The sequence below is a fragment of the Mustela putorius genome, unplaced genomic scaffold (genome assembly GCF_011764305.1).
Source record: "Mustela putorius furo isolate JIRA1106 unplaced genomic scaffold, ASM1176430v1.1 tig00000151_pilon_pilon_pilon, whole genome shotgun sequence".
Lineage (NCBI taxonomy): Eukaryota > Metazoa > Chordata > Mammalia > Carnivora > Mustelidae > Mustela > Mustela putorius.
Genome location: NW_025421296.1, coordinates 4,403,342 through 4,475,430, shown reverse-complemented (window position 1 = coordinate 4,475,430; position 72,089 = coordinate 4,403,342). Strand labels below are relative to the sequence as shown.

The 72,089-nt window shown below is 38.5% G+C and overlaps 1 long non-coding RNA gene across 1 annotated transcript; it reads left to right on the top strand.

Moving 5' to 3' along the window:
• Window positions 1-26,512: 26,512 nt before the first annotated feature.
• LOC101686351 lies at window positions 26,513-57,995 on the top strand. Its single transcript, XR_200853.2, has 4 exons — window positions 26,513-26,613; window positions 55,826-55,962; window positions 56,545-56,674; window positions 57,255-57,995. It is a non-coding gene; the product is annotated as an uncharacterized LOC101686351 (long non-coding RNA).
• Window positions 57,996-72,089: the final 14,094 nt, after the last annotated feature.

Genomic DNA, 72,089 nt, shown 5'->3' with positions numbered 1-72,089 from the left:
GTGTTTTATTTTATCTAAAGTCTGATTAAGAAAGATAAATCATGAGAAAACGAAGACATAAATCATCGAGACAAAAGAGAGTGTATTTTTCTTGGTAAAAAATTCCATGGTCTCCCATTTCAATGTTTAACACCCTTCATGCTTCATAGCAGACTCTCGAATCCAAGTTTTTTGGGGGGAAAAAAAATCTTTCCTTTCATATAAGACCTAGGTTCCTTTTTGGCAATTGCAAACATCACCTCTCCCTTGCCTTTCCTATATTTTGCTACAATGTGGGAGGTGTAACAAACGAATGCCATGGAACTCAAGTCACACTTAAGAAATAGTCAAGTATTTCTGTCTCTCGGTCTGCCTGTTTGTCCATCTCTCAGTCTCTCCATATGGCTTTTGTGGGTTGTGTTCAAAATCTCAGCCTTTAGGCTTCCCTTTTGGGGGGTGCAGCGGGATATTAACTTTGGGAAATCTGGGATCACGTCTTTACAACTAGAAGACCCAAGGGAAAGAGGTGCTGGAGAGAGTTTATGAGTCTACACTGTGTTGGTATGTGGGAGGAAGTGCTGAGATTTGCAGCCAACCAGAACATGAAGTGGGGGAGGATCAGTTCCCCAATGGAAGGTAATGAGGTGCTATTTCCAGTGGGAGGAAGGGAGTGTTGGAGAGACAGAAGTAACAGATGTCCATCCTGGGCAGAAAACTAGAAATACCTAGTACATTATATGTTCTTGTCCATATCTTTATGTCTGTACCTATATCTGTATCTACTTATCTGTAAGTATGTCTCTATGTCTATATCTACGCCAATATCTGCATCTATGTATTTCTATGAATGTCAGTATTTCTGCCTGTGTCTACAGCTTTAGACTATATCTCTATCTGTATCTTCACTGATGTGTCTATGAGTTTTTTATTCCATAGCCCTTTAAAATATGTTTCTATTAAGGACAATCCATTATGTGAGGGTAGCCACTGGGGATAAATAGTTTTTGAGCACCAACAGTGTACACAGGTGTAGGAATATTAAAAAAAAAAAGTTAAAATGATCTTTGTCCTTTATGTCTTATTCTTCTCTCACCCATTAAAATATATGCTGCTTCAAAGTAGGTGAAATATTTTTACAACATTTTGCAAGTAGTATGCACCTATTATTTGATAACTTTTTCTTTATATGACATTGGCAGGAGGAATACTCCTGGAAGAAGATGCATTACATTTCATATGATTTGAAGTGTCTTTTGTATTGAAGAGATAAAATTTCTTACCTGAAATCTTTTATATTTTTTGAAAGTTGGCCATTGGTTTTCTTTTCATTTCGAGGAAGATGGTATTCCTCTAGAAAATATTGTTGATTTTACTTGCTAAGATACAGATTATACAATTAATCTATAAAGCCTGGGTCTGGTAAATAAAGTCAAGATTAAAGTAGAAAAATATGACTAGGTAATAAAGATGCTTATGTAATGAGCAGTTGTTTTATCGTATTTAGCAACGTGTTCTGAAATTTTTTTCTTTATTCCAGAGAATACAATATAGTTTAATTTAAAATGTTATATAGAATGGTTTGGATCTCTGATCTAAAAGATGATTTATAATGATGAGATGAAAAACATATCCATTAGTAACAGCAGTTTGATAGTAGGCCACATATTTACTTTTATTAATTTTCACTTTTTCATCTTAAAATGAATTAACCATCTTGATAGTTTGTTCTAGGGGTTACTGTGTGAAATTATAAGTCAAAGTGATTATGGTGCAAATGGAAAACAGAGTTTATGACCTTTCCAAACACTTAAAATAGTTTCTGAAATAGGACTATATGAATTCTACTTCTGAAATGTTTCTTCTTATCCTGGTACCCCACATATTATAAATTCTGTGCTGCAATTGCATATACAAACATGAGACTCAGGATTTATTCACTTCTAACCACTATTGGTAGCAAGTGAGTGAAATATTCTTTAAACTATCCTGAAAATGAAAAAAAAAAAAAAAAAAGAAAGAAAGAAAGGATCATTAATTTAAGTATATAACCAACCCATGCTCAAGCTGGACTGGATCTAGTCTCAGGGCAAATAAACCAGAACCAGAAGGAGCTTCTGACCTCAGCCTGTCTATATATGCTGGGCCGTTCTGCTTTTCCATCTTTCAGTCTCTTCCCTTGGCTTTTGTGTACGGTGCTCTAAGTATCAAATTTCAGGCTTATCTTTGTGGCAGCTGTGGGCAAGCAGGGGGTGGAGAGAGATATTAACTCTGGAAAATTAAGGATCAAGAGGTGTTTGTTGAGAGCCCCTGAGTCCACCCTGTGTCTAGGTATGGGAGAAGGAGCAAGATTTGCAGCCAACCAGGACACACGAGGGAAGAAGATCAGTTCTCCAATGGAAAGTACCAGGATGCTATTTCCAGTGGGAGAGAAGGGATGCTGAAGAGACAGAAATTAAAAATGTCTAGTTTCAGAGATATTTTTACCAGTTTAGAGTTTCATGCGAATTACTGAGGGCCCCAGAAATTGGTGCTGAAAGTTACTTGATGGATCTGTAAATACAGAGTAGTGTGATAAGGAACAGAACGTCTCCTGGCATCAGATAAATCTGAATTAGAATCCCAGCCTTACCTCTAATGCTCTGTGGACTTCGCTGTGGGCGGAATTGTGCCACTTCACATTGGTAAATTGGAGTCTAGCCTCCAGAACCACATAATATGACCTTATTTGAAGATTGGATCTTTACAGAGGTAATGTAGCTAAAATGAGGCCATTGGGGTGGGCCCTGATCCTGTAGGACTAGTGTCCTTATAAAAGGGAAAATTTGGATATGAAGGTACACAGGGACAGTTGGCCATCTTCAAGTCAAGGAGAGAAGCCAGAAACAGATCCTACCATTTCAGCCCTCAGGAGGAACCAATTCTGCTGGCACGTGGATTTCAGACTCATAGCTTCCAAAACTCCGAGATAGTGCATTTCGGCTGTGGAAGCCTCCCAGTCTGGTACTTCGTTATGGCAGCCCTCTGGAACTAATACAGCCTTGAACATCTTACTGAAATCTGTAGAGTCACTCAATAAAGATTAATATCTGTTTTTTCTCCTCTTCCTGTACCTTTTCCACCCATTGTCCTATAATCTGGAAAACTGCTGGCAAATTTTGTGTCCTTTCACCTTTTTGAAAGTGAAATAGTTTTTAGAACTATCGGGCTGCCTCACTACAGATCCAGGTGAGAGTTCAAATAACGTCATAAGAAGGGGGAGGGCTAAAATGGGTTATTAAAGGAAGGAACAATAGCTATTATCATAGATTAATATACTGTGTCTTAACTGAAACTTTATTAAGTAAGGAGACCTAGTATCTTCAGAGTATAATTGCTAAGGAGGTAGATTCCAGAGCAGAATACCACAATTTTACTTTTTTTAAAGATTTATTTATTTATTGGGGAGAAAGAGAGACAGACAGAGCATGGGGAGGCACAGAGGGAGAATCTTAAGCAGATTCCACACTGAGTGTGGAACCCGGTGCAAGGATCGATCCCACCACTGTGAGATGACGACCTGAGCCAAAACCAAGAGTTGGATGCTGAATCAACTGACCCAGGCACCCCTACCTGCATTTTAAATCTCAGTGCTACCATTCCCTAGGCAATCCTGAGCCATTCACATAGTTGGGATGCACCTCAATTTCATCTTCTGTAAAATGGGAAATAAGAGCTGAATGAGATCTCAGTGTGTTAATAAATACAAAGTATTCCAAACAGTGCATGAACCAAGGAAGCTTTGACTCCAGGCTGGCTTTTGTTAATTTGCCTCTCTTACTCTCCAGGCTGTGCAATGGGAGGACTATAGTGAATGTTCCAGTCTGGGAAAGTGTAGATCATCCTACCCCATAACACCCACCAGATAGTTACATTTCTAAGAAGCATCACTGCTGCATTGGCTTGGGAAATTAGCACCTTAAAGGGCTCTCCTATATACAGAAGGAGACAGAACTTTCATGGGGCTACTCATTGTCTCTCAAGGCATAGAAACACAATGATCTATTTCTCTCTTGGAGAAAACTTCTGTATGAGCATCTCAGGAATTAATGGTAGGATTACCCAAGAAGCACAGTAAAATCATCTTTTCCCTGCCTCATTTATCCACAAACACAGCTCCGACTGTAATTTGGGTCCTTTATCTGTAATGCCTGGGCAGCGCTGGAATGAATGCCCTTTGTACAGGCGACACACCTGGGAAATGCTGCCACACGCTCCCTAATGAAAGAGCGCATAGAACAAAAGGCAGGCTATGGGGTCTTCATAGAAACACCAGAAAACCACCGGCTGTGCTTGTGATGATAATGACGAGAAGGCCGCTTGTACCTGAACATACCTTTTAGCAACCTGGTCTCACACACACACATTTCTCCCTCTAAACCGTGGCTTGATCAGTGGGACAATACCTTCCACGGCAACCTTGGAGGACAGACTAACTCAGTGATATAATTCCCTGTGAAGTAATTTATAGCTTCGGGATGGGTGCAAGTCAGGCTAAAAGTGGTTTATCATCCTTGAAAATTTTTGTCTTAGTGTCCTGGCGTAATGGAGATTTGTGTGGCCTGTTTTCCAAAATATGAAGGTTATTCTTAGGTGTGATCTGCAAATAGGCGACAAACGCAGTATGTTCACTTGCAAAATTTTTAGGACTTATCCCAGTCCTGTATGTAATGAGACATGTTGTGTCAGTGACCACTAATATACCACAAAACTCAATTTATTTGGTGTAGGGCTGCATTTTGAATGTATTTAAATTTTCATTTTTAATTGATTTTCAACCCAGCCTTTCTACTCTGTCCAAAATTAGTCTGTGGGTCAAGCAAATCTGAAACAGTAGCTTAAAGCAATGATCTCCCTTCAGCAAGTATGTACTTTCTCCCCAAAAGTCACTGGTGTAGAAATATATATAATAGCATACACAGTTCTTACATATGCATTCTGATGCCTCATGGGGTCTGCTCTGAAATCTAACTCTGCAGGGAAACCAAATGATCAAGGCCAAGAAATCAGTCACAGGTATACCAGGAAAAGGGAAGAGATTTCTATCATTATGCAATTTATTCATTCAATTCTCTGTAATATTGTATATATTTACATATTATATAAGATTATGAATAGCAAATCACTCTTAAAAATTACTCCTGCTTCATATACGTCTACCTTAAATGTGGCATTTCTTTGGGCTTCTCACTCGTCACTTGTTTTCTTAAAATTTTCATTTTCACTTACACATGTATTTTTCATTTACACGTGAATGTTTTGCAATTTCTATCTTGAGCTTCAGCTCTGCATTTCCAACTGCTTCTTAAACAATCCACGCACAGCACATCCAGCAAAATCAATACCGTTTGAGCTCCTCCTCTGAGCCAAGCACTCTGCTAGGCCCTGCTAGGATACAATGAGGAATTAGGCACGGCTCCTGTCTTCGCGAATCTCTAATAACTACACCGAAATTGCTTCAATAAGGCATATTGGAATAAACAATGAATGAGTTTAACTAAGCATTCTCAGATCTGGGAGAGAGAGAACTTGACATTAACCAGGGGGATTTGGGAAATATTATGGGACGAATAGGATGGAATGGGGTCAGACTTTGACAGCTACAGGAAAGATGGGGAGGAGCTTTAGCAGAGGAATGAGGCTGAGAAACCAGCCCTGTCCGGGAACAGTGAGAAAGACAAGAGTTGCAGCTGCCATGGGACCTGGGGGTTCTCAGACAGGGCGGGAGGAGCTGGGAGGTGGAGTAGCATGAGATGAGGTGCAAAAGGCAGGTGGGGCTCCCTCTATCTTGGCAGGGACGGGGCAGGGGGAGCTTTGAGTGCCAGGTGGAAGAGGTTGGGCTTCTTTTGGAATGCAATGGAAAGATACAGAAGGGGTGTGTGTGTTGGGAAGACATGTCTGAGGACAGAAGGAAGTATGGATTTGAGACAGACTATAGGCAGAGAGATTGGTCACCAGGTCATGCAAGAGAAGGAGAGAGATTGGTCACCAGGTCATGCAAGAGAAGGAGAGAGCTGAGTGTCAAGTGCACCCTAGCACTTCCTCGCTGTGTTAACAGGGGCTGACCCTTAACCTCTCGGAGTGTGTCCTCCTTCAGTGTGTGATGTGGGGCTCAAAGAATGGCTGTGAGTATTCAGTGAGAATGCACAGACAGTAGTCATTATGGTGGGTGGCACATACTTGGTAAGCATTCCAAAATTTTAGCTAAAATTGTTGTTATTATTGGTATACCTACCAGTTTTGATAGGCTCAATTCAGTATTGGAAATACTTATTCATATAGCCATCTATTCAATCAGTAAATTATTCAGCACCTACTTTAGATATAATCATGAACAAAAACTTTCTGACTTCTCAGAGGGTATGTTCCACAGCAGAGAGTCAAACAACAAACAGGTGAATGCATAAATACTACGGACCGTATATTCTGGTTTGCCTGGACAACTCCTGGTTTGTGTGTCACCTGCAGTAGTCGTTAACAGTGCCTCCTTTCAAACAAAACAAAACAAAATGAAACTCATAGACACTGAATACAGATTGGTGGTTGCCAAAAGGATGGGTGAGGGGTATGTGTAAGTGGGTATAAATGATCAAGAGGTACAAACTCCCATTTATAAAATAAATAAGTCATGAGGATGTAAAGTACAACTTGGTAACTATAGTCAATAATACGGTATTGCCTACTGGAAAGTTGCTAAGAGAGTAGATCTTGAAAGTTCTCCTCCTAAGAAAAAAAATGTCTTATAACTCTGTAAGTGATGGGTGGTAACTGGATTTACTGTGGTAATCATTTTGCAGTATATAATACACTGAATCCTACACCCTGAATGTTATATGTTAATTATACTTCAATTTTAAAAAGATTTTAAATAGTACCTCCTTTCAGCAGCATAAATATCTCTTTGGCTGGTAAACGATACGGTCATTCCAGACAGAATAAATAACTAAGTAGAACAAGGGGAAGAGGAAATGCTGGTACAGGTCTGGGGGGTTGGTTACCATTTTTTAATGGTTGGTCAGAGAGGGTCTCACAATTATGGTGTTCTTTGATCAGGGATACAAAGGGAAGAAGTGCCGCATGTGCAAAGGGCTGCATATGAAATTTCCAGGAAGGCACAAAGACTCTGAGATGAAAGCATGCTTGGCAGGATCGAGGACTAGTAAGGAGGCTGACAAGGCTGAAGGTGAGTGAGGTCATTGAGGCCCAACCTACTATGTCCTTTGGAGTCACAGCAAATATAATAAAGACTTTGGCTTTCACCTGAATGAATTGAAAGCCGATGCAAAATTTGACCAGAAGAATGACATGACCTAACACATCATTCAAGGGTCACCTGTGCTGCATATGATGGCAAAAGTGGAAGCAGAAACCTGAATTGGGACAATGTGGCGATACCCGAGGGAAGAGATGATGGTTGTTGGAAGCATGATGGTAGCAGTGGAAAGGGTTAAATATGCACATTTTTTGAGAATATACCTGGCAGAATTTGCTGTGGGTTGGTTGTAGGTGGAGAAGGGAGAAGACATAAAAAAGACTCCATGATCTTGGGCCTGAGCATCTGGAAGAATGGGGAGTTGCCATTTAAAGAGATGGAAAAAGGCAACAAAAATACTGCTTCAAAGGGATACACACACCCAGATGTTTATAGCAGCATTATCAACCACAGCCAAACTATGGAGAGAGCCCAAACCTCCATCTGCTGATGAATGGATAAAGAAGATGTGGAATATTACCCAGCCATCAAAAAGAATGAAATCTTGCCATTTGCAACAATCTGGATGGAGCTAGAGTGTACGACGCTAACAAAATAAGTCAGTCAGGGAAAGACAAATAACACATGATTTCAGTCATATGAATTTAAGGAAAAAAAAAAACCATATGAACCTATAGGAAGGAAGAGGAAAAAAAAAAAGGAGAGGGAAGAAAACAAACTGAGATGGAGGCAGGTGGGTAGAGGGTGCCCTCGATGGGTGATGGAGATTAAAGAGGGCATTTGTTGTGATGAGCACTGGGTATTGTATGTAAGTGATGAATCACTGAATTTTACTCCTGAAACCAATATTGCACTCTATGTTCACAACTAGAATTTAAATAAAAACTTGAAAAAGAAAGAAACAAAGAAACAAAACCAACAACCATAAGGATGGCCAAGAACCGGGAGGGTAAGATTTAGTGATAGGTATGGAAACTAGGAGCTTGATTTTATTAGATCTCTATTATAGGTCCAAGGGGAAGTAGAGAGTAGAGTAGGCAGTTGGATTATAGGAGTTAGGAGTTCAGGAGAAGTTTAGCTGGAGATATAAATTTGGCAGTCTTCAAAATGGAAGTGGTATTTAAAGACACAGAGGTGGATGAGAGCAGCTATGGGGTGGGTACAGTCAGAGAGGAGAATGTGTCCAAGAACTGAGTCTGTGTCTATCCGCCTAAGAGGCTGGGCTGAAAAGGAGGAACCAGTAGGAAGAAGGACCAAGATGGCGGTATTCTGGGGCCAAGAAAGGGACAGACTTCAAGGAGGGAGTGAAAAGCTGTGTCCAATGCAGCAGATAAGGCAGGTGGGTGACAGAGTGGAGCTCACTCCCAGGATTGGTTTTGCTCTCGTGAAATGAGTACCACATATATGCTAAATGCCACAGGCCTTCCAATATAATTTCTCATAGTATTTAATTTCCACAGCCCATTCTCATCTCCTAACCATTCCTCTAGAATTAGTGATTGGGAGTCACTGGGCAGGTTCTTTCAGGCAGGTGTAATTTTAGACACTGGGAAGATAATGGCTTCTTTTTTTCTGAAGAGCTCCAGGAACCCACTCTCTTCACCCGCTGCCAGCCATTTCTGCATTTGATCAACGTGCAGTTGAACACGTTTTTTCTTTACGTTTAACTGGGCTCTATCTTTAGGTGTATTTCGCCCTGCCAGGTCCTCTGCCAATATGGAGACCAATCAATCACCATCGCTTTCATAAGAATGCCCTTTGTGTCCTTGGGATGAGTAATCAGGTCACCTCTTAACCTGCTCTTCTTTAAGATGAGCAGAGCTGCTGCCTTTCATCTTTACTTAAAGGCCCTACTTTTACCCTCTTCATGTCTATGAAGATAGCATATGAAGTCACTAGGGGTTTCTCTAGGCCTTCTTGCCTCCTTGTCTATATATATATATATATACATATATATATATGTATATGTATATATATATATATATATTTGATGTTTATCATCCACGGGCATACGTTGACCTCGAAGAAGCAAAAGAATGAATTTCTCTGGATCTTAGATTCTATCATAGACCTGACCATAGCAGTGTGTACACCCGAGAGAGAGAGAGAAAGAGAGAGAGAGTATGTGTGTCTGTGTGTGTCTGTGTGTGTGTGTAGGGGTGTGTGTGCTAGCAGTGAAGAGAGAGGGAGGAAGGGGGCGGAGAAAGAAAAGGAGAGAGAGAGAGAGAGAGGATGAGAAAGCAAGAGAACACCTGACTCACAGTTCAGCTCAAAGAGAATCACTTCACTTCTGGGGGCTGCTCGCCAGCCAGTGTGGTCCGCTGGTTGCTGTCACTTATTAGCAAGATTTCGTATTTCAGTAGACCTGAATGCCCTTGAGATGTCTGAGGGATTTGTCTTGCTTCTAAAACAGATAACAAACCGGAGCTTTATTGGAGGAGCTGAGCTTCCTGTAACTACTATTCCGTTTGTCCTACTTCCAAAACACCCTGTGTCCATCCCCCCTACCCCTCCCCTCCTCCTCCCCCCGGTCTGAACCTTTGGGCCATCAGAATAGGGACAAGTGGGCAGAAACACAGCCTTAGAAGGAAAGTGCTCCAGATCTTCGGTGTTTCAGAAATCCAGGGGTCCTCGGTGGGGATATTACAACATCACAGTGAAACAGGGGTCTCTATCTCCTCAAGCTTCTGTTAGTTGCAGAGGGCTGTCCACTCAGTTGATATTTCACTGATTTTACATCTTTCGACATCTATTATACCCCATACATTTAACTCCATTTTGGCCACTCATCTTGGCTAGCCCACCGATAGGTTCATCAACATCTAGGGTTTATAAACTATCTGACTTTAGTTTTTCCATATGTTACATGGAGCATCCTGTAACCGGGAACTGCAAATGCCCTTTGGTGAACGTTAAGAAAAATTAGGTCTGTACGACGAGATGCTTTATTTGTGAAGAGAATCCACACAGGATAGGAAACTAAGGCACCTTACAAAGAAGATTTATAATTGTTTGGCTGCACCCTAATTGTATGCCTTAATTGTATCTGTGTCTGCAATCACCAATGCACTGATCCAACTCGATATTCTGAAGCCTTGATTTTCTCAAAGGTTAAGGCTGAAAATAAAAGCAACACCGCTTTGTAATGTCTATTGATCCCGAGTTTATAATAATGTCTTTGGCATTGTGGGGGAATCGTTGCTTATCCTGACAACCACAGTTTGCTTTCAGTTTTAGCTACTGAGGCTATTAAGTGGGCAGGTGAATGTTCTCTGGAATGTTCTTCTTCCAAGTGATTCACATTTAACTACACAAAATATGTTAAAATGCTAGTGCTCCCTGTCAGAAATTCACAAAAGCAAGAGGGAGAGAAACCAGCTCCTCTGTTCTTATCTCACTCAGGCCGACTGAAGAGGCCTCTGAGCAGTGGGGAGGCAGAAATGAAATTTATCACTAGATAAGCCTTCCGAGATAAGGGTGATGGTATATCTCATAGATGGTATTTTCCAGAGGGCAGGGTGAGGCTCCCAGACCCTAGAATCACCACATTTCTCCCTTGCTGAGCTTGGAGCTGAAAAAATAGCAAAGCATGCAATGGTGCACAAATGTGCACTGAAATTTTTAAAAAATGTGCACTGACCTTTAGGGAGCTTTCATGCTTTTTAAGAATCTACTGACCTACAGGCAATTACTGCACATAAATGCCTAACTTCTGCTGGGAATTCAACTTTGGGCTTTCGCCTGCTGCTGCTTTCCTTTCCTGCTTTCTGCAAGCAACCCTGTTCTGCAGCAAGACCCCAAGGGTTTCAGCCGACAGGGAGAGAGCATGGGACTAGCCTCTCTGCCCAGGCTGGCTCCGCACCGCTGTTTGCTTGCAAACATTCAGTTACCAGCAAATGTGGAGTCAGCTCTGCTTCTGTTCCATTTAATTTTCTTCACCCCATGCAGTGGGCTTTTCTCTTCTGCTGCCCCAGCTGTTCCGGCTTTTCCCAGGATGGCAGAGTCCGCCCCAGCTGCAATCTGTGCTTCCTACAATGTTCCTTAGTCGCCTCCTTGACCTCAGCTTCCCTGCTTAGATTTTTCATTTCCTGAGCCTTCCAAACCAGCGCTGCAAACTTAGTGCTGGCAGCCGGAGCAGCAGCAGCAAATGACAACAGCATCAACGGAAACAATGGTGCGGCGTTGACTCAGGAGGCAGACCTGGGTTCAAATGCTACCTCTTACCATTGCCTGAGGCAGGATGCTTAACCTTTGCACTAGCCTTGGTTTCTTCAAAGTGAAGGTGATACCAGTCTGTCGTAAGGATGAATTATGATAACATGTGCAACTTCTAGTCCATAATAAGCCCCTCCCAGCCTCAGTATTCACCCCTGTTTCCCTTCCTCAAATCATACTCTGCTCAAGGTAAAGTTCTGGGGTCAGTATGCAAATATACAAGAGAAACAGCTGCCCCGTTTCATGGAGCTTCTGAACTATTTGGGTGTGTGAGCCTAAGTGTGAGACAAGTTAAGACCTAATCCAGGGTTTAAGTGAAGTTTGAAATGTAACAATGGGAGAAAAACCACAAGGTAGAGAGAACTGCTGCATTGTAAGAATTCACTCTTGAATAATCAAGTCAGATTTTGTGGGAATGATTCAGTCTGAACTGGGCCTTCAAGATGAGTTGAGTTTTAATAGGACGGAGGAGGGCATGATGGGCAGAAACAACACTGAACAAACAGCACGGGGAAGTGCAGGTGTGTGGGGAACAGAGCGTTCCTATTTTGGCTGGAGCTTAGAGTTGGTTCTGCAACGGTGGGAAAATCAGCTGACAAGAAGTGTTGGGATCTTGGTCTGTGCCAGATTTAGCAAATACAAATTTAGGATGCCCAGTTAAATGTGAATTTCAGATAGACAACAAATATATGTTTTTTTAGTCTATGTCCCAAATACTTAAAAAACACACACTTAAAAAAATATTTGTGATTTATCTGAAATTCAAATTTATCTAGGCATCCCACATTTTATCTGGCAATCCAGTGTTAAACGCGGAGCCAAGGATCCTGCCCTTGACCTCACATCACTGAAGGTTTTAAAGAGAGAAGTGAATGGATACATAAAGCATTTTAACAGAGATAAAGCTGATAAAATGCCAGAATGGCTTGGGGAGAGAGGCAGGAAGATTGAACTTTGTGTATTCTTCCCCACCTTAAACCCTTGCTTTCTTGTACATACATTTAGTTCTCCTAATAGCTTAACAGTCAAAGGTGTATTTGGTTTTTTTCCTGAAATTTAGAAAATGATGGAATGGGAGGATGCTGGATCAAAGTTTAGTGCTTAACATGGAGATATTTCTAATTAACATCAATCCAGGCTCCAAGGACTATTAAATACAACCCACAGAGAGCTGGCATCAAGAGCCCCTCATATATCATTGGTGAAGGGGATCATCCCCAGCTCTTTCTAGAATTCTCTGTGACTGTTAGTGATGAGAATGTTTCCTGGAACATTACTGTTTTGTTTTGTTTTAGAGTCCATGAAGACAAGGAGGTCGTTTAAATTGTAATGCTCTCTTGGATATTTCTATAGACCAACTTAGAAAATACTAGCACATATTTTTTATTCATTTTTAGAGATTTATCTGGTTGCCATGTAAAATTAGGTTTCCATATTGAATGCCTTTTCACTCTCTCAGTAGAAGAAAACAAATTTTTAGGTGTTTTTTGTTTGTTTGTTTTGCTTTATTTTTGTTTTTGGATAAAGAAAATTCTAAAGTTATGATTTTTTTTAAAAGATTTTATTTATTTATTTGACAGACAGAGATCACAAGTAGGCAGAGAGGCAGGCAGAGAGAGAGAGAGGAAGGGAAGCAGGCTCCCTGCTGAGCAGAGAGCCCGATGTGGGGCTGGGTCCCAGGACCCTGAGACCATGACCTGAGCCGAAGGCAGAGGCTTAACCCACTGAGCCATGCAGGCGCTCCTAAAGTCATGGTTTTAAGACAGTTTTCAAAATTGGTTTTTTGCTTTTTATCAAATTTATAAAATTTGATCTAATTTGCTAAAATTTAGCCTGCTGAAAATAATAGTATTATACATCTTGTTGATGGTTTGGTTATGTGCTCAAGCAATTTTACTAAATATTTTCACTGAAAGAGAAGGGACTCAGGGAACTCTTCTAATCCTGAAATTGATTTTAGAAGATTCTGAAAATACATATGTGGACGAAAGTCTTTCTTTTTCCATTGATTAAGTAAGAAATTAAAATATGTATTTGCAGAATCCTATTAATTATATAATCATCCAAGTGCTCACCTTTATCCCCTGGTGCAAAGACAGGTAAATATTAACATCAGATGTTCTTACCCTAGGGCCAATGGAGATTTTATTCTCAAAACATTTTAGCAAGGACACTAGCTACGCAGGCTTGGCAATCACTTTTTTTTTTTTAAGAAGTCCTGGTGACTCTTATTTTAGCCATCAATAAGCAGTCTTTGCTCCTCAGTATCAGAAGTTTGGGGTGGCCTTAGGCAAATTGTTTTTAGCATGTGATGCTTTCTCACATAGAAACACTTAATGTGTGTCCCGGAAGAGACGAGACGTTATTCTTTAACTGCTTACTTGATCTTCCAAAGGCAGTGTTGTTTCTTGAAGGGAGGATGTTCAGGTGCAAAGATGCAAGTGACAGAAGTGCGTTTCTATTTGATTCCTAAGCTAAAAGTCAACCAAGGAAACCTAATCAGTCAAAAATGCATGCAGATCTTGTAGAGACTCATCCTACAGGAATAATCTAGGTCCATCAGTTCAGAATATGAGCTCTAGATCACGGTGATAGCCACGTGTGGGAAGATGCTGATGCGGGTCTCATTGCCGAAGGGGCTGGCCTGTGCGGAATGCTGGCCATGGACATGCGCTTCTCATCACCCGGGAGACAGCAGGGGTGAATCTGCTCACCAGGGAAACACACCTTTCCCAGTTGCTGTGCTTGGAGCTCAGGAATTTGAGACCAGGTGGCCAGAAGCATCTGACGGATGTAAACAAATCTTTGAGTTTCATTTTGGTTGAAGATTTTGATCCTTTATTTGGTTAGAAATTGTGAGTACCGTTCTCTGCCTAGCTCGAATCCTTATCTTGCAGTCACTAAAGACAGTTCTCGAGAACCATGCAAATGAATTCGAGTTTGGAAAACTGGCCTTCCCCTCCAAATCCCATTTCTAATTCTGTAGATTAGTTTTGGAGGTATTTTTGAAATACTGTTCAACACTTTTGACCTTCTTCACCCCAATTTAATTGTCTCAAAACCGTGGATTGGTTTTACCCGTATTTACTGATGTTGAATCCTCTTATTCTCTTTCCCTCTACAGAATGAGATAATGTACGTAAGTGCCTGTAGCAAATGTTCACGAGAGTTACTCCATGTAGATTCCCATGAAAGCTAAAGCAAGAAGGATAAGCAGAATAGTGGTCTTGATTTTTTCCTAGCTCATTCCCGAATTCTTCCCAAATTTCAACTTACGGGCCATTGCTTACTTTCATGACCACCTAGGTTTTGTGCCCCTGGCTTGTGTTTCTTTTTTCACACCCTAAAATATATATATAAAACAGATATGTATTATATAAACTTTTAAGTTAGCTTTATTGCAGACTAGGTATGCTCGGATAAGTATTAGAGAAAAGCTTCCGTTTGGCTTAGGGGTAAGAAGATCAGCATTTCCTTTCATGTAGAGAAGGTTTCTAAAGCCTACTTTCTGGTACCTTCTTAAATAATTTGGGATAATTGAGTCTTTTAAAAAATAGACCTAGTGCCCTTTGCCTGGAGCTAGCAAAAAGCCTTTTTTGGAGATGAAGTAGTTTGCCTTTTTTTTTTTTTTTAATCCATATTATATAAGCTAAGGGTCTTTGGGAGAAGACAGGCTGCTGTGCACATAATTTTTTTTTTCCCCTTAAGATGGATGACTCACCCAAATTTGCCAAAAATATGATTAACATATGCATTTTCATGATATTGAGAATTCTATAAATTGTTGGGTAACCTTTTAGGTTCTTAGGTTCTTCAACTCTAGCCATCTGCCACATGCATTGAGGGAAATATCATGAAGACAATGCATTAAAAAATTAGTTACTCGATACCAACTGGGATGCTTCTTGACCCAGACAAGAAGTCAGCCACGTTATCCATGAAAGTCATTCCATTAGCATGTAAAGCAACACTGATTTTTATAAGAGATGAAGTTAAATGTGTCATGCTCCCGATAGAGGAAGCAGAGCTCTGTTGGATTAGCAAGGATAGTTCTCAGGAGATGAGGATGAAGTTCAGGGTAGCAATCAGAAGGATGGTGGGAAGTGATAAGAGACTGGCCACTATTGAAACCAGACGGGAGTCCGGATAAGTTGAAGAAACCTACAAGAGACCTAGAGGGAGGTTTGCCACACAGAGGAGCCCAGGGCTGTCCAGGACAGGTGTTGCCTGGTATACCAACACCCTTCCTCAATTTGATAATCAAAATGTGCTGAACAAAAAGCTTGCTATTTAAACAAAATAATAATAATCCCTAAAAGTTCAGGAATCTTCTCTCTAGATTGCATCCTTTTTAAATATAGGAAAATATTGTTAAAAATGAATGCATAAATATTTCAATACTTTAAAAGCTCCTAGAACCTATTTAAATGATTACTTGTCAAATGGGTGTATCTTTTGTCTCTAGATCGTTCCTACAGGCTAAACCAAAGGATGCCTGTATTCCTTTTGATGCAAACAGCATCCAAGTGTTTTACTGGGTGATGACTGCAGTGCTGTAGAATCCACTAGTTTAACATCGTTCCCCGAACTAATGCAGCCCAGATTGGAGTTTCCGGAGTAAAGGTATCTTGTGTTTATGTATTTTACTATTTTGGCAGAAAATCGCTTTTGTTGTGATGGGAAACCCCACGTAAACTCGTGTCCTATGTCTCCTAAAATAAAAAATTGTTAGCATAAAATAAAAAAAGGTTAGCATTCGAAACATTTCCTGGGCTCCAAAGCAAAGCAACACCATGCAATCTGAAATCCTTCCAATAGAGGGCTCTATGGGTTTGATTTAGAGCAAAAAAGAAAGTAAGAGAAAACTACTTAGGTTTAGGTTGCTATAGTAAATTCTGTATTATCCTTAAAAATAGAACTGATAAAAATGGAGTCAGTTGAGTTGAACTGGAAGAATCATCCAAAGATTAAATGTAAGGTCTACTCTTACAAGGCAGAATTTCATAATTCTTCGAATCGATGTTCTTTTCAAAAGGCAAAATACGTTTTACCATCTCTAAATAAGAAAGTAGGCAAATTAGAGATATTCCATGCTTGAAATACTATTAATATTACCTCATTCGGTTACATTTTAAAAGAAAAAAGGAGTTATTGCATTCATTCTCTCTTTGGAGACATTTTATCTTTGCTGTTGTCAAATAATTTAGTGTTGGTGTAAGGAGATGTATTATGTACGTAAAATGCATTGTAAATATTTAATACACAAAATATGTGTTTGTATGCGCACAAAATGCAAAATGTTACTAAAATGTTTTATAAAAACAAGTGATACTGTTTGGAAAGGTGAAGAACAAAGGCATAAAACAAGCTCTCGGGAAATATATTTCTTTACTTAGGCATACTATGCAGTCTACTTTTACATGTTAGGCCTAGCTTTTTATTCTATTTCCAGGCTGGAGAAGCTTATAAGATATGTGTTAAAGTAAAGCAAAGAATAAACTAAAACAAATTACTTTTGGACTGCAGATCTTTGTCTTCTGATTTTACAGAATTTTTATTTTTGTCTGATCTCCTTCAGTGTTCTTCAGAACTCATAGGCTTATTATGTTCTATGAGCAGACAGTTTTTAAAAATTTTAACTCATCCTATTACGTGTCTTTGATAATGTTTATTTCATTCGGTATAGGGGTGCTTTGATGGTGAACTAATATTCAATTTAAGTAAATAATTTTGAAGTTTGGATACACTTAAAAAAATATATTTACCTCAAATTCCCAAATTGCTGTTTGAAAATATTCTCTAAATGTCATTTAGAAATACTAGAATCTTAAGAAATGCCTATATTTACTACCAAAATATTTTTTTCTAAGAGTTGAATATACATGCAGATTATTATTTAATATTCTGGGTAAACCATTAGTATATTAACTATGTATAATGAATTATTTTATATATATGTTCTTATATAATACTCTATTAATACATTTTTTGTATATAAGCTACATTTCTTCAAAAGGCATATAGTTATTTTTACTATAATGGCTTTGACCTGCTAAGATTTTGTTATGTATGATACTTTGATCGAATAACATTAATTTAAAAAAAACCTTATTTATTTTGAATAACAGTCTGTTATCAAGCAAATAAAATTTGGTTTGATTGTCTATAAAAACATTTCTTATGTTTTTTATTTATAAAACATTTCATTAAAACAGAATAAATACAATTGCAACCTAATTGTTCATATAGAAGAGTTTGGTTAGCAATTATATTTCCATTTTTTTCCCCCTGTGAATTGGGGAAGAGAGACTTCTAATAAAATCCAAAGAAGACTCAACCCCAATTACTTATTGTTATTTCAAGCATTTTAAAAGTAATGATTATTTTTGATACAGTTTTCACTATGGATAAATATGTTTTCTAATTTTTGCTTTGTTTTGTTTAAAATGAGAATGTCAGGAGCATAAGTGACGACTTTCAAGAGATTTCCTAATAAAGATTCAATAGCAGCAAACAAGTTTGGCTCCATAGGGGTGCTATTTTAATATTGTAAGATTTTACCTGTATTTTCAGATTTCTTTCTAACATATAAATTCTTCCAGAATATTTTCCTGTTCACATGTAAGGAGAATTATTTGTTTTGGTTTATTTTTACTTGTCAAGAATCAACTTAACATAGTAGGCACTCTGTCCTGAAAGTGGAGAGGACAGAGTGAGCATGGAGTGAGCACATCTAGAATTTTTGCTAAAATAATTGTCCTTTTTTGTCATGGGGTCTAGGTATTTACATAACTTTTCCAGGTGGTGCATAACTTTCACTACAATTTCAGTCTCTTTATTTAAAAGATGATCATCTCAAAATACTTTTGAAATGCTGAGGAAGGGTAAGGTGGCCACATTTTAAGTTCAGTTTCAACTAAAGGTAACAACCACCTATATTTAAGCATACTTTATATAATGTCAGTAACATGTACATACAGGTAAAACTAAATAAGGAAGTAGTAAAGCAGTGTACCCTATTGTGTTTACAGCAAGGCATAAATCTGCATTATCTGCATCTGCGAGTATGGCTTTGTATGGTTACATGAAAAAAAAATAACAAAAAACAATAATATTTTCTAAAACCTGAACACACAACTAATGGTTTGCTTTGCGCACCTGCCGGTTTGGGTTGCTATGAAAGCCACCCTGGAAATTCTCCTTTCTTTGTGCAATATTTTATGCTTTTCTTTTCTTCAGGGCAGATTGGTTCTGCCTGCACTTTATTCCTGAACCCACGTTCATTCAGAATGGATTGGCAGACTTAAATGGTCTATCTAGTGCGGCTGCTGCTGACTAATAATCGCCCTCCCCCAACCCGGCTCCCACCCCATCATCCTCGGATGATTCTCTCTCCCTTCCCCTCATTTTCCCTCGCTCCCCCTCTCTCTCCCCCATCCCCCACTCTCTCTCCCTCTCTCTCGCCCCCTCTCTCTCTTCCTCTTTCTCTCTCTCTCTCTCTCTCACACGCGCACACACACACACACACACTCACAGGCACCAGTGGCCCTATTGTCAACAAAGAATGCATAATGGTGAAGTACTCAGCGGTAATTTTGGTGATGTTTTGCCTTGCCTGTTTTGAAAGTATTTCTGAAGAGTATAAATAAATGTGCCCCAAACTCTCCCCCTTCTCATGTCGAGATCTGGAACTAAGCACTCATCCAAAGGGGCAGCCTCAGAACCACATTGGCCCGAATGCTTTCAGGGAACAAATGGGTGGCTCGATGGTTTCCTCCGTTTTCAATGATATTAGCGCCGTATAGATTTAATAACAGGGTGATTGAAAACATTTCGATGATGGGGCAGTTTCTCTGATCTGCAGAGGAGAGCATCTGATTTGTTCGTGTACCAATTAATTATTGAAGCAACAGAAAGTACGGGCTACTATATATGCTTCCTTCTTGCAAAGAGGCAGTAGCGTGTGTGTGTGTGTGTGTGTGCGCGCGCGCACGCGGGCGCACGCGCGCCTTCTTGGGCTCATGTTTATACATATGTATATATTACTTAGAAGAGAAACTTGGCCAGAAATTTCTGCATTTTTGACCTTGAAAATTATTGGGAGATTTTTCTCTCTGTGCGTCTGATAGGGTAGTATTTTGATATAACAGGACACAGTCTTTTTTTTTTTTTTCCTTTTTTAATTTGTTCTTCCTCCACACCACATAAATGGGCCACAGCCAAACATCACCTTTAATTTTAATTTCTATTTCTAGCTTGTATTTTATTAGCACCTTTTCTATTTTACAGTCTACTCACTGATATGGCACCAGATCTGTTGTGAGCAAACAATACGGTTTTGTTTCATGTTCCAATAAATATTATTCTACTGTGTAGTGCATTCCTTGCATTTTGTACTTGTTTAGTTTGGGTAGGCCGGGGGCGGGGGTTTGAATATTTCATAATTCTCAGACTTGAGTTCCTTTTTTTTTTTTCAAAGTCTAGGACTCCCTAAAGTTTTAAGGTAAAAGGAGAACATATTCTTGGGTTATTGTAAAATTTGTTGCTTTGTATTGTGACAATAGTGTTCATATGCCTGACATCCTCATAATAATATTAAGCTCTATTTTTTAGTGTGATGTACTTTATACATTTGTATAAATGTCACAGCCTGTAATCACTTCCTTTGTCATCGACGATTAATCTAAAAAAATCGAATAATTCACTGCCCCTTGCCATTTACATATCGTCTGCTGCCATCTGCTCTTCTCAGCAGCAGTAAATGATGGGTAATTAACTCAGTGCCTTTGTCTTTCCCTTGCTGAATGTCTGACACATATAGATTTTCCTCTGTGTGCGTATGCATGCGCGTGTATGTGCGAGTTAGGGGAAGAGGGAGGGAATGAAAGAAGAAAAAGAAAAAAAAAAGAATGAATGATAGTGCAAATATGGACGTCAGCACAAGATCATTTCAAGAGAAAAAACCAAACAAAGATATTGGGTCAAAGAAGGGGCCATATCTCATGACCTTAAGCCTTCTCAGGCTGAAAGGAAGAACTGCTGGAACAATGGCTGCCTTGCACAGACAAGAAGCATTTTTCTAAAACCTCAGTGGTCAAGGTCAATATGCAAAATCAAGTAAAGGCTTCCTAAGCCATTCCCACCTCACAGAGTGCAAAGAGATCATGTAAATGAGACTAAGTGTAGGGTACCCACAACCCACATAAATGTTCTAATTGACTTCTGAACCAGGAACCAGAATCTGTGTTTTGAGAAAAAGTTATAGAAAGAAAATCTGTTCATCTTGACTCACATATATTTATACACACACACACTCACACACACACACATATATATATATACACACACACACACATATATGTATATATATATACATATATATTTTTTAAAACTGAAAGTAAAACTTACAAGGGCTTATAAGACTGGCTGGGGGGTGGGTATACAGATATGCTTATTTTAAAGGGAAACAATATCGCTATCTTCGATTTACCCAAACTTCCTCTTAAATTATTCAGTTCCTTCTGGTACAGCCCAAGAACACTTTAAAAAGGAAGCCCATGCTACTCTGAAGACTTTATATATAATATTATTCTAATAATTCTTGTTGGGGGACGCCTGGGTGGCTCAGTGGTTTGGGCTGCTGCCTTTGGCTCGGGTCATGATCTCAGGGTCCTGGGATCGAGCCCCGCATTGGGCTCCCTGCTCCGCAGGAAGCCTGCTTCCCTCTCTCTCTCTCTCTCTCTCTCTCTCTGCCTGCCTCTCTGCCTACTTGTGATCTCTGTCTGTCAAATAAATAAATAAAATCTTAAAAAAAAAAAATTCTTGTTGGGAACATAATATCTTTTTTTTAAAAGATTTTTAAAATTTATTTGACAGAGGGAAAGAGATCACAGGTAGGCAGATAGGCAGGCAGAGAGAGGGGGAAACAGGCTCCCCACTGAGCAGAGAGCCCAATGTGGGGCTCCATCCCAGGACCCTGAGATCATGACCTGCGCTGATGGCAGAGGCTTAACCCACTGAGCCACCCAGGAGTTCCAGAAACATAATCTCTTAAACTATGTGAAAATTATTGGAAAGGGGGCCAATTTTGATAATAAGACAAAATAAATTAAATAAAAATAATTACAAGATAAAATTTAAGGAAGGTCAGACTCTTTTTTGCTCAACATAGTTTTCATGTTAAGTAAAGTCAGCCTATAGGCTGAGTACCTGTAAGTTTTCCAGCATCATTTTCACATAGAGTTAGTAAAGCTTGCTCAATTAGAGATGATATATTTTTTGCTATTTGTAACTTAAAGGAAGATAAATACAGTTCTTCTTTTCAAGGAGTTTGTCATTTATATGTTTGTGTGTGTGTGTTTGTGTGTGTATGTGCACACATATATACTTGGATTATTCAAATCAATCAAAAGAATAGGTTGTAAAAGCTAATAAAATCCCAGTAGTATATTCTTCAAGATTTTTGTCACTATGTGTTTCTCAAAGTTTGAGTAATCTTTAACCTTCTCACTGAAAGGGTGTGATCAATACAGAGTCTAAAGAAATTCTTGGGGCCCATTTCAGTCTGTGTGAGACTTTCAGTGTGATATTTCCATCATGCTATCCTAGCTCTGTGCCTCTATTTTTCTGTCTGTACAATGGCTTTGGAAACTTTCTCCTTTTTTCCTGAAATAATAATTTAATGAAAAACAATTCTGTCATACATTTAGGCAAACTGTGTTCTTAATGAGACTGTAATGCATATGGTAGTGTTTATTTCTAATATCGCAATAAGACTATTTTATTTCCATGAGTTGTGAATGTTTAAAAGCATCTATCTTTTGGCCTAATTTTGGCATTTGTGATTAATCTTTGCTTCGGTATCTATTAGCACTGGACTGTTAAAGGTTAAGTGACTTGTTCGTAACCATAAAACAGTTGGACATCACTGGAAGACCATTGAATCATCTAAATACATTTTCTATATTAGTTTCAAATGACTTGCAGAGACAACTTAATATATACATTATGTGATAGAATGGCTAAAAAATACATAATTACTCAGTCACTTAAATGCAAGAAAGGAACATTATAAATATATAAAAATGGACTCCATATCTCAGAGCTATTGTGTTAACTGTGTGAAGTACATGCACTTTATGAAACTACTTAAATTTCATAAAATTTTTATGACTTACAGGTAAATTTGTCAGCATCTAATTGAGTAAGAGATTCTTGAAAGCTTTCACTGCAATTGTTAATTCAGCATCATTGTTCTCTCAGGCTGTTACGTGACCCAACAGGCTGGGAGAACAATATTGCTGAATATAATTGGCATATGTCAGCAAAATATAATTAGTAACAAGCCTCCTTCTGAAATGCTCTTTTTGTTGGTTTAAAAAAGTCGAATACTTCCACTTGGATTAAATTATAGCTTGGGTTTCTCTCTTATTTGATTTTGGTAGGCCTTTAAAAAGAGGTGAATTAATTTAAATTTTGGTATGAAAAGTATGTATTGATTTCCTGTGCTATGCAAACACTGTTAGACTTATCTTTCCTTCAGTGGGTTTTTAGTTTAATTCTGGGTGAGAGCTTTGAATAGGAAATATGTGACAGTATATTATCAAGGGTTATTGTGAACCCTCTCTCCCCCCATTCTCTATTGACTCCTTTCCCACCCCCTGGAGATGACAGGTTATTTCTCTGGGATTATTGCTGGGTAGTTACTAACACTGAAGGCACAGAACTAAAAAAATTGTGAATTGGTTTTTTTGTGGGTTTTTTTTTTCGCACTTTTAATTTATTTTGTTTTGTTTTGTTTTGTTTTCTGAATTGTTTATCTCAGCACCTCTTTATTGTTTAACTTTAGGGGTATTACCACTAATATGGGTAATGGAGGAAAATCTGTTATAATAATTGTCATCTACCTCACGGTATGAAAAGAAGATGGGTATTGTTCACCACGGGTGATTTTTGGAAGGAAAAAATAATAATGTCATATAACTTTTTTGATGGGAACAAAAATATTTCCCAAATTGTTCTTTTTGGATCAGGAAAAGAGGCTTGCAAAATATCTTTAGTACCCAGGATGGGAATGAAGCATCATTTTAAAGAGAGGCTGCTTTAGTGTAATATCTAGAAATGTAATCATTTCACCTCAGAATATTGTGACCATAATTGTAGCCAAGTCTGCGGCAATCGTCCTACCTGACTCGGCCCAGAGCTTCTTCAGGATGGCCTAGGAGAAGTAAGGGAGATGAGGACACAAATGCTTAGCCATTCATACTGAGCAAAACCTGCGCAGTTGACCCAGGGAATACTACGACATGGCGGAGATAGCTGGCAATCACATCCTCATTGCCAAGGTCCTTCTCCCCATCATTAACCTAATCTGGCACCACACTTTGTAGTCTTCCTCTCTGCTCTTGGATTGAAGTTTCCTGGGTACCTTCCCTGCCTCCCAGGCAGTCTGCTCCTAACCTTCTGGCCTTACCCCTGAGTCCTGTTTATCTGGGAGCTAGTTTTCCATTCTTCAGTCCTCCAAATAAACCATGATTATCTGGCATTTGTGTTCTATATCTTTACAGTGCAAGAATCATCTTAAACATAGAAGAACTCTGTATATGGGACACTTCGGTGGCTCAGCCAGTTAAGCATCTGCCTTTGGCTCAGGTCATAGTCCCAGGGTCTGGGATCAAGTACAACATCCAGCTCCCTGCTTGGTGGGGAAGTCTTCTTCTCCCTCTGTGTGATGCTGTCCTGCTTGTGTGCTCTCTCTCTAACAAATAAATAAAATCTTAGAAAAAAAAAAGAGCTCTGCATATTAAATGGATTTGGGGACAGAAGGAACAAGGGAGGAAATACATCTATCTTTCTACACAAACATAATCCACTCAAGTCTTACCAACAACCATATTTGAGTCAGACTTTTGGTCAAAAGGACATATACAATACATATACAACCTATCAGGCAGAATTAGTTAATTTTACTTAAGGGTCTGGAAAGCTCTGGGAATAATCATAATTATAGATTTAGCAGGGTGATTATTTTGTAATATATACGAGTATTATGTCATTGTGTTGTACACCTGAAACTAATGTGATGTTATATGTCAGTTCCTCCTCAACAACAACAAAAATATCACAATTATTCAGAGGAGACTTAGAGGTAAAGGCCAACAACAAACAGCTTTTTCAGAGGTACTTATCCATAAGAAATAATATAGATGGAGGCCAAATAAGCTCATTGCAAATAAGCAGGCTTTCACAGAGGGATGTAATATATCAGCAAGCTCTAGGTAGATCAAGTGCTAATGAAATCTAGGACATGGGAAAATTTGATAAGTGCCAACCAAACTTCTCAAACAGATGAATCAAAAGGATGACTGACTATTTGGCATTACTAAAGAATGATGCACTTTATTAAAGAGCTTTCAGCAGTTTCAACAGAAAAATTAGTGCCCCCTGCTATTAACATATGATATGAGTTCTTCAAAATAACAGTTTATATGTTATCTTTGAAAGAGGCAGATTGATAGAGCGGGAAGAGAGAAGGACTTAGTTTCCTCATCTATAAAATGAGTCAGTGATTTGCAAAAAACATTCTGGCAATGTAGGGATGTCATAAAGAGACTGAGTGGCATGGCTCCTTGGTATTTACTCCCCTGCTTTAACTGGAATAAATTTGTGTTTTCCGATTTGTGACTTACATGTGACACATTTTTTATTTCATCTTTAAAAAAATTTTTTTTGTGTTATTTATTCTTTAAAACAAAGGCACAACAGCTGAAACACCAAACAAACAAGCAAAGAACCCCTTGTTCTGATGAACTTCAGAAGTATAGTATGACTGATAAGGAAGATAAGCTTCAGAACAGGTAAACTTGGTTCGAATCCTAACTCTGGCTCTGAGAGAGTAAGGCGAGATAAGAAACGTACATGCAGAGTAATATTTTAGAAAGATGGTCTTTTTGGGTTATGAAGGATGGGTTTAAAGGAATAAAGTCTGGAAGCAAGGAAAACTTAAGGAGACTTTTGAAATGATCTGGATATGAAATAAGGAACCCAATCCAGGCAATGACAGTAGAAATTGAATTGGAAGTATATATTTAAAAAAAAAATTTGCAGCGTCAAAATCTATAGGAAAAGTATTGTTGAGGTTTGTGGTATGAAGAAGTAGTCAAGAATGACTGCCCATTTTCTGACAACATTGACTGAAGAGAAAATCCAGGGAGAGGAGCCCTTCCGGGGAAAGGTCTGATGACTTCCCACTGCACATATAGGATCTGAAAGCCAACTGGACATATTTACAGGGGTTCTGCATTATAGAAACAAGATCTGGGTAATATAGGGAAAAACAAACATTTTCTTATGTCTGAAAACATAGAAGTCATTAGAAACCATAGCAAAAAATTAAGACCTTTTTAAGGGGGAAGGGTCTGTGAGGTAATTAAGCCTGAATGCCCTCAAGGCATTCACTGTATGTAATGAATTAATTTTTTTCCTCTGCATCTAGAATGGTATTAGTTATATAAAACCTGTATTAGTCAGGTTCTTCAGAGAAACAGAACCAATAGGATATATCTACAGGAAGATATCTATTATAAGGAATTGGCTCACATCATTATGGAGTCAAAGAAGTCCCTGATCGATCATCTGCCAGAGGACACCCAAGAAAGCCGGTGATGTAACTTAAACTGAGTCCCAGGACCTGAGAACTAGAAGTGTTCTCAGGAGAAGACTGATGTCCCAACGCAAGCAACTAGACAGGAAGGGATGAATTTTCTTTGCCTTGTTGTTCCCTTCCATCCCTCAACGGGTTGGATGACACCCACCCACACTGGGAAGAGAAAACTGCTTCACTGCATCCACCAATTCAAATGCTAATTTCATTCAAAAGCTTCCTCACAGATAACACTCAGAAATGACGTTTAGCCAAATGTCTGAGCACCCCATAATCCAGTCGAGTTGACGTATAAAATTAACCATCACGCCAACTTTCAGTGAACTGAAAAAAGAGTCAACTCATTTTGTGTGTGGGTTTTGTGATTCATATAAAAAACCCTAGTTAAGAAGGGTGTGGAAGGAAAACCAGATTCAGAGCCCCGATGAGCATCAGTGATACTCTTGAAGAGCTCCCAGTGCTGCGTGTGATATGGACCTGCTAACCAATAAGGTTAACAACGCAATAGGTAAGTGTAACAGGGCTGCTGAGCAAGTCGAATCTCGGTCTCTGCTCCTGTGTCACTATTTCTCTCTGTCTCTGTCTCTCATCTTCCCCATGTCTTGGCTTCTTTATCCAGCTGGCACTCTTTATAACATAGTTCTGGGCAGCTCCAGGGTATTCTCATCCTCAATTTAGCAATCGCATTGGAAAATGCACATCCCTCCCACCAGTTCTAATAAAATTTCCCGAAATAATTCACACTGGCCTGGTTTAGATCTTGTGCCCCATTCTGAAACAGTGTCTGAAGCTATGGGGAGACAACACACCGACCAGCTGGACCAGGGTCACAAACCACTACAGGAACATGAGTTCAACAGAACCACATGGACTGGGAGCAGGGGGACCAGGGTGTTCACCCAAGATATTGACCTTATAAGAAAGAAGCAGTGATACAAAGATGAGCACTTGAATAGCACAAGGAATCAGTAACCAGTGTTTCCTTAGAAGTCAAAGGAACCTTCATGGTGAGCTGGACAACAGAGGTTGAGCAGGATTTCACTAAGCTCATACAACAGTATTTAGAATTGTGAACACTCTTGGTGAGGGTGGTGCAAGTGAACTATCAACGTATCATCCTGTGCTAAATATGGAAAAGAGAGAAGGCCAAACTTCAAATTGTAGCCATATGTATAAACATAATAATAAAATAATGAACCACATTGATAATTAATCATCATACCTGTAACTACAAAAGTGGGATACCACATGTCCTTTTGAATCCTTCACCTCTGGGTTGTGAAACCTTGACAGTGTGAACTAAAAATGAGATGACTTTATGATTTTGGAAGAGGGTGAGTATGGAGAAATGCACTGATTTTGGAAGAGCAAACCTAGGTAAGCTTTCACGGTTGGGAAACAGAGAAGGCAGTATCACCGTGTAGACAGATTTGTTCTTCTAGACAGATATGTTGTTCTCAGCTCATAAGCTGAGAAGGGTAGAAGGTAGAGGGATTAATAGTTTGCTGTAAATTTATAAGAGACTAAGCTTGTGCACAGGAAAGAAAAATGAGAAGGTGGGCAGAAGGACCTACCAAAACAAAACTTTTTCAAAAGGCAGAGGGCATCCCGATGAACAAAATGGAAATTTTTACCTCAGAAAAAAATGGAATTATTAGGATGTGCTTAAAAGTATATACAAATAGTTGCAAAAGCAAAAAAAAGTGGACCGTTTACATTTCTATTTTGAGTATGATCTAAAGTTTTGAGGGAAAAAAAAAAGTAAGAGAGAATGCTTCTACTTAATTCATTACAAAAAACTTCAACTTGAAAAAAGAAATCAGATTTCATACTTTCTTTTTTTAAAGATTTTACTTATTTATTTGACAGAGAGAGAGAGATGACAAGTATGCCGAGAGGCAGGCAGAGAGAGAGAAAGGGAAGCAGGTTCCCTGCTGAGCAGAGAGCCCGATGTGGGGCTTGATCCCAGGACCCTGTGATCATGACCCGAGCCGAAGGCAGAGGCTTCAACCCACTGAGTCACCCAGGCACCCCAGAATTATTTCATACTTAATAGGTCAAATGGTTAAGAGCAAAGGATACTGAGGAGATATTGCTGGATTTCAAAGTGAATTGTTGAAGTAATAGGACTAGAACTGTGAACATGTTAATTTTGTATAACAATGGTTAATGATTTTATAGGGAACTTTAGAGAGTTGTAAAAACAATAAACAAAGGTTTGTGCATTTAAGCTGTTTAAAATAAAGGTAATTTCATGGGGAGGAGTTGTCTTTGTACCACTGAGTTATGTGCTCACTGAGACAGTGGAGTTAGACAGTTTTTACATATATTAATTGAATCTGAAATTGCAAATTTGAAAATCATTCTTCATACCCTATAAATACCATAAAAAATTTGTGCCACAAAATGTACTCATCCATTTACTTATTAATCATCTGTTCAACAAATATTTCTAGTAAACTCTTTGTGCCAGGCACTTTTCAGAGTGCTAGGGAAAGAACAATCAACAAAATACAGCTCCTGATTTGAGGAACTCAGTCTGTTGAGAGTGGGAACATGTAAATACATAATTAAATTCTTCATTCATGCCCAAGGAGTTCAATTAACTTTGTTTCAAATGACAAACATTAGGATAATTTGGTCCCAACAAAATGTTACGTTTTATTTTAGAGGTCCTAAATTTCCCACCATTTAACTATTTTTGAAACGTTTTGTAATCTTTCTACAGTTAATCCTTTGCATCTCTCTCTCTCTCTCTTTTCAAGGCTATTCAAGGCTACACTCTTCTGGAAAGGCATGGGCAGGCAATATGAAATTGGGTAGGAAGACAGTGAACCATCCATTTCCAAGTTTTGTTGAAACTCTGGGTACCCTGCTTTTAAGTAGATACTAGGGCTACTTCACACATGGTGAACAAGGTCAAGTTTCTCTGGACAAGTCCTAGAGAAGAGTGCTGAACAAACCTTAGGAATGGATTGCTCCCTCTCCTCCAGCCCAGTATTATGTCAATGCTGCCTTTCCAGAAGAGCATGGCCCTCAGTCTGTCTGACACAAATAAAACAAGACAGTAGCTGCAGAAAAGGAAAAATAAAGAAAGAGAGAAAAAGGAGACAGGAACAAAAGATTAACTGTAGAAAAATATCCAGAATGTTTCAAAGTAGTTAAAAGGCAGTAGGCTTAGTGTGTGTGCACTATAGACCCAGAGGTAGAAATCACAAGAAGATGAAATTGTTAGGGCAAAAACTGAAGACTAACCACCAAAAAAAAAAAAAAAGAAGAAGAAGAAGAAAATCATTTTTCATTTTTTGAGGGCAGAATGAAGACAAAGATTCCAATTGTCGGCAGCATTAATCGAAATACAATATTCAGGTCATGGGAAATAAAGTCATTTTCATTTCTGAACACCATTTTTTAACTGGGACATTGACAAATTCCACCGAATAGAAGGCTAAGAATAAGGAAAACCTAAATTTCCTTCCAATTCTAACTGTTGGAATCTAAGTTAATTTAGGATTTATCATGTATGTTAAATATAGTCCCTAAGTAAAGGAGAAGAAAACAAAGACCTCTTCCCCCTACCACACTATATCTCTTTGTGTGAAGGATGGATTCAATAACACCTTATTAAAAGAACTATCAAGGTCTGTCTATATGAGTTTGTACCTAAATGCTATCCTGAAGGAATCATTTCCATGTGAAGATTAAAGCCAACAGACACTGGAAGCTTGAAGATCTAGAATTGGAATAGAACAGGAAGGAGTTTGGAGGACTGTGAAGACAATCGTCTTTTTTTTAAATGCACATTTCTTCCAGCAAAAGTAAGTATTTTATCTTAAACAGTGTGCATGATTTTTGGGTAGGCCATTATACTTTTAGAATTGCAATACAAGGAAATCATTAAAGATTTACAGAGTTTTCAGCAAGTGCTCATCTCAGTGTTACTGATAACAATGAAAAAAAATAGAAAACATGCCAAATGTTGGAGAATGGGTTAAACAAATCATTCACACAATGTAATGTGTAATGAACAGTTGAGATGGGAAGCTATTCACACTATGTTGTTAAGTGAAATAAATCAGATTAAAATTTGTGTGCATTTTATTTTTTGCATTATTTCATCCAAAAATATGGAAGGAAAGGATTGAAAGAATAATATGGTAATTGCGGCTCACTCTGGATGTGGAAATTATAGGTCTTTTATTTTAATTTTCTCCTTTTTTGCTTATTTTCTAATTTTTTTCTCCATGAAATTGTGTTGTCTTTGTCATAATAAAAATGTGTTTTAAATTTAAAATTATATATATTTTGGGTGCCTGGGTAGCTCAGTCAGTTAAGCGTCTGCCTTTGGCTCAGGTCATGATTCCATTGTCCTAAGATCAAGTGCCACATGGAGCTACCTGCTCAATGGGGGGTCTGCTTCTCCCTCTGCCTCTGCTGCACTCTTTCTCTCTCTCTGTCAAATAAATAAATAGAATATTTATATACATATATTATATATATTTATATATATATATATAACTTATATATATATATATAGTATTTAAGATAGAAAAGATATATTTCTATTGTGAGGTTTTATATATATAAATTTAAAATTATATGTATTTTGTATTTAAGATGGAAAAGATATATATTTCTATTGGGGGCTTTATAAATATATATAAGGTATATAAATTTAACATATATATAATATTTATATATATATAAGGATATGTGTGTGGGGGGGATAAAAATCATATAAAGATATATACATGCAAAAAAGACAGAGCCTCTATTTCCTTCATACCCCAACATACAATCTAAGACCAGGTGTGGTCAGTCCTACATTCCAATCAAATCCTCTGCCCTGAATGTTTTCCAACGTCTCCATGGCTGGATTCTTCTCATCTTTCAAGACTTGGCTCTAATGTCACATTCATAAAGAGAAACTCTCTAACCACCCTCCTTCAAGTATCTTTGCCCAGTGCCTCCCTCTCTTGGTTCTGTTTATTTCCTTCAGAGCACTGATCACAGTCCCTTGTTTTCTTGCTTATTCATGTGTGCACATGGTAAATGCCTGACTGCTTCCCTAGAATGTAAGCTCCACGAAGGCAGAAAACTTGTCCATGATTGTTGTACCTTTAAAACCTAGCAGAGGGCCTGACCTTTAGTGAATGTAGAGTGAATTACTCATGAACATTTCAGCAAGAATGACAGACATGAAGTCCTCGATCAAAAAAACTGAAGGACCAGTATTCAGTGTTAAGTGAAGAAGATTTAACTTCAAGATCTTACTAATTTAAATGCATTATCTAAACATAAATGTTTATATAACTACATATACATACTTATAAATTTATAAATGTATACACATACATATGCATTTATAATTTATACATATTTATACATATATACATTATACATATTAAATAAAAATTTCAAACCTATTCAAAGTAGAGAGAAGACTGTAATAAATCTCTTCCATGGGTCAATCAACTACCTTTAACAGTTATGAACTCATGATTAATCTTGTTTCATAAACAGAACCTCTCACTTTTCTCTCTGTCTGGATCATTTTAAAGCAAATTCCAGACATTAATTTTTCTATAATTTCAATGAGTACTCTAAAAAAATTTAAAAAACATAATTCCATTATTGCACTAAAAATTAACAATAATTCCTTTGGGGAGCCTGGGTGGCTCAGTGGGTTAGCTTCCCTCTGCTTTTGGCTCAGGTCATGGCCTCAGGGCCCTAGGATCAAACACTGCATTGGGCTCTCTGCTCAGCAGGGAGCCTGCTTCCCCCTCTCTCTCTGCCTGCCTCCTTCCTACTCGTGATCTCTCTCTCTCTGTATCAAATAAATAAATAAATAAAATCCTTAAACAATAATAATAATTCCTTCACATTTTAAATATCTGTTTTCAAAAATGTATATAAAAATTTTTTTCATCGAAAACACTTGTTCTTGAACACTCTCCCACATCCCAGTTTTTTAAAAAATTAACCTTTAATTCTTAAGTTCCATGTAGTCAGAAATAGAGACTACTTTTCCCCCCCCTCCTTGGATAATTTTTTAGCTTTCAAAAGTAAACTTTTTTTCAAGTTGCCTCAGAGATAAAATAGCCAGTTTTTTCTTATGCATTATCATTTGGGGGTGGTGGTGGGGGGTTCTCATGAATCTTGTTATCCTTCTCCATCTTCTCATTTTGTTAATCTGCCATCAGATGATAAATTGCCTTCAAAGAGTAAATGATCCTGAAACTCTGTTCTAATGAGTAGTCTGAATTTATAGATAGTCAATAAATATTTGTTGATTTTGTTTTATTCTGATATCTGGCGATTGTGGATAGCATGGTTTCAATAGCCATTTATGAGTTGCTCTATAAGAGTAATTTTGATTTAGTTGTCGAAGAGTAATCTTGCCTTTTCCAACAAGCTGCTTGAATGTTATAATTTTTTTTTCTCTTTATAACCTTAGGCTGGTCCAATTTCTTAAAGCAGTTCTAGATAATGTTAAGCAATTGATTGTGCTATGAGTTGTTAATAGGGACAAAAAACACTTATTCTTCTCAGGGTTGTGATATCCTGGCGGAAAGGCACAATATGGCGGCAAAAGAGTCAGTTCTAGTGAGTTGCTGTAGATAACGGCCTCTTTGTGCCAGGTTTCCCATTGTCAGTAAGTTGCTTTGTTGGTCCTCAAGTCAAGACGCTCAGCTGAAACGTCAGTGTGAGAGTTCCCATCTGTGGTTCACTCATTCGGTGAGTAAGAGCGTGATAACAATCCCTTCTCAGCTGCAGTCAAAAATATATGCTCAATATCAGCCAGTGGATCACCAAGCCTGGTCTCCCTGCCCCCCACTTCAAATATTGCATTCCATCCATCTAAACATGGTCACGTATTCATCAGCTAGCCTCAGACTAGAGGATAAAGGAGTGATGGAAACATCCCTGGAGACTTGGAGATTTGCCTCTGGTTTTGATGGGATATTATTCTGAGGATTCACACATTTGTTGACCTCAATGCTGGTGAGGTCAACAGGACAATGCAGTGTGTATTGATTTGTTTCAATTCAGAAATTGCTCATTTATCGTTTATATTTATGTAAATAAAGCACTCTCTTTCATCTTCCAATTATAACATGTTACTGAATTAATGTGATTAAAGATGAAGCTGGACTAATGTTAACAGGGTCTTTCTTTCTGTCATAAAGTGCAAAGGAACAATCATGTAAAATTAATATATTTCTAAGGAGGTGACTAGGAATCCCAGTGTCAGTGATTATAAACTCCCTCCTCTTTTTCCCCCCTCCTGTTCAAGCCAATTTCATGCTAAAATACCTTGACATAGTTTCTTTTTATTCCAGGCTTTTCTTCCTGTTCTATGCCTGTATCTCCAAATTATATTATGTGGTAGATTTTTCTATAAATGGGAATATGATATCTTTGAGATGAACAAGGTTGGCAGGAATTTAGCATCCAAGGAGTTTTGAATAGGCATGTCTGTTATTTTTATTGAAATATTTTCAGCTATCTATTTTTCTTAACACAATAGTAAAAAAGACAGTGTCTGGAGTAGGAATTATCAGTTCATACATTTTGGCAACTGAGCTGCTTTTTCCCAGGTCACTGCTTTGTTGTCTAAGCTTGAAATCACATTTTAGAACCAATAATATGGGATACTCATAGCTATAACCCAAAAGATAAATCTTTCTTTTCTTTCTTTCTTTCTTTCTTTTTGTTCCTTTTTACCAGGGGAAAGGAAAATTCAGTTTAGGAATGAGAGGGATCGTATAGTTCTTGCTCTAATCTATGTAACAGAGCGGCTCTGGCCACTGAAGCATAAACAAATATATACGCTATATTTATAATTGGTTTGATATCTTGAGTTTTAATATTGTTTGAGACCGAAATCATTTCCCTGACACATTGCAGTAACAAAGGCCTTCCATATCTGTTTCACCTCATCCCTTATCCATTCAGTATAGAAATAAATTGAGAAGTGTATTCTGTAGGACAGAATTTATGGAAAATACAATATGGTTGATATTGTGGTCTATTTCTTAAACTTATCAAACTAGTCCCCTACCGAAAGCCATTTACGGTGGGGACAAGAGATTCATTCCTAAGCATTCCCTTTGGCTGCCAGGTAAGGGTTATCCAAGAACTGACAGCAGCATAGCATTTAAGGGCATCAGTCTGGTACAAAAAATGAATATAGAAGAGATGGAATCACTGGGTATTGAGCAGCGGGGAAGGAAATGATTTGTGCTTCCTGCTGATGTATAAAGGTATATTATGCACAATAAGAACAGCTTAGCTCCCTCGGCTCCGTGGCTTACCACACTCTAGAACTGAAGGTACATAACGTGCAGGATAAGTTTATCTTCAACATGGTCTGGGCAATTATTTGGTATTGATTTTCTGAAAGTTTGGTCTTATATGTCAGCATTTTGTTGGCAAACTTTGCAACATAATCCAATCAAGTGAGTGCGGAGATGATTGCGGGCAGAGATAAACCCCCACCAGTGAGTCCTCTGCATGGTCGGGAGGTAGCCTCCTTACATCAAGGATTCTCTTGCAACTGCGCTCTCTCATCAGGGGAATTGTAATCTTGGGGAATCCCAGTGCCTGATTGCGACTCTCCTTCCAATTGTGCACTTTTGACCTCTGTATTGATTCTGTCCTCTCATCAAAAGCGCTGATGTAATTCCATGTGCTAGGATCACGCAGTGATTTGCATCTAGGGGCTGCGGCTGTGAGCTGACCCCAGACCATTTCATCAGAGTGAAAGTAGCACAAATGGCAGATGCGTTTCCCCCTAATATTAAAGTCTATTGTGCCATTTGGTAGTTTTTTTTTTTTTAATCATATACCGAAAAGGGGCATACATCACCTAATCCAGATTTTGATTTAATTCCAACCAGAAATAGAGAAATTCTGTAAATCATAACAGGAATCAAAGGGATTTTATTGATTTCTACATTCAGATCAATAAATAACATTCCTGTTTGTTAAGGTTTAACACAAAAATGCTGAAAGTATCTGAATATTATTTCAGCAATTCCCGCGCTTTAAAAAATTATTGTTTTTTCCCCAGGGTTTTATTACTAACATATACCCAGAATGAAGCCTATTCATTGACTATCTACTTGATACAGAAATGTCATTTAATAATATTCTGAGGAAAATCATAGATATTTTATTAAAAAATCCAATGCAGAAAAAAAAAATCCAATGCAATTTAAATACTGACCATTACATTATTTTATTTCTCGTCCCCTTTCCCCCTCCCCTTTCTCCTCCTTTTTGTCTCCCTCCTTCAAGTAGGGTGGCAAATGGGGAGGAAATTACTTGTGAAGCATAGACACCTAAAGAAAACTTCATTAGAAATTGATGTAAATCTATAATTACTTGCAGTGTGTTCTGCTTTCCTATCTCTCCTTTAGTTCCTATTTATTCTTCTGTATTAATTTTGATCAACAAATATTTACTGAAAACTTACATATAGGTGCTAGAAATTCAGTGATGAGAAAAACAGATAAGGTGCCTCATGGAGCTGACAGTTCGAATGGAGACAGTCAACAAATAATACAAATAATGCTGAATATAAAAAGAAGGGAACAGTTTATGTTAATAGCTGACATTAGAAATTATTCAATAATGGGATCCAATTATTTGGAAAAATACTGAAAGGAGCTTGGCAGGGAGGAGTGAGGATACTGAAGGCGCTAGGCATGGATGGAACATTCCCTGGACACCAAGGGACCAGTTGTCCTATACAGGAGGAGGAAGAAGACACTTAGTGGGGGTAGAACCAGAAAAGGGAAGGAAAGCTGTGAAGTGTTCTGAGATCCTTTAAACTCGAAAAAAACTTGATAAAGTGGGTTATCTGTGCCAAAAAGATAAAAGAGCTTCCCTTTGTGCCCAGATCAGTGAGAGATTAAATCAAAGTGGCCCAGGAGGAAAGAAAGGCTGGGGCTTATTAAATGTTCTGGGATTTGCAGCAAGTATGGGGACATTCTGCATTCCCACATGCTAGGAATGTGGAGGTTCAAGCCAATAGTCAATAATTTTCTTTCTTTTTAAAAAACATCCTCAGTAAGTGTTGTGAAGATAAATTTTGGACAGTATGAATGAGTACAACGGGGGTTTTAGTTTAGATGGGAGCAGAGAGGGATGACCAAATAAGACCTCTTGGTTTTTTCAGATCTTGGGGACACTTGATTTCATTTCGAAAGAGTTGGATTGGGGCGCCTGGGTGGCTCAGTGGGTTAAGCCTCTGCCTTTGGCTCAGGTCATGATCTCAATGTCTTGGAATCGAGCCCTGCATTGGGCTCTCTGCTCAACGGGGAGCCTGCTTCCTCCTCTCTCTCTGCCTGCCTCTCTGCCTACTTGTGATCTCTGTCTGTTGAATAAATAAATAAAATCTTAAAAAAAAAAAAGAGTTGGATCTCTGTGTGAGAAAATAATTGCCAAAATATCTGAATTTACAGAAATATTAAATTAGGAAATATTGATAATTTAGATTGCATAGCAAATTCATAGTTTAAAGTGTTTCAATAAGCCTATAAAGCAATCCTGTGGAAAAGGAGGGATGAGACCACTGACATTCAGACAGTGACTCACTAAGTAAGTATAGTAAGTAGCAAAAGTAGTAAGTGGCAAAGGCGGAACTCGAATCCACATCTCTGTAAACTCTGTGCTCTTTCCATTAATTTTGTAATATAGTCTTTGAAGTTGTAAAAGCATTCAACAGAGGTTTTCCTTTAAATTGTCATTGATCCCAATATGTACAAAAGTGTTCAATTTTTTAAAAATGAAATCAACCCTTTAAAAAAAATTTCTAAGAATGTATATATTGCATACGTCACAATTTAATTCTAGAGACTGTCCCTGTGGCTGCTAGAGAATGGGAACCAGTTTCAGATGGGCTGTCCCATATGCCTCTTATAGGCTAGGAAGCAGCAAGTGATGGGATGGGTCTTCATTGGCACGGGAATCTAAATTTTCACCTCTAGAAGCCAGGCTAAAAATAGTAGCAGCATTATGGAGGAAAGTGACAACAGTCTGCCCCAGAGATAAGCTGCTACAGAGAAATACTATGGTGTCATTAAATAATCATGTTGTTGACTCTTGTCTTGGGGGAGGGTGGTTTAGAAAGCCCAAGACTAATCCTCTGTCTCTTCCGTCATATTTCTGTGATTAATATTTTATGACAGGGGCTCAATTCTATGAATCACAATCAATATGATTATACTTATTAATCATTATTTAAATCAATTATTAGACAACAAATAATCCAGTGGAGGACTGCCATTTATATAAGTAGAGGATGCTGGTTATCCAAGTTTATGACATGTTCATTGCTCATTTATTGTCATTGGTTATTTGTAGTTTAGTTAGGGCACAGGTCACTGAACTTGGACTCTAAGCTCAAAGTTAAAAACCCAGCTTCACCACTTTATCAGGGGCCTGATACCACATAAGTTTCTTAAACTTTCTAGGCTTCAGGTTCATCATCAATAAAATGGGGTTAGTGATGTAATAAAATACTTTTCAGGATGATATTAGGTTGCAAATATGAAATAAAGTAATGCAGATTTGTTTTTTTTTCTTTGTTTTATTTATAGGGGAGATGATCAGAGGTGATATCAGTGACCAAGGAAAAATATGGATGAGGGTAGACCAAGGAAGAATGCTATCAGTTCCTTCAGTCATCTTCTAGATATTTGGACTCAGGTCCCAGGATAACAGTCACATGCACACGAATGTCCTGGTCTCCTCATCTGTGACCTTCCACACTGCCACTTGATTACATTCTCTTTAGCAGGAGTTAAAAGTTTTGATCAGAAATGAAAGGTTGAACATAAGATTTTAGGCCTGAGGCCTTCTTAATTTATCTTACTGCCATGTGTCCCTAACCTTCTTGTCCGTTAAATTCACCTAGAGTGTTCTTCAGAAAATCAGAGTCCATGAATGCAGCTTTGCATGTAAGCACAATGTAACTGTTTCATCGTGGTAAGAGATACTTGCAAAAAAAAGTGGAGGTTTTTATTAAATAGCACAGATTTGGGGCGACTGGGTGGCTCAGTGGGTTAAGCCTCTGCCTTTGGTTCCGGTCATGATCTCAGGGTCCTGGAATCGAGCCCGTCATCAGGCTCTCTGCTCGGCGGGAAGCCTGCTTCCTCCTCTCTCTCTGCCTGCCTCTCTGCCTACTTGTGAGCTCTCTCTGTTAAATAAATAAATAAAATCTTTAAAAAAAAGCACAGATTTCCCCTCCTCTCCCTGGAAGGATGACTTGAAGCTACAGATAGACTTACTCATTTTCAACGATGATAACTTTGGGGAAAGTTAAATGGCATCCCACTTCATCTTATCTTATCTTAGATATTAACTGCAGCAGACAGCCATGGTGATGAGTTATAAGAAGTTTGGGGATTGAAATAAAGGACATGTGGACTTTGTGAGTGTGCGTGAGCACACTTTGCTGTTTTCTTATATCAGCTAATTTGTTTTATTTTCAGTTTAGAGGTCTCTTACATGTTGATTGTCATCTGTATTTTTTTGATTCCTTTACCGAAAAGAGAAAATGTTTGTAAAATTATTTTATACATCGGAAAACATTACCTTTGACAGCCAGGTGTCTTAGGAGTGCATTTTGATTTGCTGCTAAGAAGTGGGAGCTGTGGCTTTGAAATTAGTTCATTCTGAGGCTGGATATATGTCAGCATTTCATGCATCGATTCCTACTAGGATGAAATACAAAAGATTAGGAGATGTACTAAAGACTGCAGCTTTTCTTCAAGATTAAAATCTTTCTGATAATTTCTTAATGAGAAAAAACATTAAGAGGCAAGTCTAGCATTTAAAATAGCATGCGATTATTGCAACATGTGACCCGTACTTGTTTATGGTGTCAAAACCTTTGCCAGGGTTGCTGTTGTGTACCATGACCTTGTATATATGTAAAGGGGCTATATGCTGTGATTAGCTTTGGAGACCAAAAATGTAAGTATAGTGTAAGACAGGAATATATTTCCTGAACTTCAGTAATGATGCGCTTTGCTTTTCATAACTTAAATTGTTACCATTTAGTATTTACAAAGCAGATTTGTTAAAAATTCCACAGGGCTATCTGAAGTATCTCTTTGGTTAGAGTCATCAGAAGGAAAGCAGGTGAGACGTCACAGGGCTCTTCCCATGTCACAGGTGTGGGAGATGATGTCCACAGATGATGAGAGAGCAGATAGATATGCCCTGGGGGCCAAAAGCGTGACCAGCAAGGGCACTGGCCAATGGGAATCTTAAAAGATTGTGGAGGAAGCCACACCTCCGGAGTGTGAAAATCTGTCTGCCCATTCCCCATCGTGCTCAGAGCCTTTTTAAAGGTTTCAGCTTAGCCTCTGGAACCATGAACATCTGGATCTTTTTTCCCACCCTCCTGAAACACTCCATCCAGTCCATGTTCACCTGAGAGGAGGTTAGCGTCACTAATCTAGCTGCATTCCTCCTTTCCATTTCTCAAGCGAATTGATAGAAAGAATATATAAAATAAAAACACTCTGACCACTCGTGAATGGTTACTAATGAGTATTTTCTCTCCGGGCTGTCTAATCAAGTTCGCTGAGTCTTTAAGCCTGTCCTAGGTTGCATTTTGGGTACATTCACAAATGGTGGGTTCCCCCCCCCCTTAGGGGCTGGTTTCTGCTACCTCAGTGTGCAGAGAAACTGAACACCTCAGCCCTTCCACAGTGACAGGTGACGTGCACGATTGTTTGCTGACGGTGATTTGGAATATTGATGCTTTAGAGAAAGAACTACATCGAACAGGCAATCTGCACGGCTCACAAGCTACACAAAGAGCACTGGAGATAAATAAAGTGTCAACCCGGCACTGCAGCTTTGTGGAGAATCATTTTCAAATTTTCCTTTTTGAATTATTAAATAGACCATGTCAGAACAACTCTGATTATTATCCAATCCATAGGCTTCAACACCAAGCTTTTATGTAATATCAAGTGACTGCAGTGATCAATTCGACCAATCATAAATGTGCCCTCGTTCTGGAAAGGATTCAACTCTCCGCTGCACCGCAGCGTTTTATGCAGATAGGGAAACACCTGCTGCATTGCTTAGAGAGGGGGCCACGGCAGGGTCTGCCTTGAGGAATGTGCGGAGGCTGTGAAAATATATTTAGTTTCTTATCGAGAACTTTAAGCCTAAGTCCATCTTTTTGCCATTTGAGGACTGTTTATGTAGGTTAGCCGGAGCCCGATTATCTGGCTATGCATCTCTGCGGCAGAATTATCTACCTAACCTATATTGTAAATAAAACGTCTAAAAACTGTAGCAGAAAAAAAAAAAATCAAGCATTGTTTGTGGTTTCTTGAGGAAATACAGTACCTGCTGGAAGCAGAGACTGAGCTATGCAGGCATGTAGCCACGTGTCATTTATAAAATGTGATAAAATGATAATCTCTCACCTACACTAATACGCAGTTTATCTAGATAAATAACTCTTCGAATGAATACTGTGGATGCCTTTAGGGTCTTAGGCATTTAATTAAAATGGAACAAAAATATTAGCTGTCAGCTTTGGGATTTTCGGCATCTTCTCTTGAAAAGGATATTCTTTAGTCTGAGAACAGATTTGTGACATTCACTGGGAATAGACGTGAGGTGGTATTTTTCTAATCCTCGGGAAGAAAGAGGCTCAAAATGCACGGTATAGAAATCTGAAGATGAAACGGTTTCCTGAGGATGCCTCTGTTTCCCACCGCAGCTCCCTCCCAGGGCCTGGGACAGACGGAGGAATTCAGGGAGCCTCCGATAATTGCCAGTGATTGGAGGCAGCCCTGTGGCTCGGGCACTTTCTCGCCATCGTGCTGGTGCGTTGCCAGCACTCACGATGACTGCAGAAGCAGAGGGCTTTCTTCCTATTGCATGTGTGTGATTTTGACGTTGGACACAGGGAGGCAGGGTGAAGCAGTGGCAGAGAACAAGCGTAGGGAAGAGCCCAGTGGAGGCCCTGGAGCAAACTGCCTTCCAGAATGCAGAGATTAGAGGAGGCTCCCCTGCTACCCACTTAACCCTAAAAATACATCTTAAGCTGCAATGCAAGAGACTCGTCCAGAAATGACTCCTTTTAATTGTTCCATTGTCTACTGAACATTGATTTGGGTTTTCTTTGAGTCAAGTTTTCTGGGAAAACACTGGCTACCTTTATGTGATGAAAACCCTGTCTCTTGAAATAGATTGCACACTGTGTATATATATATCGTGTATTTCTTTTGTCAATTTTTGCCCTATCTTGTAGGGTTTGGAAGACATAGAAAGAAAAGAAAAAACTTCTATTGTAATGCAGTGGGGCCCTATTGTTGAACAAATTAATCTGGATATTTGTCCACAACTTTGATAATAGATGACATGCTGACAAAGCATGAAATTATTACTATAAATGAATGTGTTGTGAGATTTCTATTTTTTTTTTCTCAGAGTAGATTCAGTGTTTAGGTAACATGGTTTAGTAGATTTTCAGCCCCCTTGAGAGAGATAAGAAATGGTCTAAACACTTGAGAAAAATGTAATTTGAGATAGGAGTTAGATTTTTTTAAATCTCTTTTAATTCTTGCTTGGAATATTCATTTTTCGTTGTGGTTTAAAATTTGGATCTGGAAAGTGGACGGTATCCTAATAAAATAATGACTTACAGGACTTACTATGAAATTATTTCATGGATCTGGAACAGAAATGCTGTTCAAATGGGCAAACATGTGATATGCTGATAATAGGTAACAGACTAAAGGTAGTAGGTCAGAGGGTGTGTGTGTGTGTGTGTGTGTGTGTGTGTGTACTCCCTGTCTCATACCTGGAAACTCATACAAGAGTTATAATCAAAATAAAAATAGAACCTTTATAATTCGAGCAGAAGAGAAATTTAGGCAGTCAGCTGTTAATAATACAAATCAATAAGCACATTTTTGTTTTTGTTTTTGTTTTTCTCCAGGTATGTTCTAGCCATCAGTATTGAAAACACTAGCCCCAAAAGGTATATTTCAACATTTAAAAATCATTTTGGGGGGGAAATGGTAGAGGGGATTCTACTCTATATATTTTCCTCATGGGCAGTGGAAATAAGCTTTTACGATTCCATACTCTTTTAGCCTTCCTCCCCTCCCCCCTTCATTTGATCGCATTATTCACACAAAGAACCAATGAGCCGTATGCCATTACCTTAAAATCCTATATTAATGAGACAGCTACAGTTTTTAATCATTTGAGTTAAGCCTTGAATATTCTGTTTGTTAATATAGTGCATCCATTTAAAATGAGGACAGGCATTTTATTGTAATATTTTATTTGCAAATAATGAATAAAATACTGGTTTTTCTCTTTGAAAAGTTGTCAAACATTCTGACGAAAGCGTTTTATTTTTGAGGAGTTAATTTTATCTCTAAAAGCATGGGTAAAAAAAAAAAAGATGTTTCTTACAGAGTCAGTTAAAGAGATAAGGGCCCTGGTACCTCGTTTTTCTGGCAAAATTTTGGGGTGGAAATGAATACATATACACAAACTGTATAGTAAGCCAACCTTGATTACTTAACAAAAATCAAGAACATTCGAGGTAACACTTAAATGAAACCTAAACAACTTATCCTTAGTATCTTCTGGAGATATAATTGTGTGAACAAAAGGAGGAATTTTTTTTTGTCTTTTGCTTAATCTTATCTTTGCTTTTGTTTATGAAAATGGCTCAGAAAAGCCCTTGAGATAAAGTTCCTATAGCACCATATTTTTTTTCTTCTTTTTAGGTAATAACTGCTCTCTGACTTAAAATATGACATCCAGGCCACCTTGATTTCACGAATGTCAACATCATATGAATTAGACAATGGTCTCACCTTTTACAATTCCTGTATAAAAAGACAGCAGCATATTTAACCTCTTGAAAGTTGCCAACCCACTTATCTGTGGGCTATTTATTATTTTTTTCTTTTATAATGTTTTTCTTATTTGATGAAAAATCGAATATATGTTGGGATGCTAGTCAAAAAAGAGGCTAAGCTATTGAATTTTGAATGTTTCTTACTTAACAAGTACAGTGAGTTGTAAAATACTATTTTTAAATAGGAGAAAAGTGTTTTAAAAATGCAATTTGGTACTGTTTCCTTAATACAGATGATATTCATAAACCAAAATCACGAGCAAAATTCAGGAAAAATTAAAAAGAATTTTCCTAAGTAGAGTTTTCAGTGCTAATTAAAAATACCAGAGAATTTCATGAAGGTATTGCATCCATATCAGTGAACTTATACTTTAAAAACAAACATAAGACACAGAAGGACTTTTCCTTGGCTTCTGTTTCTCGCATCTCAGCAGCTACTCAGTCTAGGATTTTTTTCAGTGTTCACATAGGAGCCACTGCCCTGGCATTTTTAAGAAGTTTTGGGTCTGCGTAAAGCTAAGTCACAGTATCTGGGTGGATGGCAATGTTACTTCATTTTGCATGGAAAGAAAGTCATTTTTAATCCCCCTGAGATTATAGATGACATTGAACTGAGAAGCTGTTTGGGAACACTAGGCTCCTACTGTAGCTCTTCACTTGAAAAATTCAGCTGACCTCCCCAGTTTATTTTAACCCGAATATACACAGTTACCCCCACTCCCCCACTCTTGTCTTGACCTCCCCTCTTAGCCACATACAGATGCCCCTCTTACTTGGAAACTTTGAGTTGACTTCTTTTTTCTTATCATAATGATGATTTCTGCATAAATAATCAATCAGTCAACCAAGCATTTGATCCTATTAACTGGCCAGGGTTGCCCAAACCACGCAATTTTTGCTAAGCTCTATCTGATGCACTCTTCTGTAGGAGCAAATACATTTTTCCTCAAGTATTTTATTAGATACTTTATTTTAAATTCTGCTTTTTTTTTTTTTTTTTTAGCAACAGAATCTAAGCAGCCTGATTGGAATTTCAAATGATCGTCACACTGAATTTGAAAGTCTGTCTTACTCAGAATGTAACATTTTTCTTATATTTTAACCAAATAGAGGCAAGAAAGTCCTTTTTATCTTTTTCTAGCTAAACGTATGTTCAATATTATTAATTCAAATAGTGAAAAGATCATTCCACATCTCTATTTAATAAGATTTTTCAGTCTTTAGCTAGGTTATCAATTGCTTCCTCTCTTGTGTTCGGTACACCAATTTTCCTCACTCCCTGATTTGGTTTGTTCTTAAGGGATACAAAATCCATGTTGTCACTTGCCGGAGTATGCAAAAGCCAGTTTGTTAGAAAACAAGGTGTTGCACTGTTTGTTTGTTTGTTTCTTTGTTTGTATGCCAGAAAATGAGTCTGAGTTACACTGCGTGGTTCCTGTTGCCTATTTGCTTACACTTAGTTTTCCTCTCTTTACACACGAAGAAGCAAACACCGTCCCTGTCAAAGGATAAATGAGGCAGAATTGGTGACGTGTGTGTTTGTCAACATAAGCAAGATCAAATGATTGCTCAGCAGGAAGAAGCCACGGGAAAGCCAATGATTTTTGACTAATTAGCAAAATAATAATAATGTCTCCCTAATGATTACCTTGTACTGGCTTGTGGCCTTTATCAGACAGAGCTATTCCATCAGTGCAAACTGGTGTTTTGAAGACAAATTAGCAATTTTATTTGAAATCATGGATGTGCAGCATTTCAGAGAAATCTTTGGAAACATCCCGTCCTTCTATATTATTGAGCAACAGAGACTGAGAACTGAGCCCCAGTTTTTTTGTTTCCCATTGTCCTATCACCAACGAGCACTTCAGCTAATACTTTATAAGAAGCAGCAAGGTGCGTTTTTCAGGATCATTTAAAATACACGTTCATTCTATCCTTCCAGGGAATTTTGCCAGAGGTGTCCATGAGGAGTAACTTGGTTGAAAATAACAATGTTGACAAGAATTTTTTTTTTCCTATTGCCACATGCTAGCCAAAGTTAGAGGGTCCATTACCAGGCGCAATCTTATTTTAAGTAATCTTTGATGAAACTTCAAGAAGAAATTAAGGTAGACCTAAATTGTCAGTCCTGTAAAATGTTACTGAAGCTGCCATTTTCTGTGAAGTTCGGTAGGCAACCACTATTTATAGGAAATGGCGAAGACAGGAGCATGTCTCAGGTCGCAGGGCGTGTGCTAAGCTCTGTGGATTATCTTGCCTGAGACATATTCACAGGATTCCTGGCTCAGGACAAAGCTACATATTTCTCACTTTCCTGGGTGCCAGATTTACACCTTAAAAATAGAGATCAAGGATGAGTGAGCTTGGAATCAAGGGAATATTGTCTAGGAGAACTTAGTTTGTCATATGGTGTCTAGGTTGGGAAATGCTATGTGGACCTTGCTGATTTGGGCATTAAAATTGCCTGAATTGTATTAGATTTTCCCAAGAGAGCTGATTAAACTTTCAAATGATCATGAACAAAAATACCTCAACAAAATAAAAACCAGACATGATGATAAACTTATGGGTTTTTTTTTAGGCTAGCAAGCTACTTGTTTGTTTGCTTTTAAAATTTTTTACCCTTTAAAATAATATAAATTGTTATCTTTCAGTTTTTTCCTACTGTGCTCATTTAACTGACATATAGATTTAAATAAAAAAGCCACCATCCCACCCCATTTTCTTTCTATCCCAATCATCAAGTAAGAATGTTTACTGTGGGGTAAGCATTGTTTGTCTTTACAGCAGCTAATACAGGGCCCATGGTTACCTTTCCTTTATTTTTATTTTTCGGCACCTTAACCCCGCTTAGGACATTCTTCTAGCAATGCTCTCTCCACCAAGATCTCTCCCAGCCCCTTCCCCAGGAGCAGTGATGTCTATGATAACAACCTGAAAAAAGCAAGAGTAGTATTTCTCCTTTGTCTAACCCAGGACAGAAGACTAATATGGAGAGACAGGGAAAGAGGAGGTGACAGCGGAGATGGGGGACATGGTAATGAGGGGGAGGGCAGGGGAGTGGGCTAGCAAAAGACAAGAGCAGTGTTGATAATATGCTGAGGCGGGGTTGGGGGTCAGAGGAGAGACCATTTTAATGAATCGTATGGCTACCACCACCAAGCAGATGCTCAGAAATTCTCTTAAGTCTCCATCAACCTCAATGAATTCTTCTATGACTTTCCAGGGCTGCACTGTCTAATAGAATAGCCACTAACCACGTGCGACTGGGGAGCACCTGAAATGCACCCAGTCAAAATCTCATGCCTCAAGTATAGCTGACATGTGGATTTCAAGATTTAATATGAAAAACATAAAATATTAACAAATTGTGTATCAGTTCCATGTTGAAACGATAGTATTTAAGATACTTTCAAGATATGTTTTTGGCTTTTTTTTTTCCTCTTTAAAAAACGGGTAGTTCATGGGGTGCCTGGGTGGCTCAGTGGGTTAAAGCCTCTGCCTTCGGCTCAGGTCATGATCCCAGGGTCCTGGGATGGAGCCCTGCATCGGGCTCTCTGCTCAGCAGGGAGCCTGCTTCCCCTTCCCTGCCTCTCTGCCTACTTGTGATCTCTGTCTGTCAAATAAATAAATAAAATCTTTAAAAAAAATAAAATTAAAATAGGTGGCTCAGTTAGGTAAGCATCTGCCTTTGGCTCAGGTCATGATCTCAGGGTACTGGGGTCAAGTCCCACATCAGGCTCCCTGCTCCTCCCTCTGCCTGCTGCTCACCCTGCTTGTGCTCTCTCCATCTCTGAGAAATAAATAAATAAAATCTTAAAAAAAAATGGCTACTAGGAAATTTAAAATTACATCAATGGCTCTTTTTAATAATCACATTTTCTAGTTTCTGTATTTGATACTTGGTATCTGTGTCTTGCTGACTCTAAGGAGACCGCCTCTTCTAAGACTAGGCAATTTCTAGAGATAGCAAAGGACTTGCATATGAGAGCACCTTCTACCAGTAAAACAACCAATTCAGAGTCCATACGCCCAGACACCTTTTTAATCAGGCTTGCATTCTCCAAACCACTATTCAGCTGCCCGATTCACCCCAGGGCCAGGTACCAGACAACTAGGGAGACACCCTATGTCCCAAAGCCCATGGAAATGGTTTAAGATTGCCTACCCTGCTACCTGCCTACCCTGCTACTCTGCCTACCCTAATCACCATAAAGGCTCTTGTCCATGTTCTGCCCCCTTCTCTGGGCCTCCTGACTACCCTTGGTCTTTCCCTATATGGCCCCTGCCCATGGAATAGCATGCCCTATCTTCTTGGGATCTGTGACTGTAACAAACTACCTTTTCAGTGGCGGTAATTGTCAGATTTGTTGGCCTTACCATACTTGAATAATAAAACCTACATGTAAAAACACTTGCATACTATTTCTATGGGATAGTGCTGCCAGCGCTCTGTTTTCTCCAAGTGTGATCCACTGATCACTTAATAATGTGGAGAGTCACTTACAAAATAAAACTCCCAGATTCCTGGGACCCCTTCGAACTAGCTCAGCTTCTGAAGCATAGTATTAGTTCAATAAATCTCAGCTATTATTACTTTAACACCATAATAACAATAACGCTAATAATGATGATAATAAAATGGTTTATTTCTGGTTTGAGATGATTATTTCTTCCCACTTTATGGTTAGTTTTGTTACTATTGTGCAATATAATAAAATATATATCTCTATATGCAATGCAAGCTAGCATTTATTATTTATTATTGGCCAAGCTCATGTTAAGTGTTTTATACATTATTTCATTGAATCCTTATGACAACCAATTGAATGACAAAGTAATATGCCCAGAGTCACACAGCTTGCTAGTGTCGGAGCATATATTTATTTTTCAATGATACATAATTTGTGTATTTACTTAACACTATCCTGTCCGATACTCATTCAGAAGGGTAATAGAATACATATGCACAATTTAAGAATTATCATGAAACAGGTCACCTGGGTGGCTCAGAGGGTTAAGCCTCTGCCTTCAGCTCAGGTCATGATCTCAGGGTTCTGGGATCGAGCCCCGCATTGGGCTCTCTGCTCAGCAGGGAGCCTGCTTCCTCCTCTCTCTCTCTGCCTGCCTTTCTGCCTACTTGTGATCTCTGTCTGTCAAATAAATAAATAAAATCTTAAAAAAAAAAAGAATTATCATGAAACAAACATACGTGTGTATATAATCAGGCAGAGGACAAGGCCCCTCTCTGATCGTGTTTCCCCTTTCTTCTTCAGAGGCAGCATGCCCTGACTTTTTTGGTCATCGTCCAGTGGCCATTAAGTCAGAGTCACTGGGAATACTCTATTTTTTTTCTTGTCCCCAAACATCTTCAATGATGTGTATTCTTTCTTAAAAACAAAACAAAACAAAAAACCCAACATTAGCTAGCTAATGTTAACTAATATTTAAGTAACATTTTTAATAAATGTTAGGCTTAAAGGGGAGTTGCAAAAATCCTAGAGTTCTCACAGACCTCACATCTTGCCTCTCCTGGCATTAGCATCTTACTTTCCCATACAACAACTATCAACCAGGAAATTAACAGGGGTAAGTTATTATTAACTAATCTGTGGACCTTTTTGACTTTCATCTGTTTCTTCACTGATGTCCATTTTCTTTTTCTGTTCCAGGATTTTATCCAGGATCCCACAATACACTTAGTTTCTATGTGGGGGGATGTATTTTGAACCCATTTCTGTCTCAATATAGAATTCACAAGAGCAGTGTTTCAGGGAGATTAATCTTAAGGCAGCGTGTGAAATAGATTTTAGGACAGAGAGCTAAAAGGAGGAATGTCAGGGGATTCTTGCTATATTATGATTGCTTAAGGCAGAGAAGGGCTATGGCTGTGAAGGGCCATCTCTGTGTCTATTCCTTTATATTGCGCACACTGCTTTGGAATAATGCATTCATCTCCCTCCCCTAGAAGCCCACAAGTTCCTTGAGGGCAGGGAGCACTACAGCTAATTCATCTCAGTATCTCCTTCAGGTACTAAGGAGAGTGCCTGGCAATAGAAGCGATCTGGTGAAGGTTTGTCAAATAAATTAGTATGAATGAGAAACACGAGCTGAGGGGGAAGCTAGGACCCACAAGAGGGATAAGCAAAGGGGAAGGGAGAAGAGGGAGAGCAAAAATAGAAGAGAGGGACCTGATCGGCCAGGGGCTTGGGGGAGACACACAGAAGGTAAGGCATTGAAAGCGGAAGACAAAGAAAGGGAGAAGCCAAAGGAGAGGAAGCGAGGAGGTTTGAGGGAGAAGCAGCTAAGGCAGCAGGACTGTCTTCCCATCGTGTTGCTCACTTAGATTCTGTACGTTATCATCCATCACTTAACGTCAAAACCTCGCCTCCTTTATTTATTGCTGTTCACAGCTCTCAGACCTTTATCGTTTTCTCCCTCATCGCCCTCCTCATTCACAAGATGCTGCTGAGAAGAGTCTCCAGCCGCAGCCAGGGAATGTCACGTGATGCCTATGCTTCATTGTCACCCGGCCACTTCTGGGCTCAGCCCTCCACACCCACTTTCTGCCTCAAGGCCTTTGCACTCGCTGAGCCCCCCTCTTCCTAAGAGTCTCAGCTCCCAGGTTCTCATGAGGTTGGCTTCTCCTTGAAGTTTTAACCCCACTTGCTTACCCTCTATCTTATTATGCTGTTTTATTGTCTTCAAAGTGCTTAAGGCTCCAGGAGTTCTCTTGTTTGTTTATTTGCGCACTTTGTTTTCATTTGTCTTCACCCACTAGAATACTGGCTCCAGAAGAGAAGGGGGCTTGCCAGTATCATTTACCAGGAAACTTCCAGCGTGGGGAAGAGGGTGGGAAGACTGAAGAGACAGACACATTGTTTTGCAATTGAACTCAATTTAGTCACTGGGTAGGGGTATGGGGTAGGGAGTGGGGGTGGGGAAGCTGGTGGGGTCCACACCCCTTAAAATGTCATCACTCCAAGCTACTCAAAAACTGAACACGTGTTGCTTTGTTTTTCAACGGGGCATGTATTCTAGGATGAAGGAGAGTAATTGTTATGGTCCCCAGGTAAAATTAATTTAAAAATAATTCACTGAATGGGGACCCAGGTGAGGGAAGAGCAGCTTCCGAACTAAGATAAAATTTCAAGTAAATTCGATATCTCTCACACAATTCAATGCTTCAATTTAACACTTTTTGAATGCCTGTTAAGTACCAGGTAGTGTAACAGAAATGGCAAATACTGTAAACAACAAATTTCTGTCCTCTAGGACAGAATGGAACTGCTTCTCAAATGGAACTGTTTGATAAGCTAATAACTGGTTACAAAGTGATTTTGATTTCAAAGAGCTATAGAGAGGACTATGGAGGAGCAGAGGACAGACCTTAAAGGCAACTTAATATTCACTTTACATATGCAAATTAACATTCTCAGATAAGGCTTTGAATGATGATAACAGGTGTTACTGGGGGGCTCTAGTGAATGTGGCAAAACTGGGTTAACATTAACCAATCGTCTCTAATGTAGGACTTAACAGTCTTTAACTTACTAATATGTACTGCGAATTTATGTGGGGGTGGGGACTTTGGTAAGCTTCATTGCCTAATCTTGACCACAGTGCCGTTTTCAAAGAGGATTTTGTAAAACTAGTTTCCACTGAACAAAATTGGAAATTTCTTCACAATATATTTAGCTTAAGAGTTCTAAAAAGTAATTTCTTGATGTTCAGGGTTGAGGATTTCCCACTTGAAAATTTTAGGAACAGAACTGAGAAAGCTCTTCATTCCTTTCTTTTCTCCATTATCATCCTGGACTCCTTCAAGACCTGATGAAAATCCCACATGCATGAGAAAGAGTTCATAGTCATAGTGGAAGATGCCAAAGAGTTTAAAAAAATATTTTTAGAAATTCTACCTGAAGGAATGATTAAAGATTAAACAAAAAAGTCTATCATACTACCGTCCTGTGTCTTGCTAAAAATTGGATCATGCAAGAGTCATTGATCCAGAGGGAAATTTTGATGAAGCAAGATATTTGTATGGTATTAAGTGTCTGCAGGATTGCTTGTAGTTGTAAGGGGAAAAACAGTACCAACATAATACTAACTATATTATAGCTATATACTGAGTATTATTTATATATGTATATTTATCACAATTTAATTTCTATATAAGTAACTGCATAATAGTAATATATAATGATGTAATCAGACAAAGCTTGACTGGGTGATCCAAATTAACATCAGGGACAGGCAGATGGACATGATGTGCCTCCAGATATGATAACTTGAGGAGGACCCAATATCACTTATGTATTATTCCAGCCTGGAATGCATTCGCTGAATTTAATCATAAGTAAACATCACATAAACTCCAAATGAAGAATATCTCAATGTAAAAAAAAAAAAAAAAAAAAAGTACAGTTTCCTTCAAACCTGTCAATGTCATAAAAGACAAAGAAAGGTTGTAGAAATGTTTTAGATTAAAGTAGGCTAAAGAGACATAATAATAAAATGCATTACTTGACTCTAGAGTGAATCTGGCACTGGAGGGAGAAAATGCTATGAAGGACATTATTGGGTCACTTGACAAAATTGGAGTGCAGACAGCAGATTAGTATCCTATCAATGTTAATTTTACCGAGGTTCATAACTGTCCTGTAGGTTATGTGAGAAAATATCCTCTTCTTAAGAATTAGACACTGAAGTATACGGGGATAATGGGCCCTAATGTATGCTACTTATCCTCTAGAGTCAGGAAAAAGAAAATGATACATATCTGTATCTATAAATTTATATCCATCCATCCACCTGCCCATCTATCCATCTACCTACTTACCCTTCTTTCTACCTATTGTATCTATCTTGGTCACTCTATGGATCAATGGATCTACTGATCTATCGATATGTCATCTACTGATCTATCATCTTTCTTTCTTTCTTTCTTTTTTCTTCCTTTCTCTATCTGTTGGGCGAATGACAAAAAATATTGAGTAAAATTTTAATACATGAAGCATATATATGGTATAATGGTGTTCTTTGTACTATTCATATTCTTTCGAGTTTTCTGCAAGCTTAACGTTATGCCAAAATATTGAATTTTTACAAATTAACATAGCACCAGGTACAGTTTCTTTATGGCTTGGGATTAGCCTCATGTGTTCTGGAGGCTTAGAAGCACACCTGGTTCTAAGCTTGGCCTGACTACTTATGACTTCTGTGTTCTTGGATAGTCCCTTAACCTACTTTATGCTACAGTTTTTTTATTGGTGAAATGGTAATAATAAAAGCACCCTTCCTAAGGGTTATTAGACTTAATGAGATAATCCAAATGAAGTTTAGCACTGTACATGACCTGTAACATTGTTCGGTAAGTGGTTACAGTTATACGATGAGTATTCAGTCGACTCTAGTTGATCGAAAGGATTCATGGTTGAACCAGCTCAAATACATTTAAAGAAAAGACACAGGGTTGGATTAAACATGTTTCTGAAATCTCTGCGATTATTATAATCCCTGATTTCTTTAGATAACTCCTTGTATCTGATTTAGAAACAAAGTTTGAATTTTTAATGATCTTTACTCTAAAGCAGTCTGTATTAAAAAAAAAAAAAAGTAATCTGACCCTATGGTCTAACTGAAGAGTAGAATTGATTTTCAGAAGAGCCTTCAAATGAAATAAAACTGAATATATCATGTGCTCCTTCCCACCAAACCAGACGTGATTTATTTCTGTACAAATTCAGCCAATAGTTCCTAAAAAAGAGTGAAACTAAGGGTGCGGGGTGGCTCAGTGGGTTTAGCCTCTGCCTTCGGCTCCAGTCATGATCTCAGGGTCCTGGGATCAAGCCCGCATCGGGTTCTCTGCTCAGTGGGGAGCCTGCTTCCCTCCCTCTCTCTGCCTGCCTCTATGCCTGCTTGTGATCTCTCTCTCTCAGTCAAATAAATTAATCAAAATATATGTATATATATATATTAAAAAGAGTGAAACCATTCTGCTACTCTAACAGTGATACTTTCTAAGTTCGTACGTGTCATTACATTGGCAAAAAACTGAGTTGTGTAGCATCTGCTTTACTTGATTTTCTCATTTGAGGAATGGAGTCTTAGGTCAATCGAATGAAGATGGTCAATGTCACCCACTTAGAAGTGATGGAATTCAGACTCTCTCCTGGGTCGAGTAAGTTGCCTTCATGTCAGTGCTTCCTTTCTCCTTGGCTCCTGAGCACCTTCAGCAAACTGCCAAAATCAATTTCAGTTTTTTCCTACCAAGATCTTCCCAATTCTGCAACTCTTTTTGGCTCCAGCCTTCTGTTTTGGCAACTTTGAAAATATTCTTCAGGATATGGAATGGAGAGAGATCATTTCGGAGTTTGGGAGTCAGGCAGAGTTGGATACAAAATCTGAGCTGTACCACATTCTTACTGCATGCCCTCAGCAGGCAAGGCAGAATAATATTCACATTGAAAGTGTTTCTCTGGGGTCTGGGTGGGGGGTGGCTCCTGGGTGGCAGAGTCGGTTAAGCAGCAGATTCTTGGTTTTGGTTCAGGTCATAATCTCAGTGTCCTGAGCTGGAGCCCCATGTGGGGCTCAGCACTCAGCAAGGAGTCTGCTTAAGATTCTCTCTTCCCTCTGTCTCTGCCCCTCCCATTGCTCATACTCTGTTTCTCCCTCTCTGAAATAAATAAATAAATCTTCAAAAAGCAAAAGTATATCTCTGGGGTCAGTCTTCTAGGGTTAGAATCCAGCTTAGTGGGACCCCCTTTATTGGTCAAGTAATTTTACTTCTCTCTGTATCAGTTTTCTTATCTTTAAATGGGGATAATAGAGCTCATCCCATAGGATTGCAACAAAGTTTAAACAATATAATTATGTGAAATGCTTATAACAGTACACATAGCACATGACAAGTACCTTTCTGAGTTGCAGTTTTCTTATCAAAAATTGGGGGTAAGCTCCTTTCATATGTTTTTTTTTTTTTTTTAAAGATTTTATTTATTTATTTGTCAGAGAGAGAGAGAGAGAGAGAGAGAGAGCAGGAGCGAGCACAGGCAGAGTGGCAGGCAGAGTCAGAGGGAGAAGCAGGCTCCCTGTGGAGCAAGGAGCCCGATGTGGGACTCGATCCCAGGACGCTGGGATCATGACCTGAGCCGAAGGCAGCTGCTTAACCAACTGAGCCACCCAGGTGTCCCACATATGTTTAACATAAAGATTAAATGAACTATTGCAAGTAAGAAAAAAAAAAAAAAAGAACACAACTCTGTACCTAGTTCATTAGTGACCATTCATTCATTAATTGAATATGTGTTAAAGGCTGGACATTCAGAAAAGACTCAGATATACGAGACTGGTCTCCTGATCTATGGGGGTTGGGGGGAGGCAGGAAAAGTGAGTTGTTGTTGTTATAAAAGATAAGGATTGAGTATAGGCCTGATCTCTAAATCTTAGTAAAAGCATGTTTTGTTTTTTCTTATCTTCCATCCCCACTTTTAAGGCTATCTAATTTCCCTTTGATTTAGAGTTTAGAATCTCATTTTCTTTTCCACAAACAGTATTTAAATGTATCTAAGTTGGCATTTAGCTAATAAGGAAAATGAACATTTTGGGGGCATTTTGAAGTTTGCAAAGGGCTTTCATGTATGGCTCCTCCTTTGGTCCTCCTCCGACGCTGTGAGGGACAGATGCAGGCCCATTATCTTCATGAAAGCTCCCACGGAAACATGTCTGCCACACATTCTTAGTGATTAGCAAAATAAAAGATTTTAAAGTAAAAATATTCCTGTCGCTTTTCTTCAAAAAGCAAACAGATTCTAGAGGAGGCAAGGACAAGAGCTGGAGGAGGAAAATTGGCAATTTTTTCTTTGCATAATTTTTCTGACAAAACAAAAAGATTTCTACATCATTTTTGATGACAAACTGTACCCATATCTTTGGAATTTTTGCAAATTTAGCATCAATCATGTACATTTTCCAGTCATTTTCATTGAAATTTCATTCTATTTATCTTGTTGGCAAAGTGAAAGGCAATTTTTGTTTGCTAACGTTGCCTTTTCCCTTGCTACATAAAAAAAATGGCAATGCTGACGAGAGGGAGGCTTTTCTTTTCTCCTGCAGGGAAGCCCCCAGTGTGCTCATTTGTATGTACAGTCTATCATTACTATTTTAGCATATTTTCCTTTTATTTATAGGTTTGAATCATTTATTATTCACTTGCAAACAGTTTGCCAAGGACTCTTAATTGGTATGTATGGCAATTAAAACTTTATTACTTAAATAGTTTGGGGACCAGGAAAGGAAAGGTACCAAAATCAGCATAATCAATTTAGATATAAAACACTACGTCTGACTTTTTATTTTATTGATGACAAGGATTTGGTTCTAATGCTTTGTAAGTAGCATGGCTGCTCTCTCTAGTTCTACATAAATGAGATTCATGCCTAATGTGCCTCCAATTTTCACAAACAATCCCTCAAATACAGTTTTAACTTCCATTAAGGCTGTGTCTACCCATCATAAAATGAATCTTGGGAAAGGAATTACTGGTGCGTGCAGGGTGTTAGTTTTTTAATAGGAGAGTCGGTTTGGGCCCTGTTAGCCTCATCATCAAAACTTTCCTTTAGAAAAGTAGTAACTTTTGCCATTTGTAAGGAGTATTTTCAGACAAAAGTCACCATCAAGTCCATTCACCATTGATGGAACGTAAGCACACTTTGCTGTAGACAAAATTTTACAGATAGATGAGAAAGGATTTTTCATATATATGTAATGGTTTGGAAATGTTTATTCCATATAGGCAGAGCATCTGTTAGTACCTTCTATCCCTCGGGAAGATTTCTGAAAGACTACAATGAATAAAGTGGAGAAAGTTGGAAATTTATGGAAACCCCAAAAGAATTCCAAGAATGATGAAAATTACTTTGTAAAGCTCTGGTGAGTAAGTAGTTAGAAAGTACACACCACACAAACATACACACACAGACACACATGCAAACATACACACAATGACTATGTCTGTAGGACTGAAAATGAGTCAGGCATTGTACTAGGCCCTTTCACCTACAGTATCTTATTTAATCACTACATAATTTCATTGAAAAAGGTATTACTATTATTATCCTATTTTTATAGTTGAGAGGGAAGATAACGTACATGAAATAATTATAAAACTGATGAGTTAGATTGAATATGAAATAAGCTAAGAGAAAGAAAGGAGTTCAACAGGGGAAGAACAACTTCTTTAATGAGGGTTGAAGATGTTGGGAAAGAGATTGCAAGCAAGCCTTGACAGACAGCTGTTGCTCTAGAACCTACTCACTGTCCTAGAGCAGCTCAGTTCTCTCTCATTCCTGGAAACCTAGATATCTGTCTTTATCAGCCTCCACACTCCAGCCCCTGTAATTGTAGTCTGTTTTCTATTACCCAGGACTGACTGAAAGATTTTCTGTGTGCACTTAAGAACAAGATTGAAAACCCATACTGAACCTTAAGTTGTTTTTTTTTCTTCTTCCTTAGTACTGGATTGGATCTCATAATAGACTTCATTTTAAGGGAGAGAGAGAGAAAGAAGAACATCAAGATGTGTCCTCTACATTTGTCTACATAACCCATCCCATCCTTGTGGCTGCTGGTGACCCAGGAATGGGTATGTTCGTGCATGGGTGAGGAAAATGAGGTCCAAAGAAAATAGATAACTTACTTAAGCTCAGGAGGCAAGTAAGAGAAAAACTTGCATGCAGACTCAGGTTTGTCTTAGGCCAATGTCTGTGAGCTTTTCATTAAGCTATGTAAAAAACCATTGATGAGGGTCTGGGAACCATACGATGAACCAAACCACTTGCTCCTTACTGCCTGAGAGAGCAAATGTGGAGAAAATGGATGTGAAAACATAGATGGGCCCATGAAAGCCCCTTTCCCAATGATGGTAGAGAAATAAAAGGTTTTATTTGTACTTCAATTAAGTTCTACTGTCATAGAGCATCAGTTCTAATGATAGAGGTTAAGGACCCTGTGGAAATCAGTAGGAAGTATGCTTCTTTCCACAACAAGATGATGGGACTGACTGTTGCAATATGTCAAGGACTTGGAGTTTGAAGACTGAAGCTCACATAGCAGGTGGCATATTTTGGCAAAAAGCAAGAGAACGATGGATATGTCTTTGTGGATATGGAAATGGCAATGTTACCACCTGGTTAACATCCATTTTCCTTTCTTCCTTTCCTCAGCATTGGTTCAGAATGGTGATGGATTTTGCCTCGCTGGATCTGATGGAGACTGAAACTTGTCAGAGCCAATCACAGCCGTCATCTTCCTTGCCTTCCCAGTGTCCACGGCATAAGGGGCAGCCAATGTCAGTTGGATCCATGAGTCAGTTCTGCCAATGGGATCTAAGAAGTCTGTTCAGATTGTTCCTGGGAAGGTTTTCCTTTTCCTACAAAAAGGAACAGACAGAGTTGGCACCACTTTTCACCTCTATTCCTGTTTAGAATGCAGATGTGCCACCATCTTAACTGCAAAAGGACAGAAATGTCCGGCCTGCCATCATGGAACTGCTGGACACACATTGAAACAGCTTGCCTTTTGGATTTTTGTTGTTGTTGTTATTTTGTTTTGTTTGTGAGAAAAACTCAACACTATTTTGTTAAGATACCACATTTCAATTCTTTGTTACTTGCAGCTAAGTATATTCCTAACTGGTAAAAGAGAGATTATACCTATAATATCAACTACAGCCATTTAAATGAACAAGTGATTAAAAGTATTCCATTAGGGAAATAATATTTGTGCTAATCAAAATGATCAGCTCATCCATCCCCAAACCTAAATTCGTTTAATACGGGCCACATAGTAATAAAAATACGATAACTAAATAGAAGTCAGTAGATGCCACATAGGTGAGAGAAAGCTACTTACAATTCTTGGGGAATTTATTTTAAATTTATTTTTTTCTAGTTTTGAAATAAAACATGCTCTAGTTGACACTATTCCTTCTCTCTTCTTTTATCATGGCATTTCATATATATGAAAAATTTTTCACGCTAATTATCTGCAAACAAGAAAGGCACATCATCACAGTGAAATCAACCCTTTCTTGATCCTGCTTAAATTTAAATGTAGCCCAAATGACACCTGACGGAAACATGCAGAGGTCATGCAGTTCTTGCTTATGAGAGACATTAATCAAACAAATGGCATTTGCCTAATTCAGCAATTTTATATCAGAAAATTTATCTTTTAAACCTTATGAAAAAGGAAGATTAAGTGAAAATAGATATAATGCATTCAGCGTTAAAAAAGCAAAACTCTAGAGATCAGGGTTACTAAGTTATTATTTAAAAAAATCTTGCTCTAAGATTGACAGGTCATTTTGAGTTTCCTGCTTTTCTTACACTTATATCTTCAGAAAAAGTCTCTCCTTAGTTGTTTCTACTTCACTTTTTAAGATATCATTTCTAATAGGTTAGTAGTTATGGTTTTTCCTACCAAGTATGGTTTGATACTTCTGAGAACATGAAATCACTTTGATAATTCTAAGAAGACAAATCATTTTGCAGCTTTCAGGGGAAAATGTCTCCAATTTGTTTTTGTTTTTCACTTAGAAAATGAAAAGTTAGTGATTGTGAAAGGCTGCTTTCCCCAACCACCACTGTTGAGGGAATGATTTGTTAGGTTCCCTCTTCAGTAATTTTTATTTTTATCTGTTTCTTTTTCCCTTTTAAATATCTAAATGAAAAAAATAAATGATTTTTATGAGTAAGAAAAAAAGTTATTTTTGTGGAATCCAAAAGGCAGCCCACGTAGCTAGACAAGGAGCCCAAATGTTTTCATACAATTTGAGTTCAGGGCATCTGTGAAGCCCACTTCTCCAAAGAAAAGCTTTCACCTGGGTTGAAATTTTTTATTCAGGCTGTGGATAACGTGTTAAAAAGCCACATTTTTATTCTGTGAGTCCCCTCTTCATGCAAAGTCTTTCGTTGGTCACTATTTAAAAAGGAGAGATAAGCGGATATCATCTAAAATTTTTCCCTTAGAATATTTATTTTTTCAGGAATCATATTGGAGTTCAACAAATTAATAGGCAGAAAAAATTTCCCTAGTTATCCATTCGTACACAGCAGCAGGTGGGTGGGTTCAAGTGCACATCAAACTTGCAGAGAAATCAAGTCAGAAAAGCTCCCTTATTTGGTTAAGTGAATTATCCCTAGGTTCATACATTAAAATGATACAGAGAAGCACTCCTATCTTTGTTAGCCTCAAAAGAGTAAAAAATAGTTTTCCTTATAAAACACGTTTGACACTTCCCACAAAGTCTTCGAGTCCCCACAGTGAGGTACTCACAGGGGGTTCACGGAGAATGAGATAACATAATTAAGTCTTAGGGAAGTGGGGTCATTTAAAACTCATATAGGATGAACAAATAGAGGTTGGGGTTCGAACCAAAGGAAAACTCTTGATTCTTTTCATTTAACTCCTTATTAAACCACAAAGGACTTTAATTCTCACTTTTGTGTATCCTGTGGCCTAAACAAAGAGATGGTAGCAGTTTTCAGAAAGATAAAAGTATGTGTGTGTGTGTGTTCATATGTGTGTGCACATCCAGATATATGCACGTGTGTCTGTGTGTGGTGGTGAGGGCTGCTATCATTGTCCACTCACTCCAGACTAAGGTCTTTTTCTCTATTTAAATGTGCTGGAGGTTAAATGCATGGTTTAATAATATCGAAGCCATTTCTATACTATATATCTCCCTGGATTAGTTCTGACAGTCAAATATGAAAATTATTAAATAGGCAAATAGACTACAGACCTTTTTTTAAAAAATATATATATATCTATTTAATACATAATATATATTAAATTTTATTTTTATATATTTATATATAATAAATAAAATTAAGAATGTCCTGATTACCCAAAGAACCAATTGGGGGGTTTAAAAAAAAAAAAAAAAAGGAGTCTTAAATATGGTCCTGAACTGAAGTGTTTGACAACTCATTTTAACTATCTTTCAGATAAAGAATAAATTCAAAGATTCAGTCACTTGTGCTTACGGAAGAACATATGGCATGTTCAGTTGGAGGACAGAGTAACCCTCAACATCCCAGCCAAATTTTAGTTAGAGTTATTATAGCCTCTTTATCTTACGGCTCCCTGTAGTCTTCACTTCCCAAGAGACAGGGCTGCATGAAGAGATGATTGTGCGTGAAGTGGTTTGTGATCTTCCTAAGGGAAAGACTTGATAAAACGTGGGCTCTTCTTAGGATCCAGCAGATGTGCAGACTCCAGCGAAGGCCCTGCTCTCTCGAAGCAGACAGCCATGAATCATGCACTGTCATTGCAGCGCGCCGGCTGGCCAGCAGGGTGGGCTCTCAGGAAGAAGGCAGTATCTGGAGAGGCTCACCATCCTTCCAGTCTCTCCAGGCCTTTTTTTTTTTTTTCCCCTCCTTTTTTTCCCCCCTTAAGTCAGGCATGGAGGTTAGTTCTACAATGAGCTTGGCGTTGGGGCTGGAGCTGAGGGGGAATTGTCCTAATCCAGGTGTCTCTACTTCTTCTTACTCACCCCAAATGCAAATACTAGGGTTGAGAGAAAAAAGTACAACCCTGATTTTGACTTGGGAAGCAGCATCTCCCTCACCGATTGGCTGAGACGCAGGGAAGTGACTCAGACCAGAACTGAGAGTCATCCTTAGGAGCAAAGGAATTCTAGCCCGGAAACAAAGACCAGCAACAGGGCAGCCTCTCACTGAGGGCTGGGCTGAGAAACCACTTCATAGAAAAGGGGAAGGAAGAGGCATGCCATCTGCCTCAGGGGCACACTGGGCTTTTCTTCCCTTCCAGGTAGAAGGGAGTCAGCTGTCCTCCATGATATGGTTTCCTTTAGGAATGAGAGCTACCTGCCAGATTCAGGAAGTGACTCAGCTTTTAGAAGGCTCCTTCGAGGTTATTCTCTATGTGTATGTCCACACCCAGCATGGAAATGTCAAGCCCCTGCCTGTGCTGGGCCAGACTCTGTGATGGAGGTGAGAGCCCACACTGAGCTCCCCTCATGGAGCTTCCAACCCTGGCTGAGTAAGCAGAGGCACAGGGAGGGCACGACCAGTGGAAGCCCCACTGGGGTGCTATACTTGAAGCTATACTTGAAGGGTCCTCCAAGGAGGGTGTCTCACAGACCCTCACAGCACTGTGTAAACATCATTTTGGTCTCTTGCAGAGTCCCAGGCTTGCTGTTTGCGTTTCTGAGAGCTGGCTGGAGCTTGGCTACAACGGGCACATCTGCCGCATTGCAGGAAGAGCTTGAGATTTTTTTAAAGCTGTTTCTTTAGGAAGATCACAGTCCTTGACTTCTGATTTCCACATAGGCTTGCAGGGCTGGCAGCAAAATCCTCCCAATGCGTCAGCAAGCAGCCAGGAAATGAGATGCCCCACTCCTCCCCGGCATAGGAGCAATAATGCATTGCGAGTTTTGGTTATAAAAAATAAAAGGAAGAAATCAAGATGATGCTGTAGATAATGTGATGTTCTACCATTTGAATGAGATTTGAAATATTCCTCGGGCCCAACTACAGAGTAGTGTGACTCCCTAAAAGCTCAGATTCACACAACCCACGATGGGAACACAGTCGTGAAATTCCAGTGTGTGGTTTTTTATTTGTTTGTTTGTTTTTTTAAATGTAATGAAATTTTATTAACATTTATCAGAGTCTTTAGTTTTATTGATGTTTGGGATTGAATTCTGGAGAAAGTTCTCATATTGGAGGTTGCCGTTACGGCTTTATCAGCTAATACTGCATGTGTATGTGTGCGCGCGCATGTTTTAATATATGTGATAGCAGTAATGAAAAAGAGGAATGGAATGTTAATACACACCAGCTCCCAAGAGAGCAAGGAAGCACGGCAAATATACACAGTGGCATCAAAGCAACATTTCTTTTGAACTAAATAATGCAAATTAGGTTTACCTCTATCCATCTCCCTTTTCATTGGAATATATTTTCAAAGAAATGAAATACGGGTTGTCCTTGTTTTCTTAGTAAAAACTAGGCCTCACTAAACAAAACCAAGTTTTTGAGGCTGTCAACACTTCTTACAAATGATGACATTTTTTGTAAGCATGTTAAATTAGAATGGAGAAGATCCTGGCTAATTTGGATAGCTCGAGCTTCTGAGGGCTCGCATTGCGTGCTTTCTTCTTTGCTGTGGAAGCAAATTCATATTGACTGTCTTCCCCCCTTTTTCATTTAGTTTTCATCATCACATCAGCTGTGGGCCCCCGCACTCACCCTCACTTTCGCTTTGTTGTGTTGTTTCCTGCAGGTTTGGCTTATTTTCCCTCCCCTTCTCTTGTCTTCCTGTACGTATGCTCTGCGAGTTTATTTTCCATTTGGAATCTATTTTATCCCTGCTACGGGAGTATCGATCCTCTGTCATATAGACCACCTGCCTCCCGGTGTCCCCTCTTGACTGTCACACGGGTTATTATTGCATGTAGGTCACTTTTGATTATTCCAATGTTGGCTGTGGTTTTCCCAGCTGATGCCATATAGCCTTCCCATATATCATCAAGAGCATCCAGAAGGCCCCCTGGCCTTTTGCTTTGGCCAGATAATTCACTCAGAGATGGGGAAGGAAAAACAAAAAGCAGCCACATTTTCTTATTCATGGAAACATCACTTTTTGGTTGAGGATGAGGAATAGAAAAGAGCATAACAAGTAAACAGAGCTCTTGAACATTACCAAAGAGAGAGCAAAAGCCTATATATTTCAGGCTTTGACATCCACACAGCCATTTGTGTGGACATGCCCATAGCGAGGGATTTGATGGATAGCACTCCACTCCCCCACTCCCTTGCACGCTGTTGAAGAACTGGGCTGCGATCGTTCTTCTCTCAGGTCGAGAGGCCAGGCAACCACAAGCATCATTAAAAATGTAGGGTTATTTCAGGAAGGTGTAAAGTATGCTAAATCCCATGAAATATATTTTTAGACAGATCTAATCTGGAGAATGATGCCTTTGATTAAGGAAACTTGGTAAAAATCATCTTGCTACTCAGAAAAAATCATTTTAGGTAAAATAAATCAAGAGCACAGATATTTAATGGGTTTAATTAGTCACTTTGAAGTCGTGGGAGTAGCTATACCAGTGTACCTTCCCGAGTATAGAGGGCGCGAGACATTCTGTCCTTCTTCGTGTCCACTTTCTTTTCAAGGAAGCTAGTATCTATGCTTGTGTGCCAGGCAGCTCCTGACATAATAAGGGAGGATGAGCGAGAGATGTATACTTGTCCATTCCTCGTTGGGCTCCTTGGACCAAGTTTCCTCTTCTCCTAAAGGCAAAGTGAATGTATCTTTGTATCACAAAACATCCCTCCCACTCCTGCCCAAGAGCTCATCATATATTACAGAGAGCGGCAACCTTATCTCTGCAGAGATACCTGTGTCTCCTTCCACGCTATAGCCTTGAGAGACAAGGATTCGGGCAGAGTGTGTTTTATGCTTTCCTATTATCTGCCTCTTGTTCTCTCACATATGATCAAATGGTGTTGAGCTGCCAACCCACAAAACTTTGGCCATTCCCTGGCCAGGGAAGTGTGTAATATGAAAGATGAAAGCTGATAAGAAGAAGGGTAGGGAAACAAGGAACATCTTTCCTTCAGCTATCCTGGGCAGATCATCACATGCTGATCTGAAGTTCAGCACACCTATTTCTTGTTTGTTTGTTTGTTTGTTTGTTTAGAGGGGCAGAGGGAGAGAGAATCTCAAGTAGACTCTGCGCTCAGTGTGGAGCTCTCTATGAGGCTGGATCCCACAAGCCTGAGATCATGAGCCCAACCGAAATCAAGTCAAACATTTAACAACTGAGCCACCCAGGTTTCCCTCAAGATGCCTACTTGCTTTATGGCTGCCTGTTCAGGGAGGACCATGACATTGGCTTCTTCATTTCAGGCTTTCTGGAAGGTGAGAATTATATACTTTAATGTGTATGTGTTTTTTTAGTTAGGAGGTTTGGGGACAATGCAGGTAGAATAAAACTTTCTTGAAAAAATTAATGATAACAACAAAAGTTTCGAGTAGGAATAGATCAGATACTGTGCCTTTAAGAGTCTCACAAATGTTTGCATTGAAAATAAAAGCCTTTGAAACCACAGGTTTTATTCGAGTTTATGGAAAGTGTTGATCCAAACTGGTATCTTCTTGATAATTCTCAGACATGAAAAATCGTTTTAAAGCTCAAGTTAAATGGTTTGTATATAATACACTGTCCCTTGAATAACTCTGCTTGAATTAATTTCAACCAAGAACATTGCCTGTTATAAACAGAACTGATGTTTTCAATACCAAAATTCTCTCAGAAATATAGGTCTTTTGATAAAGCAAGAAATGACATGTCATTTCCTCTTTTAAAGGCTTACATAAATCCCACTTTGTTATTCTGTGGATTTTCTCTTTGTCTAACACACTTGTAGAAGCTTAGGCAATACCTACAGCCATGGAGCATAATGATTGCAGTCAAGTGCCTAATAGATGTTTTCCTTTGTTCTGGTTTCAAACTAAGTCTCTGCCGTGGTCCATGTCTTGTATTTAAATCACCGACTTAGTAGCCACCATTGGGGAGAAGCAAAAGACAAAACACTGTGAAACTTGAAGCTGAAGAGATAAAGTCTTAGTGGGAAGTCTTTGACGTGTCTTAAGTGGAGAAGTGATGTGAACAGATGTGATTTGGGGGAAGATAAGATTAGTTGCAGAATAGAGATTTCAGCTGGAGGGGTGGGGACCAGCTTAGGGTCTGGAGAAGTGGCGAGGAAAACCTTGGAGAGCCTGACTGGAGAAGGAGTAAGAGAAATGTCAGATGTGGGGGGCAGGGGTAGCCAGGTTGAGAAATTAAGGACTGGAGTAGAACTTGCTAACTGATTGGGGGAAGGAAAGGATAAGATTCAAAGATAAGGTACATGTTCTTGCATATGTAACAGATAGTCATTTATTGGGAAAACCTAACAGGAGATGACACATTTAGGTTGAGATAATGTGGACCTCAAAATACAGACAACTAAATTTATTAAGATGTTTGGGGTGCAGATAATAGAATAGAATAGAATCAAGCACTTGGAAACCTCAAGTATTTGTGGGCATAAAGAAGGTGAGGACTTTCATGGAGGGTCCCTATTATCGTGAGACGAGAAGGTGGCCCAGGATAAAATGAGAGGAACAGCGCACTGAGAAGACGGGATCAAGGAGAACAGAACCCCAGAGATGAGGATGTTTTATGAAGGAGGAAGTAGTTGATAGTAAATTCTATGGGGAAGATGAAGATGGAATGGAATCTATTTGATTTCTTTGTGAGAGAAAATAGGTTCATGCAAGCGGGGAGGTTGGGGGGTAGGAAGATGAAAATCACCTTGGCACTGGGTAGAAGGTGAGGAGCATAGACAAATTTTTCATAATTTTGACAGCTGAAGCAAAGGCAGTGAATTCCTTAAGCAAGAATTTTAACCCTGCCACATATGAAAACTTCATTTAGGTACAGTGATCCTAACAAGTTTTATTTTTAACTTTGACTTGACTTATGACAATGGCAGAAGGCCCAGCTCAAAGAAATAAAACCCGTTGTACAAGTACTATCAGAAAAGAAGGGCCAAGTCAGGTGAAACCGCTATCGTATGACTGTGAGTATTTGCCTTTGTCTCCGTATGTGTTTTGGTTTGCGGCCATTAATAGCTTAGATTCCATGAAGCAGTGGCAAAGGGGAGTGTGTCAGAGCAGCAGGCCAAAATTAAATTACAGCAACCTCGCACTTTGCATTAAAACCTTCACTCGGAGATGGAGGCTGGTAATCACATCCAGATTTTCCTTAAAGACAATGGCCCTCCATGCAACTGGCCACACTCAGTTAATTCATGCTGTCAGCTGCCTTTATTGGCTGTGGGGAATGCAGTATTGATTCTTGAACTCAGCAGCAGCACAAAGAGCCACTAGTGCATGGTCAAAATGCTGCAATAAAGGGCTGGCAGCTTGAGAAAAGCAGCCATTCCATCGCACAAACAAGGTCAATTAGAGGACAGTGCAGTGTAATATAAATAGCATTAGCATCCCTCTTCAACTCCGATGATATCACGCTGGCAGGATGACAGTAAGGAAAATAAGGTTTAATGCCGAATAAATATAAAGGCATTTAGTGTAATTTAATTTCAAGCTCTCTATCATTTTAAAAGTGCTATGAGTAGCAAAATATTTAGTTTCATCATGGGTAGGAATTTATGTCTACAACACCGATTTTTTGATAAAACTTTGTGTGGACTAGCCAATTAGTCATGTATGGTAAAACTGATGCTATTAATGCTATTGGGAAGTAAACTATTTCTCAGGCCCAGTTTCAATGCAGTGTGCCTACCTGTTATTTATTATCTTTTTTAGTATTAGAATTTCAAAATCTCTAGAGTATCATGAAGTAGGAACACAAGATATCTTGGTATTTTAGTTTAAAAGATATAGCAAATTGCTTTTTTTTTCTTTTCTTTCTTTCTTTCTTTTTTTTTTTTTAAGTTGCTGGAAATTACTAGGACCTTTTGTTTAAATACTTGCATTCATTACTTTTATTTGTGGGAGAATTTTTCCTACCTTCTTTGTCAGTTCAAAATTAATTACAAATGTAAAACGCATCATGCTGTTAACACATACTCTATGCGGGAAACAAATTATACTCTCAAAATAGATAATGGACAGCTTGGAGAGGTAATTGATAAACCTACACTGCCTACAATAACTGAATAGATTTTAGAAAAATATATAATTGTAAGGAATGGAAAGACTGTGTTTGAATTCTCCTAGTAATGAGTGTGCCCAGGGTTGACTAGCAGCAACTCATTAAAGTGAATAAAAGAGTTTAAAGAAAGTTTGAAACCATGGGGCCTTTGAAATGTCCATTAACCTCTGAGAGCATATATAGTCTCTCCGGCTGATGTTGTCCAGTACTTTGGTCAAAACTAGTTTCTAAAAGATGAATGTACCAAATAGTCTAATGTATTTCCAACAAACTAGCTGTGTTCATTGTGAGTTGAACACAAGAGTTCCACGTTGCTTTCATTAACTCCCTTGAGTAAATTAGTTAATATATCCCCCCCTTTTTTTTCAATCCCATAGGCCCTCCTCCATCAGCTTAAAGATAATATGTATTACCTCCTAAAAGAGATGGTGGGAGACCAAATACCCACATTTCTACAGAGCTTAGTCTTGAAGGATTACCCAATCTTCAAAACCATCGACTATTAGAATTTTAGGTTCTAAAGGGAAAGATGTTAGGAGGTGATTAAATCCTACTTTCTGCTGTTTATCTGGGAAAAGACAGAGGTCAAATAAGTTAAGCCATATGCACAATCTCATAGAGCTAGTCAATGGCAAAACTTAAACTTTCCTCTATTTTCTGATTGTTAATTGTCCATGATTCTTTTCATTACAATGTGATATTTAAAAAGAAACATATCTACTAACTTAGATATAACTATATAACTAAGATAATAATATTTGAAGGGAAGTTTTTAAAAATAGACATTGATTTTTGTGGAAAGCAAAAGTCCTCCATTTTCCTATCTCTCAAAAACCATTTATATTTTTCCCAATTTCTCCTACATATATTATTCTTATCTCTCTATCTATACCCTTGTATAGCAACTTGACTTTTTTTTTTTTTTAAATGATATGCTATAGACAACTTTCTGGACAGTACTTATAAGTCTAGTATCCATCCTTTCTGATGGACGGATGGCATTCCAGCTTGTACTTATAGCCTGACTTAATTATTAAATCTCCTTTTGTGCAGCATTTTGGTTTTTTCTAATTACAATTAATATGTGCTGAATATACTTATAAACATTGTTTCCTGCACTTGTTAAGCTATTTCTGTAGGATACATTTCTCAAAAATGGAATTAACCAGCAGGATAAATGAATTTTTTAAACAAACCCTTTATTTTGAAGTTATTTTAGAGTTACAGACAAGTTGAAAAGTTAATATATCCCTCACCCGGTTTCCTCTAAAATTAATATCTTATATTATCATGATAACATCATAAACTGTGTTTAGGTATGAAAACTGAGAAACCAATATTGGTACATTACTATTCACTGGACTCCATATTTCAGTAGGATATTTTCACTAATGCATTTCATTGGATTGTTCCAGAATCTAATCCAGAGTAATCGCACTCAGTCAGCATGTTTCTTCTTTCTTCAGGGCTGTGAATATTTTCACTCCTCACTTGTTTCCCATCACCCTGGCAGTTCTGAAGAGTACTGGACAGGTATTTTGTAGGACGGATTGATTGATATTAGCACTTAAAATTTAATAGCTATTGCCAATTAACTTCCAGAATGTTTTAATAGGGGGCTAGGAGGCGCCTGGATGGCTCAGTGGGTTAAGCTTCTGCCTTCGGTTCAGGTCATGATCCCAGGATCCTGGGATCGAGCCTTGCATCAGGCTCCCTGCTCAGCAGAGAACTTGCTTCCCTTCCTCTCTCTGCCTGCCTCTCTGCCTACTTGTGATCTCTCTCTTTCTGTCAAATAAATAAATAAAGTCTTAAAAAAAAAGAAAAAGAATGTTTTAATAGTCTATAATACTAGTGAATGTTAGTGAGTATTTTTTCTAATAACCTTGACATTAGTGCTTGTTAAACTTTGTCTACCTGGCTGAGGATAAATGGAATTGTTTCATGGATTTAACTGATTTGTGTATGGAGAATACTTTTGGAGACTTTTTATTTGTTTCTCATTTCTCGGAGTTGATCGCTCATGTCCGTGGTCCATTTTTCTACTAAGATGTTGGACTTTTCTGATAAATTTGTTGAATTTTTCACATAGCACAGATCTTGGCCTTATGATTGTTGCAATAAATCTTTTCTAAAAATTTTTTAAAAGATTTATTTATTTAGCTAGTTAGTTTTTGACAGAGAGAAAGAGATGCAGCAAAGGGAAAGGGAGAAGCAGACTCTCCACTAAGCAAGGAGCCGGATGTGGGGATTCCATTGATCTTAGGATGCTGGGGTCATGACCTGAGCAGAAGCAGAAGGCAGCTGCTTAACTGACTGAGCCACCTAGGGGCCCTGAATTGCTCCAACAAATCTTGACAAATACTTAGTTTGTTTTTGTTTTGTTTTTAGTTTTTAAATTTTTTTTTTTTTTTGCTATAGAGAAGTTGTAAATTATTTTCTCTATAGTTCTGAATATTTTGTTATGTCTAAATATAGTACTTTTTTAACCCCTAGATTACATAATGTTTATGAATTTGTTTCTTGTATATTTTGGCCTCATATTTTACATATCTATCTTTGACACATCTGGATTTATTCTGATCTGAGGAGTGATGTAGGGATCTGGTTGAATTGTGTTTGCTCTTATGCCTTTTATTGATTCGGCAAAATGGAACTGACAACATCTGAGAGAGAAGTAGTCCTCATTCTCACTTCCAAACACAGTAAAGCTTCATCTGAAGAAGAGTATGAGAAATGATATTTCACTGTACACCTACATGCTACCTTAAAAATTCTTTATTGTCTTTATTTTGCTTAATCTCTCAACTGTATCTAATACTTGCTCACTTCTTGTTTGGACTTTCTATTTTTCTAAAGATTTTTTAAAAATTTATTTATTTGACAGAGAGAGAGAGAGTGCACACAAGGAGGGGAGAGGCAGGCAGAGGAAGAGAGAGAAGCAGGCTCTCCGCTGAGCAGGAAGCCCAGTGTGGGACTTAATCCCAGGACCCTGGGATCATGACTTGAGCCAAAGGCAGATGCTTAACTGACTGAGCCACCCAGGTGCACCTTGTTTGGGCTTTCTGATGCCACACTATATCTCTTTCTTTTCTCCTTCTTGATCTCCCTCATGCTTCACTTATGCTCTATTTCTTGAGTGTCAGTGTTCCTGTCATTTGTGTTCTGTACTACTCATCATTTTATGTATATACACCATGAGTATATATGTGTGTGTGTGTTTCTGTGTACACATATACATACATATATATATATATATATATACACACACACGCACACACGTATATAGTTATCTCTTGCCATAACCCAGAAACTATTCTAAGCAATTAAATATAATCACTTACATCATCCTCATAATACTCTTATGACATTGGTACTATCATTATCATCTTTTTCTATATGTGAGAAAACTAGAAAGATTCAGACACTTTCTCAAGTTAATCTAAATTCTTAAAAATGGAAATAGAGCTCAAAAGCTCATGCTACTCATCAACGTGCTGAAGGGCCCCTCAGCACTATGTGGCTGCTATTGGTTAAGAGAATTATCTTCTACTCCCATCAGGTATGTTGGTGTCCTTATTCACTCAAGCGAAGAACCTGATTCATTCTCTACCTTACCTTCCAGGTATAATGTAGAAGAACCCAGTATTGTAGATTTTACTTCCTGTATGTTTTTAACCCAACTTTTCTCCTCCAAGCCTACAGCTGCTATCCTAGATTTGGTCTTCATTATCCTTTGTGTGGGCCACTGCAGTAAATTCCTAACTGTAGTGCCAAATTTGTTTAGATTGATTACCAGTCATTTATCAAAAAGACAACTTAAACTATGACATTCCTCTGAATGAGCTTCTCAGCAGCAGCTCTCTGCCTATTTTGGTGTGAGTTCAAAACGAGGTTCTCCATGCCCTGATGCTCACTCCCTGACCCTGTTGCTTTCCACTCTCTGCCCCACTCTCATTCCCAGCATTCCACTCCAGACTGTTCTACTTGGCTTGCGGTCCTCACTGTCTAAGTCTCTCCTCATATGATACCTCCTACAGGCAGTCATTGCTCTAGCCTTTTGCTCCCAGGATGGCTGGAGCAGGTAAACTTTCTCTATCATAACACTTGATTTCTCATGGTACTGAAGTCATCTGCCTATCTGTCTGTCTCACTGAGCTCACAGGGTTGAGTCTTTTTTGTCTTTACTTTCTTAGCACCCAGGTACCTGTTACAGTATAGGACACTTGCTAAATGTTTGCTAACCTTAATTCTGGAGGCAATTTTAGAATATTCTTAGTATTACGCCTGCCTTATAGTCACATCAGAGAAAATCTTTTGAGCTCTTGAACTACTTTAAGCAGACATTCAAGTCACTGAAGGAATAATTGTACACAAGTCAACTATGGAAATCATTGCTTTCAAACAGCAAGTAAAGAAACGTTTCCCGGATGGATAGATGCTATGTTATTATAGTGTTTGGTACATGTAATTAGCGAGCTACTCTTATAGACATTCCTTGACTTGCTATTAAATTTGTGTTCTGAATCTCCATTTCTATTAAAATGTAACTGCAGCTGATCTACATCCCACACCCACAACATTAAGGGCAATGTAGAAACCACTATCTCTAAAGACCCAGTGTTGGGTCATTCTGACATGGGCTTGCAATGGTAACAGGAATTTGAGGGGTGGGGCCTTAAGGCTGCATGTGAGGAGAAGTCAGGATGATGGAGAGTAGACATTAATAGAAGAACAAAAACCATTTATTTAGCATCCTTTATGTGCCAGGCACTATATTATCTCATTTAAATTTTAGAAGAATGTGGTTAATACTCCTCCCCAAATCATCTTCTTAATTTAAATTTATAGACATGATATTTGCCTTGAAATTCTGTTTCCTGATAAGGAGAACAGCATAAAAAGGGAATTCAAACATCTTCCGTACCTTTCATCAAGTATACCTTAAGTAGTTAGTCCCAGCTTTTCCTTTTTGGGTATGGACTATATTCATTGAAACTTAGAAAAACCTCCCCTCCCCTTGACACAATGGTCTCAGGAGACTTAGAGACCTCAGGAGTAGAAATTCCTTCTATAAGCCTTGGGAGTTCAAATCTTTCAAAAACACAAACATCTCAAGGGCCAATTGGGCCACTTTGAAATTTCTTCACATCTACAATTTTTTTTTTTTTTTTTTTTTTTTTTGGTAAAGAGGAACAGAATGTTCTAAGACATGCAGGGATATCTGTGATTATCCCTGCCACTATTTATACCTTCTTTGGATTTTTTCTATCAGTTATGTTTAGTGTTTATTTTGCTCTCCTCA